General features: G+C 46.4%; 1 protein-coding gene and 1 long non-coding RNA gene across 3 annotated transcripts; both read right to left on the bottom strand.

Annotated features, from left to right (window-relative positions):
* Window positions 1-23,708: 23,708 nt before the first annotated feature.
* On the bottom strand, window positions 23,709-34,570 carry LOC120047803. The gene is made up of 3 exons (XR_005476927.1): window positions 34,458-34,570; window positions 32,282-32,432; window positions 23,709-23,824 (listed from the first exon to the last, which is right to left on the bottom strand). It is a non-coding gene; the product is annotated as an uncharacterized LOC120047803 (long non-coding RNA).
* Window positions 34,571-38,185: 3,615 nt separating this feature from the next.
* LOC120048015 (inositol polyphosphate 5-phosphatase OCRL-like) lies at window positions 38,186-71,849 on the bottom strand. Of its 2 annotated transcripts, XR_005476959.1 has the most exons (24): window positions 71,355-71,849; window positions 69,808-69,890; window positions 64,762-64,853; window positions 64,222-64,260; window positions 63,463-63,576; window positions 60,584-60,778; window positions 60,006-60,273; window positions 58,898-59,053; window positions 58,334-58,435; window positions 57,831-57,945; window positions 57,541-57,657; window positions 57,016-57,197; window positions 56,541-56,652; window positions 56,123-56,232; window positions 55,180-55,315; window positions 54,813-54,923; window positions 54,232-54,397; window positions 53,356-53,591; window positions 45,232-45,351; window positions 44,805-44,889; window positions 42,325-42,452; window positions 41,983-42,094; window positions 38,940-41,574; window positions 38,186-38,907 (listed from the first exon to the last, which is right to left on the bottom strand). XR_005476959.1 is itself a non-coding variant. In XM_038993682.1 (23 exons), the coding sequence occupies exons 1-23, from the start codon at window positions 71,397-71,399 to the stop codon at window positions 41,450-41,452; spliced, it is 2,949 nt and encodes a 982-aa protein (XP_038849610.1). In that variant the 5' UTR covers window positions 71,400-71,849; the 3' UTR covers window positions 38,186-41,449. The 2 variants fall into 2 exon arrangements, 1 of the variants encoding a protein (XP_038849610.1); XM_038993682.1 differs by having other exon boundaries at window positions 38,186-41,574.
* Window positions 71,850-72,089: the final 240 nt, after the last annotated feature.

Here is a 72,089-nt window from a genome sequence, read left to right as displayed (position 1 = left end):
AGAAAGGGGGTTGGGTTTGAGTGAAAGAGCGGGAAGACTGATGAGCAAAAAGGTTTTGTGTCTCTATCGGGCCGTAGGCAGCTATGCTATCGTAAATACAGTATCTTATGCATTCTAAATAACCGCCCATTTGAAAAAGGAAAATGCAATAAATATTTACTCTGACCTGCGCTTCGGTAGATTGATCGTAGATAGGAGCATGGATCTCTGGTCCTCTGAAGAATGTCTAGTGGTCAACTTGAGCATGGTAGAATGGATACTCTGTCCGTCCTCTCCTAGCCCACGTTTAGCGGGCGGAGAGGGTATCACTTCTTTACTGAATAAGAGTTCAAAGTTCATACCAAGTTGCCATACTTTTAAGCTCATGCTATATTCTGGCTGGTAGAGTTGAAATTCATCCTTTCGGCGTGTTGACCGTCATCTTCACGTTGAAATTCGATGCTAATTTTGTTAGGTTATTATCTGAGCCCTTTTAACGTAGGACCGTCGTCCTAAGGTCCTCGGAACAGGAAGTTACATTTTTGTCAACGGGTTTATATAGTGGTGAAAGAAGAGCTTGTTTCATAGTTTACAACCCATTTCTGTTCACTTGGGCGGGGCATCTGAGTGAGCAGTGGTGTTCTTCTGACAAACCGTTCTCTCATTAAGAAGCTAAAAATTACATTTCATCTTTTCACAAATAGTTTCATATTTCAACATTTAAATTGCACAACAATTCCATGTGAATCTGATAACTAGAATGTGTAGATTTTCCAAGATACAGTTTATGTCGTCCTATCATCAGTAATTATGTCTCAGACGCCAACTGAACTGACATCATATTCATTAAGTCCCAATGCATAATTTCAACTGGTTGGATTACCGAAATATTGTCCCGTTTCCCATCTTTTGATGTCACCAGACTCTCCATGTTAACGAAGGGATTTTCAATAGTCACATCGGTAGAGTAGAGAGAGGAAAAAGGGGAAAGGTATTTATGGGGGTCATAAACCTCCCCCATCAGGACAACTTCATGACAGCTGGGAACCCTGTGAGGTGAGATGGAAGGTGTGTATGGTGAGACTTTGGAATAGACTGTTGGATATGCCAACTGCCAGAATGGCAATGGGATCGATCCATAGGGGGAGCCTGGGCAACTGAAATGTCTGACCTTTTTCAACAGTCTGACTGTGAACATCTGTACAAAAACCAAAGTAACGGAGACATAGATATTATAAACAACTGTAAGTGCAATATGAAAAAAATGGGTGGAGGAGATTAATCATAAACCCAAATTGAGAACCTTTTGTTTGATTAAGGGTGAATTTGTGGGTGAGAGATATATTATGTATAACTTACCTAAAAGTAAGAGATCGCTATGTGCACAGGTAAGATCAGGGATATTGCCTCTGCATATTGAAACAGGTAAGATCAGGGATATTGCCTCTGCATATTGAAACATAAGATCAGGGATATGTCTCTGCATATTGAAACAGGTCGGTATTGTGGTGAAATGGAAGAGGAAAGACTATGTAACTATTATGACCTCGAAGAATGAAACTAATTTTATCCTCTATTGCCCTTTCTACCACAATATACGTTTGCTCTTATTCCAGAAAGCACACCAGTTGTACCCTGGCATTTTGTGGCTGAGCGATGAGGAGAAACTAAAATGTTTTTTTGTCCATTGTGTATTTCTGTTTGTGGAATATTTAGATAAAGCCTGGAATAAAAGAAAAAGGGCTACCTATAATTAAATTCTAAAAATATTTAGCTTCTATGTGATAAATGGTACGTGTGTACAGTGGCTTGCGAAAGTATTCACCTCCCTTGGCATTTTTTCCTATGTTGTTGCCTTACAACCTGGAATTAAAATAGATTTTTGGTGGGTTTGTATCATTTGATTTACACATGCCAACCACTTTGAAGATGCAAAATATTTTTAATTGTGAAACAAACAAGAAATAAGACTAAGAAACTGAAAACTTGAGCATGCATAACTATTCACCCCCTCAAAGTCAATACTCAAAGTCAATACTTTGTAGAGCCACCTTTTACAACAATTACAGCTGCAAGTCTCTTGGGGGTATGTCTCTATAAGCTTGGCACATCTAGCCACTGGGATTTTTGACCATTCTTCAAGGCAAAACTGCTCCAGCTCCTTGAAGTTGGATGGGTTCCTTGGTGTACAGCAATCTTTAAGTCATACCACAGATTCTCAATTGGATTGAGGTCTGGGCGGCTTTGACTAGGCCATTCCAAAATATTTAAATGTTTCCCCTTTAACCACTCACGTGTTGCTTTAGCAATATGCTAAAGCAGGTGAACCTCCGTCCCAATCTCAAATCTCTGGAAGACAAACAGGTTTCCCTCAAGAATTTCTCTCTATTTAGCGCCATCCATCATTCCTTCAATTCTGACCAGTTTCCCAGTCCCTGCCAATGAAAAACATCCCCACAGCATGATGCTGCCACCACCATGCTTCACTGTGGGGATGGTAATCTCGGGGTGATGAGAGGTGTTGGGTTTGCACCAGACATAGCGTTTTCCTTGATGGCCAAAAAGCTCAATTTTAGTCTCATCTGACCAGAGTCTTCCATATATTTGGGGAGTCTCCCACATGCCTTTTGGCGAACACCAAACGTGTTTGGTGTTATTTTTTTCTTTAAGCAATGGCATTTTCTGGTCACTCTTCCATAAAGCCCAGCTCTGAGGAGTGTATGGCTTAAAGTGGTCCTATGGACAGATACTCCAATCTCCGCTGTGGAGGTTTGCGGCTCCTTCAGGGTTATCTTTGGTCTCTTTCTTCCCTCTCTGATTAATGCCCTCCTTGCCTGTTCCGTGAGTTTTGGTGGGCGGCCCTCTCCTGGCAGGTTTGTTGTGGTGCCATATTCTTTCATTTTTTAATAATGGATTTAAGGGTGCTCCGTGGGATGTTCAAAGTTTCGGATATTTTTTTATAACCCAACCCTGATCTGTACTTCTCCACAACTTTGTCCCTGACCTGTTTGGAGAGCTCCTTGGTCTTCATGGTGCCACTTGCTTGTTGGTTCCCATTGCTTAGTGGTGTTGCAGACTCTGGGGCCTTTCAGAACAGGTGTATATATACTGAGATCATGTGAAAGATCATGTGACACTTAGATTGCACACAGGTGGACTTTATTTAACTAATTATGTGACTTCTGAAGGTAATTGGTTGCACCAGATCTTATTTAGGGGCTTCATAGCAAAGGGGGTGAATACATATGCACACACCACTTTTCAGATTTTAAAATTTTATTATTTTTTTAAACAAGTTATTTTTTTCATTTCACTTCACCAATTTGGACTATTTTGTGTATGTCCATTACATGAAATCAAAATTAAAATCCATTTAAATTACAGGTTGTAATGCAACAAAATAGGAAAAATGCCAAGGGGGATGAATACTTTTGCAAGGCACTGTACTGAATATAGGCTTGTCTCCCACATGAATCTTCTCATAGTGCCAGACTGGGTTCAAGTGCCTTCTGTTTCATTTATTTGTATATGTTATGTATGTACGTACTATTATGTATACATTTTTACCTTAAATTGTTTTCACTCTTTATACAATGGAACAGTGGAAGAAGAATTGTCACTGAATTACCACAGTGAATTATTGTAATGTTTGTTTATGTCAATTAATCCCATAAGGGATGGGTTGCCAATTGGCGATTTGACACAAATAAAATCATATTAATTACCATTGCAAAAAACATTTAATGTTTAGCACACAAAGTAACCAGTGACCTAAAGTTTAAAGTGGAACTGACAGCATTTTAATTACTTTTTAACTACTTTTTAATGATATAATATCAGTCAAAAATATCAAATTCCTTTATAAAATGTTTTAAAAATACATTCCATGACATACACTAAGGCATTGTTGGCAGACAGGATTGGGTAGGTTCATTTCTAATTGTAATCCGTTACAGTTACTACATAGTTACCGCTCCAAAATTGTAATCAGTAACGTAACTTTTGGATTACCCAAACTCAGTAACGTAATTTGATTACATTCCGTTACTTTTAAATTACTTTCCCCTTAAGAGGCATTAGAAGAAAACAAAAATGTATGTTACCAATTGAACGACATCTATTGCAGGTTAAATCAGTGTTAAAGTTTACATAACTGGCCATATATGAATGTTACATTTTACTTTATGGGTTGGTTATATAGGCTTCTTCTAACCCATCGCTTTCTACTACATATAATAATATGATTAAATTATATCTTTACATTAAAAACCAAAGTTTATCAGAATTCCAGTAATTCCAATAAATGTTATGCCCCTTGATCTTCAAGAATAGGACTTGGAAATATGGAAGTATAGATTAGCCAAATTGTTTAACCTGAGCATGACCCCAAAATTAAGGACTTATTAGTCAGCCCTACTCTGTTGTTTATGATTTTGTTGTCATGGAGGACTGATTGGGCTCATTGATTTGAGTTGAAAAATAAATACTGTGCTCATGGAATGGCATGCTTTGAGCACTACTGAAATATGCTATTCAAATCAAATCAAATTACATTAGTCACATGCGCCGAATGCAACAGGTATTGAACCTTACAGTGAAATGCTTACTTACGAGCCCCAAACAAACAATACAGTTAGATTAACGGATAAGAATAAGTGTCACGATCGTCGTATGATTAAGACCAAGGCGCAGCGTGGTATGCGTACATTCTCTTTTAATGAATGAAACACTGAACAAAAACAACAAAATCAATGGACGAAACGTGAAGCTATACAAATAGTGCAGACAGGTAACTAAACATAGACGAGATCCCACAAACACAAAAGGGAAATGGCTACCTAAATATGATCCCCAATCAGAGACAACGATAAACAGCTGTCTCTGATTGGGAACCATATCAGGCCAACATAGACATACAAAAAACCCTAGATGACCCACCCCAGACACTATCACGCCCCAACCAACACAGAGAAAAAACAGCTTACTATGGTCAGGGCGTGACAGTAAGAGATAAAAGTAGCAAGTAATTAAAGAGTAGCAGTAAAATAACAATAGTGAGACCATACAGGGGGGTACCGATACAGAGTCAATGTGTGGGGGCACCGGTTAGTTGAGGTAGTATGTACATGTAGGTAAAGTTATTAAATTGACTATGCATAGCGGCCAGAGACCGAGCAGTTGCCATACCAGACAGTGATGCAACCAGTCAGGATGCTCTCGATGGTGCAGCTGTAGAACCTTTTGAGGATCTGAGGACCAATGCCAAATCTTTTCAGTCTCCTGAGGGGGAATAGGTTTTGTCGTGCCCTCTTCATGACTGTCTAGGTGTGCTTGGACCATGTTAGTTTGTTGGTGATGTGGACACCAAGCAACTTGAAGCTCTCAACCTGCTCCACTGCAGCCCCGTCGATGATAATTGGAGCGTGCTCTGTCCTATTTTTCCTGTAGTCCACAATCCTCTCCTTCATCTTGATCACGTTGAGGGAGAGGTTGTTGTCCTGGCACCACACGGCCTGGTCTCAGAACGCCTCCCTATAGGCTGTCTCGTCATTGTCGGTGATCAGGCCTACCACTGTTGTGTCATCTGCAAATTGAATTATGGTGTTGGAGTCATGCCTGGCCGTGCAGTCATGAGTGAACAGGGAGTACAGGAGGGGACTGAGCATGCACCCCTGAGGGGCCCCTGTGTTGAGGATCAGCATGGCGGATGTGTTGTTACCTACCCTTACCACCTGGTGGCAGCCCGTCAGGAAGTCCAGGATCCAGTTGCAGAAGGTGGTGTTTAGTCCCAGGGTCCTTAGCTTATTGATGAGCTTTGAGGGCACTATGGTGTTGAACGCTGAGCTGTAGACCATGAATAGCATTCTCACATAGGTGTTCCTTTTGTCCAGGTGGGAAAGGCCAGTGTGGAGTGCAATAGAGATTGCATCATCTGTGGATCTGTTGGGGAAGTATACAAATTGGAGTGGGTCTAGGGTTTCAGGCATGATGGAGTTGATATGAGCCATGACCAGCCTTTCAAAGCACTTCATGGCTACAGATGTGAGTGCTATGGGTCGGTAGTCATTTAGGCAGGTTACCTTAGTGACTTGGGAACAGGCACTATGGTGGTCTGATTAAAACATGTTGGTATTACAGACTCGGACAGGCAGGGGTTGAAAATGTCAGTGAAGACACTTGCCAGTTGGTCAGTGCATGCTCGCAGTACACGTCCTGGTAATCCATCTGGCCCTGCGGCCTTGTGAATGTTGACCTGTTTAAAGGTCTTACTCACATCAGCTGCGGAGAGCGTGATCACACAGTCTTCCCAAACAGCTGGTGCTCTCATGCATGTTTCAGTGTTATTTGCCTCGAAGCGAGCATAGAAGTAGTTTAGCTCGTCTGGTAGGCTCGTGTCACTGGGTAGCTCTCAGCTGTGCTTCCCTTTGTAGTCTGTAATGGTTTGCAAGCCCTGCCACATCTGACGAGCGTCAGAGCCGGTGTAGTATGATTCGATCTTAGTCCTGTATTGACGCTTTGCCTGTTTGATGGTTCATCGGAGAGTATAGCGGGATTCCTTATAAGCTTCCGGGTTAGAGTCCCGCTCCTTGAAAGCGGCAGCTCTAGCCTTTAGCTCAGTGTGGATGCTGCCTGTAATCCATGGCTTCTGGTTGGGGTATGTACGTACGGTCACTGTGGGGCCGACGTCATCGATGCACTTATTGATGAAGCCAATGACTGATGTGGTGTACTCCTCAATGCCATCGGAGGAATCCCGGAACATATTCCAGTCTGTGCTAGCAAAGCAGTCCTGTAGCTTAGCATCTGCTTCATCTGACCATTTTGTTATTGATATAGTCATTGGTGCTTCCTGCTTTCATTTTTGCTTGTAAGCAGGAATCAGGAAGATAGAATTATGGTCAGATTTGCCAAATGGAGGGTGAGGGAGAGCTTTGTATGCGTCATGTGAAAAATGACTGCCATATTCTGCATTTGCTATAGGCCTATTGTTTACCTTTTTGTTGGTGACACTTTGATATCTTGATAATATGCAGCTGTTTAAAGGGCAAATCCGCAGGTGAAAAAAATAACAAAATGGTGCCCTGCCTCTGTTTTGGTAAAAAGCTGAGGGATGGGCCTGGAGAAATGTAACCACTCTCAGATAAATAGACAGAGCTATGGATGCAAGGATTGACCATCCATGATATTAAAAGTATTGTTTTAACCATGTTATGAGGATATACAGTGGTTGTTTACATTTACAATGTTTACAAACATTGGAGAAAAACAAGCTTATATTTTTGCTTCTTATGGAGTGCGACAGTTGAACTAAGCTCATGAGGCTGAAGACATCAAAACTATTAAATAACACATGAAATTATGTAGAAATCCAAAAAGTGTTAAACAAATCAAAACATATTTTATATTTTATATTCTTCAAATAGCCACCCTTTGCCTTGATGACAGCTTTGCACACTCTTGGCATTATCTCAACAAGATTCATGATTTAGTCACCGGGGATACATTTCAATTAACACATGTGCCTTCTTAAAAGTTCATTTGTGGAATTTCTTTCCTTCTTAATGCATTTGAGCCAATCAGTGTTGTGACAAGGTAGGGATGGTATACAGAAGATAGCCCTATTTGGTAAAAGGCCAAGTCCATATTATGGCAAGAACAGCTGAAATAAGCAAAGAGAAATGACAGTCCAACATTACTTTAAGGTCAGTCAATCTGGAAAATTTCAAGAAATTTGAACGTTTCTTCAAGTGCAGTCGCAAAAACCATCAAGCGCTATGATGAAACTGGCTCTCATGAGGACCGCCACAGGTAAGGAAGACCCAGTGTTACCTCTGCTGCAGAGGACAAGTTCATTAGAGTTACCAGCCTCAGAAATTGCAGCCCAAATAAATGCTTCACAGAGTTCAAGTAACAGACACATCTCAACATCAACTGTTCAGAGGAGACTGCGTGAATCAGGCCTTCATGGTCGAATTGCTGCAAAGAAACCACTACTAAAGGACACCAATAAAAATAAACTTGCTTGGGCCAAGAAACACGAGCAATAGACATTAGACCGGTGGAAATCTGTCCTTTGGTTTGATGAATCCAAATTAGAGATGTTTGGTTCCATCTGCCGTGTCTTTCTGAGATGCAGAGTAGGTGAACGGATGATCTCCACATGTGTGGTTCCCACCGTGAAGCATGGAGGAGGAATTGTGTGGTGCTTTGCTGGTGACACTGTTGGTAATTTATTTAGAATTCAAAGCACACTTAACCGGCATGGCTACCACAGCATTCTGCAGCAATACGCCACCCCATCTAGTGGGACGATCATTTGTTTTTCAACAGGACCATGCCCAACACACCTCCAGGCTGTGTAAGGGCTATTTGACCAAGAAGGAGAGTGATGGAATGCTGCATCAGATGACCTGGCTTCCACAATCACCTGACGTCAACCAAATTGAAATGGTTTGGGATGAGTTGGACCGCAGAGTGAAGGAAAAGCCACCAACATGTGCTCAGTGTGTGGGAACTCCTTCAAGACTGTTGGAAAAGCATTCCAGGTGAAGCTGGTTGAGAGAATGCCAAGAGTGTGCAAAGCTGTTAAGGCAAAGGGTGGCTACTTTGAAGAATTTAAAATATTTTTTGATTTGTTAACACCTTTTTGGTTACTACATGATTCCATGTGTTATTTCATAGTTTTGAAATAATGTAGAAAATAGTGAAACTAAAGAGAAACTATTGAATGAGTAGGTGTGTCCAAACTTTTGACTGGTACTGTAGCTAGCTAGCAAGCTAGCCAACTTTAGCCAGTTAGGTTGGGTGCTTGGTTGAGACAAGCAGGCATTGGCAGGCAAGCTGCAGAATGACGAGGAGGCTACAATTCCACATCGTTTATCATTGCAATTTTGACGGTCAACTAGCTGAAAAAGTTTGAGGGTTTATCTAATGTTCCTTCGTTAGATTTGAGCTCATCTTGCTCTGTCTGGCATTAGTTGTTGATCTTGTTGTTGATGTGCATAACTGAGTTAGAGAGAGCCTACGCTTTCATGGTTGTTTGATCAATAGGACTGTAAAGTTCTCAAAATGTAAGAGGACTCCAGTGGTGTTTACATATCTGCAGAAATCCATTCAGGTGTATTTTTGTGTTTTTTGGCAAATGCATTCTAATAATCTAAAGTCGCGCTGTTGCAACTGCCTGTAAACACACAGTAAAGTTCAAAGTGAATGATGGCAGGCCCGTGTGGCAAATGGCTTGTTTTGTATAAAGGCCTACTGTAGCTCTGATTGACTATAGCGCAGCGGTCTGTGTAGACTCCAGTCCTTGACAAGACAGGTGTTTTTATTTGGTTTTATTTCCTGCAGTGTCTATTAATTGTCCAAATGCAGAGCTGCTATATTGCTATAGAATTTTCACAAAAGCCTTAGTATACATAATTCCCAAACTTTCTAAGAATTTATGAAAATGTGAAAATGAACATATTTATGTGGTCGCTTGTCAGAAAATGCCACTTTTAAAAGTATTCTTCCTGGGGATGTATATGAACAGATTTTAATAAGACTTCAAGATGCCAAAATGCTGTCAGTTCCTCATTAAATGCAACAATGGTTCACACACAAGTTATTTTCTAAGAGATGGCTAACAACAACAAGCATGCTGCAATAAAAAACACAGTTCCACTAACCAGATTATCTTAATTTGAAATTTCTTGTTGAAAGTTATTATTGAAAAAGGCAGAAGCTAACAGGTTAGCAACAACATCCTCTTCGATAACACCTGCTGCAAACTAGCCAACAACAAAAGCTAGGTAGCTAGAATGTGGGAATACTACTGCTTGCTATTGAGCAGTGACCTGTTGGTTTTCAAGAAGGCAGAAGTTTCCATAAACAGCAGGCAGTACAACATACATAACAGACAGTACAATATAACAGGCAGTACATGACCAGTGAGATACAATGAACTCTGTTTACCAAAGAAAATAGCATTGCTAAAACGCTAACATGCTAAGCTGCATAGCTAATGAATGCTAAAAACAACAACATAGGGTTTGCAGCTCAACATGAATGAACATTAAATTGAGTTTGTGTACAAAAATAACATTCTAAACCAACAGAATTCCAACTCAATTCAAGAATAAAAATGACAAGGATTTTTTTCTAAACATTTGTGTGAACAGAAAAAGCAGAAAAATCCATGTCCATGCTATCTGGGATCATTGGGACATCCCTACCCCATTGAAATTAACATTTTAAGTGGTTAAGAAAAGGGTTCATGTAGGGATAGGTAAGGTTAGGGTAGGGGAAAGGTTAGCGTTTAGGGTAGGGACATCGCAAGGATTCGTAATAGCACTGAAATGTTAACAAGGCGACACTCCATATTAACTCCTCCTACACATTTACTGGATTGGTTGAACAATGCAGAAGAGATTCTCCCCCGACAGTTTTTCTTCTTCTTGTCAAGACCAGTATGTGGGGAATCTAGTTTCAGACCAGTATGTAGGGGATCTAGTTTCAGACCAGTATGTAGAGGATCTAGTTTCAGACCAGTATGTAGGGGATTTAGTTTCAGACCAGTATGTAGGGGATCTAGTTTCAGACCAGTATGTTGGGGATCTAGTTTCAGACCAGTGTGTAGGGGATCTAGTTTCAGACCAGTATGTAGAGGATCTAGTTTCAGACCAGTATGTAGGGGATTTAGTTTCAGACCAGTATGTAGGGGATCTAGTTTCAGACCAGTATGTAGAGGATCTAGTTTCAGACCAGTATGTAGGGGATTTAGTTTCAGACCAGAATGTAGGGGATCTAGTTTCAGACCAGTATGTAGGGGATCTAGTTTCAGACCAGTATGTAGAGGATCTAGTTTCAGACCAGTATGTAGGGGATCTAGTTTCAGACCAGTATGTAGGGGATCTAGTTTCAGACCAGTATGTAGGGGATCTAGTTTCAGGAGTTTCTTTTACTCCTGCTACGTTGTGTTATATTATTTATACAAGCTCTGCTAAATTCAAAAGACAGATACCGATTTGCATTGAAGTTAGAAATAATACACCAGCATAGTGATAATTTATCATACAATTGGTACTACAGTAATTAAATCATTGAGACAGAAAATTACCCCTAAAGTGACCGGATTTACCCAGTCCACTAAAGAGAATTTCTGCTGAATCAAAATAATATTGTCCCCTGTGAAAGTCATCAGTGACTCGGTGTCATACCTCTGGTCTGGTAGAGCAAATAAAAGCTTGTTCTTAGTGTACCTTGCTGAAGCCAATTTGATTGGAATAAGAATGGAATGAATAAAAATCTTGCCAAGCTGTCTTGTATTTGGAAAATATTAAACATTTGTGTGTGTGTGTATTATATTCCTATTGTGTAAGAATACTTCCCAACATTTTCCCTCAAAAGACAGAATTTGTGCGAAGAATAAAGGGAGAGAGGCCCTACAGTCCATCTCTTGTAGCACATATTCTGACATCTGAGTTTCTCTTCTCTCACTCCTTTTCAACACATATACAGAAAGAAGGTTCAGACATCGACCATCAGGCCCTAGCATTCCCAAGTGGTAGAGGAGATGGGTGGTTGGCTGTCACACGGGGATGGTAGGGGGCTTGGGGGGAGGGTATAAGTCTTATAAGTCCAGTCCTTGCAGGCAGAGGACATGATTGAGCGCTGCAGTCTTGAGAAAATAAAGGCCCCTCAGACCCTGGGGCCGGCTTCCTCCCTGCTCGCCATGTTTCACGTCCACACAATTAAACAAGTCATCCTGGCCGCTGCAGCCTTCTCCTAACACCTTCTCCTACACCTTCTCCTTGTGTGTGTGTGTGTCATGCAGAGAACCATCCCATTTGTTTATCCATACCAGAAGTAGAGCAGCGTTGGTGGGTCAGTAATCCGACTCTGTTGTCATATCATGTGCAATAGGTGGGCAATGAGGAGAGTGGATGTCAATTTCTGTTAGCTTCCTCCCCAACTCAATGCCTGCTTTTCCTCTCAAGTAGCAGTTCCTAAAATAACCCAGCCAGTCCCAACACTACAAGTGTGTGTATTTGTGTTTTTGGTCATGAGATTAACATGAATTGCATGATAGGGCAGGAGATCAGGACTTAGTGTAATGGATAACATGGACAATGTCAACATCAACCATTGGGATTTGGAAAGGGCTCCCTATCTTATGTGTGACCATGTGTGTGTTGAAATTCAACAGAAGATCACTGGCTGTGGCTAATCTTATCCATTATTAGCTGCGTTTTTCATCTTTATGGCCGAGCTAACAAGCCTCTGATAACATTAATAGCAAAGAACGTTCACATTTGAGGTTAAGCATGAAGACAAATGGGACAAGGATCACAGGGCATAACTCTTGCTCTGTTAAATGTAGTTATGATGGTGAGGAGAGGCACTTAAGAGGGGGAAATGACACACACCGAACACACTCACATTCCACAGACACTGTTGACACTGTGTTCATGGAGAGGGAAAAAGAAAGGAAGGTGATGTCAAGCAACGTTTATTTTTATTGTTATGGTTTAAACTTGACCAAGTTCCTCCAGGTTATGGGCAGAGAATGAGCAAACAAGTCAGGGACTGCACACAAGCTCCCTGCTGTAGTCGACCAGGTACTTAGGAGCTGCAGAATGTCAACTTCACCAACCATTTGCAAAGCTAATATGACTTGACTGCCAGTTCTGTGTAAAACCCACAACCGTAAAGCAAATGAAAGGTGACCTGCCATGACCAGTTAAGGCTATCTTATTGGATATTGAGAGCTGTCCAACGGCTTGTGAACAGTGGATAGGTCAGGGGTTAACAGCGTGTAATGAGCTCGTGTTGGAGTGAGGGGTGATGGCTATTGGGAGGTAAATGATTCTACAGAGCAGCCACACACTGAGGTGGTCTAGAGAGAGAGAGTGTGTGTGTGTGTCTCATATCAGTGAGTTACCTCCAGACACTGTAGCCACAACAGATAGAGACCACTTAGGGACATTTCAGAGTCTCTTCACAGACACTGAAGAGACTCCCCCAATGTTAGACAATTCCATCTTTCTAATAGGACAGGGGTCACCTGCCAGTGACCTGTTATCATTGGCCTGGCTCGCCCTCCAGAAGTTGTTAATCTGTCACGATACGTTTACATCTGCTCAAATGGTTGTGTGGCGGTTAGCTTCATGGGCTCTCTAATGGATGATTTGGGTCTGTTGTGTTTTGGCGTCATGTCAAATCCGTATGGGGGATATCCATCGCCGAAAGCCGGTTGTTTGGCATAGTCTGGATCGGTTCCTCTCACAGGTAGCACATCCTCCTCTTCCACCAAACCCCTGGGAATAGAAGAGAGGAAAGGGAAGAGGAAAAGGAAGATTGTCTGCTGAATACATACACAGTACAGTGTTCTACACTTCAGACCTGACATGGCTAGCCTCCATAGAAACATGGCGAGCCTCCATAGAAACCAGTGGCGGTCAGTGCTGTTTATGATGAGAGAAGATTTATTATTTTTTTCTTCATGAGCATGGCCTTATTTCTATTACAGCATATTGGATGACTGTCATTCCTATTCCATTCACCCAGTTCAAAGTAACATCGATAGGTTTAGGCTACTACATGATACTCAAATTTCCCTATATCAATCATGGGGTTGCTACAACCTAGCCTATGAATGAAAGTTTACAACATAGGTGCATATCAATCAATCAATCAATCAAATTTATTTATAAAGCCCTTCTTACATCAGCTGATGTAAAAACCCCAAACAGCAAGCAATGCAGGTGTAGAAGCATGGTGGCTAGGAAAAACGGGTAGCACATCCGGTGAACAGGTCAGGGTTCCATAGCCGCTGGCAGAACAGTTGAAACTGGAGCAGCAGCACGGCCAAGTGGACTGGGGACAGCAAGGAGTCATCAGGCCCGGTAGTCCTAAAGCATGGTCCTAGGGCTCAGGTCCTCCGAGAGAGAGAAAGAAAGAAAGACAGAAAGAAAGAAAGAAAGACAGAAAGAGAGAGAAAAAGAGAGAGCATACTTAAACTCACACAGGACACCAGATAAGACAGGAGAAGTACTCCAGATATAACAGAATGACCCTAGCCCCCCGACACATAAACTACTGCAGCATAAATACTGGAGGGTGAGACAGGAGGGGTCGGGAGACACTGTGGCCCCGTCCGACGATACCCCCGGACAGGGCCAAACAGGCAGGATATAACCCCACCCACTTTGCCAAGCACAGCCCCCACACCACTAGAGGGATACCTTCAACCACCAACTTACCATCCTGAGACAAGGCCGAGTATAGCCCACAAAGATCTCCGCCACGGCACAACCCAAGGGGGGGCGCCAACCAAGACAGGAAGATCCCGTCAGTGACTCAACCCACTCAAGTGACGCACCCCTCCCAGGGACAGCATGGAAGAGCACCAGTAAGCCAGTGACTCAGCCCCTGTAATAGGGTTAGAGGCAGAGAATCCCAGTGGAGAAAGGGGAACCGGCCAGGCAGAGACAACAAGGGTGGTTCATTGCTCCAGTGCCTTTTCGTTCACCTTCACACTCCTGGGCCAGACTACACTCAATCATAGGACCTACTGAAGAGATGAGTCTTCAATGAAAACTTAAAAATTGAGACCGACTCTTTGTCACTCACATGGATAGACAGACCATTCCATAAAAATGGAGCTCTATAGGACAAAGCCCTTCCTCCAGCTGTTTGCTTAGAAATTCTAAGGACAGTAAGGAGGCCTGCTTCTTGTGATCGTAGCGTACATGTGGGTATGTACGGCAGGACCAAATCGGAAAGATAGAAGAAAGGTAGGAGCAAGCCCATGTAATGCTTTGTAGGTTAGCAGTAAAACCTTGAAATCAGCCCTAGCCTTAACAGGAAGCCAGTGTAGAGAGGCTAGCACTGGAGTAATATGATCACATTTTTTGGTTCTAGTCAAGATTCTAGCAGCCGTGTTTAGCACTAACTGAAGTTTATTTAGTGCTTTATCCAGGTAGCCGGAAAGTAGAGCATTGCAGTAGTCTAACCTAGAAGTGACAAAAGCATGGATTAATCTTTCTGCATCATGGTTGGACAGAAAGTTTCTGATTTTTGCAATGTTACGTAGATGGAAAAAAGCTGTCCTTGAAACAGTATTGATATTTTCATCAAAAGAGAGATCAGGGTCCAGAGTAACGCAGAGGTCCTTCACGGTTTTATTTGAGATGACTGTATAACCATCAAGATTAATTGTCAGATCCAACAGAAGATCTCTCTGTTTCTTGGGACCTAGAACAAGCATCTCTGTTTTGTCCGAGTTTAAAAGTAGAACATTTGCCGCCATCCACTTCCTTATGTCTGAAACACAGACTTCCAAGTTAGGGCAATTTTGGGGCTTCACCATGTTTCATCGAAATGTACAGCTGTGTGTCATCCACATAGCAGTGAAAGTTAACATTATGTTTCCGAATGACATCACCAAGAGGTAAAATATATAGTGAAAACAATAGTGGTCCTGAAATGGAGCCTTGTGGAACACCGAAGTTTACAGTTGATTTGTTAGAGGACAAACCATCCACAGAGACAAACTGATATCTTTCCGACAGATAAGATCTAAACCAGGCCAGAACTTGTCCGTGTAGACCAATTTGGGTTTCCAATCTCTCCAAAAGAATGTGGTGATCGATGGTATCAAAAGCAGCACTAAGGTCTAGGAGCACGAGGACAGATGCAGAGCCTCGGTCTGACGCCATTAAAAGGTCATTTACCACCTTCACAAGTGCAGTCTCAGTGCTATGAGGGGTCTAAAACCAGACTGAAGCGTTGAGATAAAAATTTGAGGTGACACAGTGACACATGGACAGACAGTGACACATTCAATACTGCCTTGCACACTCTTGCCTGCATCTAGCTTATCATTAGTCCGATAGTTTCTATTGGACAAATGCAGGTATTTTTATCCCTGTTTCGGTTGCTTCCATTTAAGAAAAGTTTTTCAACAGAATCTGTGGAATTAATACACTCCTGATCACACATAAACACCATGTTGTATTCCTTCTCGCCTTTATGCACCACCTCCTCTCAACTTTCCCCTTCGTTTGTGGACTTCAATCCACAGCACATCAGTTGTATGTGACCGGGCAAAAAAAACTTTCCGAGCAAAACCATGTCATAAACACTACACACAGCCTACATCGTTGTCACCATATTAGCTAAAGTAACGTCCTAGTCAACATAGCTAATATGTTAGTAAACCTGCTACAATCATGCAGTAACATTACAGTGTTAAGTCAGTAAGAAGTTACACCGGTGGCAATAAATTAATAAAACCAGAAGCTTACCTTGACTTGGAAGAGTTCCAGTGTTGTGTTGGTCAAAAGTCATAGCCAGCTAGCTAACATAGCATCCATCTGTTTGAGCAGGGTGTTTCAGTAGGCTAAACTAGCCAGCTGCATTTGCAAGCTAAGTAAGTGAAATGGAGAAAAAAAATACGAAATCTCTCTCTCATTTTTGAAGAAATTAATTTGTTGAAAACTTTTCAACTGTCTTTCTCTTTGAGTCAATTACTCACCACATTTTATGTACTGCAGTGCTAGCTAGCTGTAGCTTATGCTTTCAGTACTAGATTAATTCTCTAATCCTTTGATTGGGTGGACAACATGTTAGTTCATGCTGCAAGAGCTCTGATAGGTTGGAGAACGTCCAATGGAAGTTGTCATAATTACTGTGTAAGTCTATGGAAGGAGGTGAGAACCAAGAGCCTCCTAGGTTTTGTGTTGAAGTCAATGTACCAAGAGGAGGACGGAAGCTAGCTGTCCTCCAGCTACACCATGGTGCTACCTGACAGAGTGCTGTTGAGGCTACTGTAGACCTTCATTGCAAAACAGTGTGTTTTAATCAATAAGGCTGAAAGTGACGGTGAGCATCTGGTCCAAATGGCTCGGTGTACATTTAACAGGTGACACTAGTGTCATTAGACTCTATACATTTTACAGGTGGCACTAGTGTCATTAGACTCTGTTCTGCAGGACGGAGAGAAGAAAACATCTCAGATGTTCATTTCTTATTCATGGTTTTAATCACGGATGACAAAACAGCCCTGTAAAAAAGTTAGGCAACTTGGCCCCCAGACTGTCTGCCTGCGCCTTGACTACATTTTTGTGTGTGTGTGTGCGTGTGTGTGTTAATACAAATGTGTGTGTGTGCGTCTTGAGTCTGTGTGTGTGTATGTCTTTGGAACAGTCTGTTGGGGGACCAGTATTTAAAGAAGGCTACATTGGTAAGGCTGACTGTGTTGCGGGGCTGCTGACATTAACAGGCTGGATGATAAAGTGGCTTAACAATTGTCCCAACAGTGTGAGGTCCCCCTGTCCATTCTAATGAGGCATTGTGTGAGGCTGCCTCTTCCTGAGCCACGATGATGTGTTCAGAGCAGCAGAGGGGTGAGCGAAGGGTTGTCCAAAGGTAGGGGGTCAGGAAGGGCAAAGTGCATCCTTCTACATACCAGGATGCCAGATGGTTGAGCACACACACACACACACACACACACACACACACACACACACACACAACAGGAGGGCGGTAAGACAGAAACACAAAAACTTCTTCATGGACACCGGACAGGAAATTGCATCATGTTTGATGTGACTGTCGTAGGGCCTGTTTCCTGTGACCCCGGATGACCTCGGATGTCAGGCCTTTGTCCTCAGGAATGTCTTAATATGGATATTATGGATATGGGGATGCCCAGGTGACATTCTGTCACCCATACTACTCACACGTTCACAATGTAGGGCTACACAAATATTGTGAAGAAAATTTAAAATATTAGGTCAACATCACGTCATCTGAAGATGCTATTGTCATTGTAAAACTACAGAGAATATTATATTAAGGTTAGTCATGGTCTTTCCAAGTGTGCTTTTTCATGTGTTTTGGGTACTTAATTTTTCATCCTGAACAAGCCCATAAGTAAACAATGCAGGACCTCTCCATCTTTTTCACTACTACAGAGGCCTTGATGATCACACTGTATGTTATCTGTTGTTGTGCATGGGGCCCTGTCGGTGAAACACATCAGTGAAAGGTCTCACCTGTAGGCAGCGATCTCGATGTCCCGGGCTATCTTCTGACCCAGCAGCCCCTCGTAGTCCCCACACTGCTCCCTCATCTGGACCTGCAGGCAATGCTGCTGCTTCTGCCTCTCCTCAATACGACACTGAGAAGAAACAGACAGATAAAGGGCCATGTTCTAATAACCACACTACCACTTATTATAAAGCCATGTACACCATCTATGTATTGGACGCATTCTAAGTGGTATGATAGTGTGGTTATTGGAATACAGCCATTGGGTATATGGGATGGGTGGATGGAGGTAGAAGTTTTTGGAATAGAGCCATTGGGTTTAAGGGATGGATGGATGGAGGTAGAAGCTGACCCTAACCACTAGGTCTGATATTTTGAGGATAGGGAAGGGTAAACTGTTCCTAGATCTGTGGTTAGGCTTGAGGGTAGTGTAAACTGTTCCTAGATCTGAGGTTAGGATTGAGGGTAGTGTAAACTGTTCCTAGATCTGTGGTTAAAATTGAGGGTAGTGTAAACTGTTCCTAGATCTGTGGTTAGGATTGAGGGTAGTGTAAACTGTTCCTAGATCTGTGGTTAGGGTTGAGGGTAGGGTAAACTGTTCCTAGATCTCTCTTACCTCCAGGTCAGCGATCTCCTCCACATTTGCTTCTCTCTTCATCTCAATCTCACCTCTCCAGCTCTGTAACCTCCTTCTCAAGCTCTACAATCTACACACACAGGTACAAACACACAGACACACAGGTACAAACACAAAGACACACAGGTACAAACACACAGACACACAGGTACAAACACACAGACACACAGGTACAAACACACAGACACACAGGTACAAACACACAGACACACAGGTACAAACACACAGACACACAGGTACAAACACACAGACACACAAAACCAGAGATTCAGGTTCATGGTTGGAGGTAACATCGTAACAGCGTGCATCGGTATAAATGTAATTGATCCACATTCCACACTCATCGAGATGTGTGACTTGGCACAATCATTGTAGTTCATCTCATGAGAAAATGGATCTGCCAATTTCATTCTAAACTGCACATTAAAAGCTCAAACGGAATACTCTCTTCTCTTCCAAACAAGCCACGCACGGACACACGCACACACACGCACAATCCCAGCACACACCCGCCGCACGGCTGTGAGTAATTACAGCAATCAGAGAAGTTCAACAATTAGCTGTCAGAGACGGATGATGAGGGTCCAGGCCGTCTGCTTCTCTTTCAGGTAGATCACAGGAGCTCCCGGTTGCGTCCAGAATGGCACCCTATTTCCTATTATAGTGCACTACATCTGGGCTCTGGTCAATAGTAGTGCACTATATAGGGAATAGGGTGCCATTTGCGAGGAAGACCCAGTCAGTCCCAGAACTAACATAGGGCTGATGAGATCCCAACCTGGCCATCTTTCTTTTCTCTCCTCTCCCTCTGCTCTCTCTCTCTTTCTGGCATGATAAGTGAGCCCTGGCCGAATGCCCTGCATGTGCGGGCAGGGGTGTGTCTGTCATCCCTATCAATGCCTGTTCTACACTATTATACACATCTCTAGGCCGAGCCTGACGGACTGAGCCTGACGGACTTCACCGCAAGCTGGTTTGTTTGGCCAAGTTGTGTCTGGGTGAGAAACCAGACCTGGGACATTCATCACAGCCGGTGAGAGAGAGATGAAGGGAGGGAGGGAGTAAAAGAGGGATGGAGGGACCTGTCCATCAGACTAGGCCCAGGCTGGGCAGAGCGTGGGCTCGCGTGCTGCACATTAGGGAAGAGGAGACGGTGTTATGAGAGTGCGACTGCGGTTACTGAGGGGGACTGTTTATTTAAAGAGCTGGGACTAGGGCCACAACCACAGTAATGGGAACCAAACCGCCATGTTTGTCATCCCTGGCTTCCAATTGGCTCATTCATCCCCCCTACTCTCCCCTGTCACTATTCCCCAGGTTGTTGCTGTAAATGAGAATGTGTTCTCAGTCAACTTAACTGGTAAAATAAGGGTTAAATAAATCAAATCAAATAAATGGGCCGGTGTCGGTTACTGAAGACTTAAGTCATTGACTGATTATATTAAGTAGTTTGGGGAGGGTTTAATTCTTGATAGATGGACTATAATGGAAAATTCCACCATTTCCTTGAATACTGTAAACTTAGTCGTTGAGTAATTCAATGACTTGTCAATTACTGAGTACGTCGTTGAGTTTTAGGGTGGTTCGAGACTAATTGTTGAATGACTGTACTGAGATTTTCTCAATGAAGCCTCTCTGTTGTGTGTTTCTGTATCTCTATGAGAAGGGGGTGGATGTGCTAGATGTGACAGATGAGGGTCTATTTCTATTCTTCAGTTTGGGGTTGAAGTCTCCGGAGACACAGAGGAGAAATGTGAGAAGGTTCAGAAGTTGATGAAGAAGAAAGAGACAGGGAGAAAGAGAGAGTATTGTGAAACGTATGTTAAATAATGAAAGGGGGAGAGAGAGAGAGAGAGGAGAGGGGAGAGAGAGGGGAGAGAGAGAGAGGAGAGGGGAGAGAGAGGGGAGGGAGAGAGAGAGAGAGGGAGAGAGGGAGAGAGACAGAGAGAAATCCGCCTTGAGACAGTGCATAATTCCTCTCATCTCCCAGTTGAAGTCTCGAAGAGTAAACACTTTTGTCGGCAGGGAACTCGCTCGCTTCATTCATTCGCTGTCACTCACGGAGAACTCATAAGGAGTGAACTGCCTTTTCCTCCCTAAACTTTACTGTCTGTGGGAAGAAGCCATTCACTTTCTACCATTCCTCTTGATTTAGTGGCTGATGTTTGGTTCTGAACTCATTGTGGGGTTTTCTGATTAGATGTCTCAGAAGAAAAAGAAGCTTGAGAGAGAGAGAGAGACAGACAGAGAGAGAGAGACACAGAGAGAGAGAGCGAGACAAAGACAGAGAGACAAAGACAGAGAGAGAAAGAGACAAAGAGACAGAGAGACAAAGAGACAAAGAGACAAAGAGACAAAGAGACAAAGAGACAGAGAGACAGAGAGACAGAGAGACAGAGAGACAGAGAGAGAGAGAGAGACAGAGAGAGAGAGAGAGACAGAGACAGAGACAGAGAGACAGAGAGACAGAGAGACAGAGAGAGAGAGAGAGAGAGAGAGAGAGAGAGAGAGAGAGAGAGAGAGAGAGAGAGAGAGAGAGAGAGAGAGTAAAATCAACAGGTAGTGATTGCAGGGTGAACAATCAGGGAGAAAGAAAGGAGTAAAATCTGCAGGTTATGATTGTCTAAAAAGTAGGTGAATGCCAGAGAGAGAGAGGGAGGTTACTCACCAGTTTCTTCAGTTCGTTGACGTCTGTTATTTGGGCAACGGCTTTGACCCCCGCAGCTCTGGCCACCACCAGCTCCTGTCCAGCTCCAACCACACCAGTTTCCCTGAACTCACACTGGAAACATATCAACATAGTCACTACCATTAATTTACTGCATGACACTCCATGAGTGTGTCTGATGAATGACTTTCCTAGGCGGGTCACATTATTTTAGGCTGTACATATTCATAAGCAGTACAACAACTACAAGCTGAAATGTCCATTGTCTTCCAGTTGTTGTGTAGAAAAGCAGTATGCGTGGGTTATTCAAGTGCAAGAAGTCCTTATGTAAATACCCTTCCAATAATCAGTGCCCTGTACTTTGTACCACCCAGACAGGGAGAATAATCATTGTCCTGTACTTTGTACCACCCAGACAGGGAGAACAATCAGTGTCCTGTACTTTGTACCACCCAGACAGGGAGAACAATCAGTGTCCTGTACTTTGTACCACCCAGACAGGGAGAACAATCAGTGTCCTGTACTTTGTACCACCCAGACAGGGAGAATAATCAGTGTCCTGTACTTTGTACCACCCAGACAAGGAGAATAATCAGTGTCCTGTAATTTGTACCACCCAAGACAGGGAGAATAATCAGTGTCCTGTACTTTGTACCACCCAGACAGGGAGAATAATCAGTGTCCTGTAATTTGTACCACCCAGACAAGGAGAATAATCAGTGTCCTGTACTTTGTACCACCCAGACAGGGAGAATAATCAGTGTCCTGTAATTTGTACCACCCAGACAGGGAGAATAATCAGTGTCCTGTACTTTGTACCACCCAGACAAGGAGAATAATCAGTGTCCTGTAATTTGTACCACCCAAGACAGGGAGAATAATCAGTGTCCTGTAATTTGTACCACCCAGACAGGGAGAATAATCAGTGTCCTGTACTTTGTACCACCCAGACAAGGAGAATAATCAGTGTCCTGTAATTTGTACCACCCAAGACAGGGAGAATAATCAGTGTCCTGTACTTTGTACCACCCAGACAGGGAGAATAATCAGTGTCCTGTAATTTGTACCACCCAGACAGGGAGAATAATCAGTGTCCTGTAATTTGTACCACCCAGACAGGGAGAATAATCAGTGTCCTGTACTTTGTACCACCCAGACAAGGAGAATAATCAGTGTCCTGTAATTTGTACCACCCAGACAGGGAGAATAATCAGTGTCCTGTAATTTGTACCACCCAGACAGGGAGAATAATCAGTGTCCTGTACTTTGTACCACCCAGACAAGGAGAATAATCAGTGTCCTGTAATTTGTACCACCCAGACAGGGAGAATAATCAGTGTCCTGTAATTTGTACCACCCAGACAGGGAGAATAATCAGTGTCCTGTAATTTGTACCACCCAGACAGGGAGAATAATCAGTGTCCTGTACTTTGTACCACCCAGACAAGGAGAATAATCAGTGTCCTGTAATTTGTACCACCCAGACAGGGAGAATAATCAGTGTCCTGTAATTTGTACCACCCAGGACAGGGAGAACAATCAGTCCCTGCCTTTGATTCATACCTGCTGAGACCAATCTTAAACCCTCCCCTCATCCTAATCACATTCCTGGGGTGCATCCCAAATGGGGCCCTGTGGGCCTTGGTCAAAAGTAATGCACCATAAAGGGAATGGGGTGCCATTTGGGACGCAGTCCTGATGAAGGGGAACAAATGAGACCGCAAATGAGTGGCAACGTGTAGCAGAGTCAGCCAGAAAATCACACTTCAATCCCAATGGCAATAATTTGGGGATGGAGACAATGCACCTTGTGAGACAATAATGGAGGCCAGCAAGCTGTCCAGGTGGCAACGAACGAGGAAAGGAGGGGACAGGAGAGTGTAATTGTTACCGTAAAAGCTGCTGTCAATTTGGGCCAAAGCCTACACACACACACCACCTAGGAAGCACCCCAGCGGTTTGATTACGGACGTGACCTCACCGGGAGGACCAACATCCCCGATCAGGGACCCTGAGGTGGGCCAGACACACCGGAGAGCCAGGTTGACCCCAGCAGAGCGCCTCTAGCTTGTAACACACACACTCTTTTTGACAGACACACACACACACACACACACACACACAGACACACCGACACACCGACACACACACACAGTGGGACAAAGTGGGTCTGTTCTGGTGCAGCAGCTCTGATTCTCAGGTTCGTCTCCAGTGTTACGTCAGGAGGAACATCTGAAGGTTCAGAGTTATGCCTGGACTGGCCAGGCGGTTACGTTGAAGGGTGTTGTGTGGGTGTTCTGTGTGCGTGCAGGTATGTTCACATAATGTACACCGCATGTGCACGCATGCTAAGCGCGTGTGTTCTCCAGAATCCTTACCTGGAGGGTCTCAGCCAGCTGGCTGTAGTACTCCTTGATATCCTGGATGTCAGGGTTGTAAAACTCCAGGACTTCTCTCCCTGCTGCAGCTGGACCTTCTACAGGGACCACCATGTTCTGAACCGTCTGCAGACACACACACAGACACACACACACAACATTAAGACACAGACATTAGGCTGTGAGGTGTGTGTGTGTTGTATGCTCAGCAGGATAGACTCTCAACCCTTTGCAGACAGACACACCATTAAGACTCCGTCATGTACATCTTCAGGTAGCAATAAAACTCCATGATCAACCTCCAGGCATCCATCACAGCAGAATGAAACACCCCAGCAGCCTGAACCTTGAGTAATGATGAGGCAGTCCATTCATCAGGGGAATATGTCTGATAATAATAGCAGTTAATAAAACAAAGGGGCACTGTGAGTCATCCGGTGCAGGGAGTTAGCAAGCGTGTACCTGAGGGAGTGTGTTCGCCAGCAGCCGAGTGGCCGGTCTTCACAGAGGAAAAAACAGTGATGGAAAGATGGAACTGCCTCTTGCCTCTCCTTTTCCCTTTCTTAATGCCCTCTCTCAGCTCTCTCTTTGCTCCTTTTCAGTCTCCCTCTACCTCTTTTTTTCTCTCTCCTCGCCTCTCATGCTCGCCGTCCCGCCTCTCATGCTCGCCGTCCCGCCTCTCATGCTCGCCGTCCCGCCTCTCTCGCCTGCTCTTCCGCCCTCTCTCTCCCACTCTCCCACCGCATCGCCTTTCTTGCTCTCCCTCCCTCCCCTCTCTCGCTCGCTCGCTCACTCTCCCTCCCTCTCTCGTTCGATCTCCCGCCCCCTCGCTCTCCTTCCGCCTCCCACCCCCTCGCTTGCTCTCCCTCCCTCCCCCTCGCTCTCCCTCCCTCCCCCTCTCTCGCTCACTCGCTCTCGCCGCGGCTCGATCTCCTCCCCCGCTCTCGCTCGCTCTCCCTCCCCCTCGCTCGCTCTCCCTCCCTCCCCCCTCGCTCGCTCTCCCTCCCTCGCTTTCCCGCTCGCTCTCCCTCCCTCCCCGTCCTCTCTCCCTCTGTCCTCTATCCCTTCCTCTCTCGCTCTCCCTCCCTCACCCTCCCTCCACCTCGCTCGCTCTCTCTCTGCTGTGCCTCGCTCTCTCTGCTCCCCCTCGCTCTCACTCCCTCGCTCTCACCCCCCCTCGCTCGCTGTCCCTCCACCCCCTCGCTCTCCCTCCCTCCCCCTCGTTCGCTCTCCCTCCCCCTCCTCAGCACTCCGTCACTCCCCTCGCTCTCCCTCCCTCCCTGCCTTCGCTCACTCTCCCTCCCTCCCCCACGCTCGCTCTCCCTCCCTCCCCCTCCCCAGCTCTCCCTCCCTCCCCCTCCCCAGCTCTCCCACCCTCCCTCCGCCTCGCTCACTCTCCCTCCCTCCCCCACGCTCGCTCTCCCTCCCTCCCCCTCCCCAGCTCTCCCTCCCTCCCCCTCCCCAGCTCTCCCTCCCTCCGCCCACCCTCCCTCTGCCTCGCTCTCCCTCCCTCCCTCGCTCTCCCTCCCTCCCTCCGCCTCTCTCGCTCGCTCTCCCTCCCCTTCGATCGCCCTCCCTCCCCCTCCCCCTGCCTCGCCCTTCCTCTGCCTCGCTCGCCCTCCTTCCCTCCCCCTCGCTCTCCCTCCCCCTCCCCAGCTCTCCCTCCCTCCGCCTCGCTCGCTCTCCCTCCGCCTCCCCAGCGCTCCCTCCCTCCGCCTCTCGCTCACTCTCCCTCCTCTTCCCTGCTCCACCCCCTCACTTGCTCTCCCTCCACCATCTAGCTCTCCCTCGACCCCCTCCCTCCGCCTCGCTCTCCCTCCCTCGCACTCCCTCCCCCTCTCTCCCTCCGCCTCTCTCACCCGCCCTCCCTCCCTCCGCCACTCTTGCTCGCTCTCCCTCCCTCCGCCTCCCTCCCGCTCTCCCTCCCTCCTCTTGCTCTCCCTCCCTCCATCCGCCTCGCTCGCTCACCCGCCCTCCCTCCCTCCCTCCCTCCCTCCGGCACTCTCGCTCGCTCTTTCTCCCTCCGCCTCTCTCTCTCGCTCTCCCTTCCTCACCCTCTCTCGCTCGCTCTCCCTCCCTCGTCCTCTCTCTCTCTCACTCCCTCGCTCTCCCTCCCGCTCTCCCTCCCTGCTCACCCCCCTCGCTCGCTCTCCCTCCACCCCCTCGCTCTCCCTCCCACTCTCCCTCCCTCTTCCTCCCTGCTCCACCCCCTCGCTCGCTCTCCCTCCACCCCCTCGCTCTCCCTCCCTCCGCCTCGCTCGCCCTCCCTCGCTCACCCTCCCGCTCGCTCTCCCATGCCCTCCCTCCGCCTCGCTCACCCTCCCTCGCACTCCCTCCCCCTCTCTCCCTCCGCCTCTCTCACCCGCCCTCCCTCTGCCACCCTCGCTCTCCCTCTCTCCCTCCGCCTCCCTCGCTCTCCCTCCCTCCCGCTCTCCCTCCCTCCTCTTGCTCTCCCTCCCTCCATCCGCCTCGCTCGCTCACCCGCCCTCCCTCCCTCCCTCCGCCACTCTCGCTCGCTCTCCCTCCCTCCGCCTCTCGCTCGCTCTCCCTCCCACTCTCCCTCCCTGCTCACCCCCCTCGCTCGCTCTCCCTCCACCCCCTCGCTCTCCCTCCGCCTCGCTCGCCCTCCCTCCGCCACTCTCGCTCGCTCTCGCTCCCTCCGCCTCTCGCTCGCTCTCCCTCCCGCTCCCCCTCCCTCCTCCTCCCTGCTCCACCCCCTCCCTCCTCCTCCCTGCTCCACCCGCTCGCTCTCCCTCCACCCCCTCGCTCTCCCTCCACCCCCTCCCTCGCCCTCCCTCGCTCGCTCACCCTCCCTCGCTCGCTCACCCTCCCGCTTGCTCTCCCTTGCCCTCCCTCCGCCTCGCTCTCCCTCCCTCGCACTCCCTCCCCCTCTCTCACCCGCCCTCCCTCCCTCCGCAACTCTTGCTCGCTCTCCCTCCCTCCGCCACTCTCGCTCGCTCTCCCTCCCTCCGCCTCTCTCGCTCTCCCTCCCTACCTCCGTCCTCCCTCGCGCTCCCTCCCTCCCTCCCGCTCTCCCTCCCCCCGTCCTCCCTCGCGCTCCCTCCCTCCCGCTCTCCCTCCCTCCTCTTGCTCTCCCTCCATCCGCCTCGCTCGCTTGCCCGCCCTCCCTCCCTCCCTCCGCCACTCTCGCTCGCTCTCCCTCCCTCCACCACTCTCGCTCGCTCTCCCTCCCTCCGCCTCTCTCGCTCGCTCTCCCTCCCTCGTCCTCTCTCTCACTCCCTCGCTCTCCCTCCCTCCCCCTCTCGCTCGCTCTCCCTCCCGCTCTCCCTCCCTCCTCCTCCCTGCTCACCCCCCTCGCTCGCTCTTCCTCCACCCCCTCGCTCTCCCTCCCGCTCTCCCTCCCTCCTCCTCCCTGCTCCACCCCCTCGCTCGCTCTCCCTCCACCCCCTCGCTCTCCCTCCCCATCTCTCCTTCACTCCGCCTCGCTCGCCCTCCCTCTGCCTCGCTCTCCCTCCCTCGCTCGCTCACCCTCCCGCTCACTCTCCCTTGCCCTCCCTCCGCCTCGCTCTCCCTCCCTCACTCGCACTCCCTCCCCCTCTCTCCCACCGCCTCTCTCACCCGCCCTCCCTCTCTCGCTCCATCCGCCTCGCTCGCCCGCCCGCACTCCCTCCCTCTGCCACTCTCGCTCGCTCTCCCTCCCTCCCCCTCTCTCGCTCGCTCTCCCTCCCTCCGCCTCCCTCGCTCTCCCTCCCTCCGTCCTCTCTCTCCCTCGCTCGCTCTCCCTCGCTCTCCCTCCCTCCCTCCGCCTCTCGCTCGCTCTCCCTCCCCTCTCCCTCCCTCCTCCTCCCCGCCCTCCCTCCCACTATCCACCTCGCTCGCTCTCCCTCCCTCCGCCACTCTCGCTCACTCTCCCTCCCTCCGCCTCTCTCGCTCTCCCTCCCTCCGCCTCTCTCGCTCTCCCTCCCTCCGCCTCTCTCGCTCTCCCTCCCTCCGTCCTCTCTCTCTCTCACTCCCTCGCTCCCTCCGCCTCCTGCTCGCTCTCCCTCGCTCCCTCCGCCTCTCGCTCGCTCTCCCTCGCGCTCTCCCTCGCGCTCTCCCTCCCTCCTCCTCCCTGCTCCCCCCCTCGCTCGCTCTCCCTCCACACCCTCGCTCTCCCTCCCTCCCCAGCTCTCCCTCCTCCCTGCTCTCTCTCCCACCATCCACCTCGCTCGCTCGCCCTCCCTCCCTCCGCCACTCTCGCTCACTCTCCCTCCCTCCGCCTCTCTCGCTCTCTCTCCCTCCGTCCTCTCTCTCTCTCACTCCCTCGCTCCCTCCGCCTCTCGCTCGCTCTCCCTCCCGCTCTCCCTCCCTTCTCCTCCCTGCTCCCCCCCTCGCTCGCTCTCCCTCCACACCCTCGCTCTCCCTCCCTCCCCAGCTCTCCCTCCCTCCCCAGCTCTCCCTCCCTCCCCCTCGCCCTCCCTCTGCCTCGCTCGCCCTCCTTCCCTCCCCCTCGCTCGCACTCCCTCCCCCTCTCTCCCGCCGCCTCTCTCACCTGCCCTCCCTCCCTCCCTCCATCCGCCTCGCTCGCTCGCCCTCCCTCCCTCCGCCTCGCTCGCCCGCCCTCCCTCCCTCCCTCCCTCCCTCCGCCACTCTCGCTGCCTCGCTCTCTCTCCCTCCAGCTCTCTTTCTCTCTCTCTCACTCCCTCCATCGCTCTTTCTCTCTCACTCCCTCCATCCTCTCTCTCTCCCTCGCTCTCCCTCCGCCTCTCGCTCGCTCTCCCTCCCGCTCTCCCTCCCTCCTCCTCCCTGCTCCACCCCCTCGCTCGCTCTCCCTCCACCCCTTCGCTCTCCCTCCCCCGCTCTCCCTCCCTCCCCCTCGCTCGCTCTCCCTCCCTCCCTCTGCCTCGCTCGCCCTCCCCCTCACTCGCCCTTCTTCCCCCTCTTTCCCTCCGCCTCTCTCACCCGCTCTCCCTCCCTCCCTCCCTCCGCCACTCTCGCTCGCTCTCCCTCCCTCCGCCACTCTCGCTCTCCCTCTCTCACCCGCTCTCCCTCCCTCCGCCACTCTCGCTCGCTCTCCCTCCCTCCGTCCTCTCTCGCTCTCCCTCCCTCCGTCCTCTCTCGCTCTCCCTCCCTCCGTCCTCTCTCGCTCTCCCTCCCTCCGTCCTCTCTCGCTCTCCCTCCCTCCGTCCTCTCTCGCTCTCCCTCCCTCCGTCCTCTCTCGCTCTCCCTCCCTCCGTCCTCTCTCGCTCTCCCTCCCTCCGTCCTCTCTCGCTCTCCCTCCCTCCGTACTCTCTCGCTCTCCCTCCCTCCGTACTCTCTCGCTCTCCCTCCCACTCTCCCTCCCTCGCTCTCCCTCCACCCCTCGCTCTCCCTCCACCGCTCTCCCTCCCTCCCCCTCGCTCGCTCTCCCTCCCTCGCTCCCCTCCTCAGCTCTCCCTCCCTCCCCCTCGCTCGCTCTCCCTCCCCTCCTCAGCTCTCCCTCCCTCCCCTTCGCTTGCACTCCCTCTGCCTCGCCCTTCCTCTCCCTCCCTCCCTCCCTCCCTCCGCCACTCTCGCTCGCTCTTCCTCCCTCCGCCTCTCTCGCTATCCCTCCCTCCGTCCTCTCTCGCTCTCCCTCTCTCACCCGCTCTCCCTCCCTCCGTCCTCTCTCGCTCGCTCTCCCTCCCTCCGTCCTCTCTCGCTCGCTCTCCCTCCCTCCGTCCTCTCTCGCTCTCCCTCCCTCCGTCCTCTCTCGCTCTCCCTCCCTCCGTCCTCTCTCGCTCTCCCTCCCTCCGTCCTCTCTCGCTCTCCCTCCCTCCGTCCTCTCTCGCTCTCCCTCCCTCCGTCCTCTCTCGCTCTCCCTCCCTCCGTCCTCTCTCGCTCTCCCTCCCTCCGTCCTCTCTCGCTCTCCCTCCCTCCGTCCTCTCTCGCTCTCCCTCCCTCCGTCCTCTCTCGCTCTCCCTCCCTCCGTCCTCTCTCGCTCTCCCTCCCTCCGTCCTCTCTCGCTCTCCCTCCCTCCGTACTCTCTCGCTCTCCCTCCCTCTGTACTCTCTCGCTCTCCCTCCCTCTGTACTCTCTCGCTCTCCCTCCCTCCGTACTCTCTCGCTCTCCCTCCCACTCTCCCTCCCTCGCTCTCCCTCCACCCCTCGCTCTCCCTCCACCGCTCTCCCTCCCTCCCCCTCGCTCGCTCTCCCTCCCTCGCTCCCCTCCTCAGCTCTCCCTCCCTCCCCCTCGCTCTCCCTCCCCTCCTCAGCTCTCCCTCCCTCCCCTTCGCTTGCACTCCCTCTGCCTCGCCCTTCCTCTCCCTCCCTCCCTCCCTCCCTCCGCCACTCTCGCTCGCTCTTCCTCCCTCCGCCTCTCTCGCTATCCCTCCCTCCGTCCTCTCTCGCTCTCCCTCCCTCCCTCTCTCCGTCCCTCTCTCGCTCTCCCTCCCTCCGTCCCTCTCTCGCTCTCCCTCCCTCCCTCTCTCCCTCCCGCTCTCCCTCCCTCCCTCCCCCTCGCTCGCTCTCCCTCCCCTCAGCTCTCCCTCCCCTCCCCCTCGCTTGCACTCCCTCCCCCTCGCTCGCACTCCCTCCGCCCTCCCTCCCTCGCTCTCCCTCCCTCCCTCGCTCGCTCTCCCTCCTTCCCTCCGCCTCTCTCGCTCGCTCTCCCTCCCTCTGCTCCGCCTCTCTCTTCCTCTGCTCGCTCTCCCTCTGCTCCGCCTCTCTCTTCCTCTGCTCCGCCTCTCTCGCTCGCTCTCCCTCCCTCTGCTCCGCCTCTCTCGCTCGCTCTCCCTCCCTCTGCTCCGCCTCTCTCGCTCGCTCTCCCTCCCTCTGCTCCGCCTCTCTCGCTCGCTCTCCCTCCCTCTGCTCCGCCTCTCTCGCTCGCTCTCCCTCCCTCTGCTCCGCCTCTCTCGCTCGCTCTCCCTCCCTCTGCTCCGCCTCTCTCGCTCGCTCTCCCTCCCTCTGCTCCGCCTCTCTCGCTCGCTCTCCCTCCCTCTGCTCCGCCTCTCTCGCTCGCTCTCCCTCCCTCTGCTCCGCCTCTCTCGCTCGCTCTCCCTCCCTCTGCTCCGCCTCTCTCGCTCGCTCTCCCTCCCTCTGCTCCGCCTCTCTCGCTCGCTCTCCCTCCCTCTGCTCCGCCTCTCTCGCTCGCTCTCCCTCCCTCTGCTCCGCCTCTCTCGCTCGCTCTCCCTCCCTCTGCTCCGCCTCTCTCGCTCGCTCTCCCTCCCTCTGCTCCGCCTCTCTCGCTCGCTCTCCCTCCCTCTGCTCCGCCTCTCTCGCTCGCTCTCCCTCCCTCTGCTCCGCCTCTCTCGCTCGCTCTCCCTCCCTCTGCTCCGCCTCTCTCGCTCGCTCTCCCTCCCTCTGCTCCGCCTCTCTCGCTCGCTCTCCCTCCCTCTGCTCCGCCTCTCTCGCTCGCTCTCCCTCCCTCTGCTGCGCCTCTCTCGCTCGCTCTCCCTCCCTCTGCTGCGCCTCTCTCGCTCGCTCTCCCTCCCTCTGCTGCGCCTCTCTCGCTCGCTCTCCCTCCCTCTGCTGCGCCTCTCTCGCTCGCTCTACCTCCCTCTGCTGCGTTTCGCTCGCTCTCCCTCCCTCTGCTGCGCTTCGCTCTCGCTCGCCCTCACCCTCCCTCCGCCTCGCTCTTCCTCCCTCACTCGCTCCCTCCCTCTGCTCCGCCTCTCTCGCTCGCTCTCCCTCCCTCTGCTCCGCCTCTCTCGCTCGCTCTCCCTCTGCTGCGCTTCGCTCTCGCTCGCCCTCCCTCCGCCTCGCTCTTCCTCCCTCGCTCACTCCCTCCCCCTCACTCACCCTCCCTCGCTCTCCCTCCCTCCGCCTCTCTCGCTTGCTCTCCCTCCCTCCGCCTCTCTCGCTCGCTCTCCCTCCCTCCCTCCCTCCGTCCTCTCTCTCTCGCTCACTCCCTCGCTCTCCCTCCCTCCGCCTCTCGCTCGTTCGCACTCCCTGCCCCTCCCTCCCTCAGCCTCCCTCGCTCTCCCTCCCTCCCTCCCTCTGCTCCGCCTCTCTCGCTCGTTCTCCCTCTGCTCCGCCTCTCTCTCCCTCTGCTCTTCCAGGATCTGATAGCAGGATGTGTCTGTCAGCCGCTGATGAGATGGAGAACAGAGGGAGGGTTGGGTGTGTGTGTGTGTGTCTGTGTGTTGTTTAGCAAATGTGTGTGAATTATTTAGCAAATGTGTGTGATTTGATTTGTGGATTTGTTTTTGTGTGAGGGAATGACCGGGTTAAAGGCTTAGGTAAGGCAGTGTTGAGAAACAGGGCTCTGTTCTATGACATAGTAACTGGTTATATCATCTGTGAGATCTCTCTTTGGAAAGCCTCATCTTATTCTTACCCTGCCTTGTTGTGCTCTAATCCTGTCTCACTACCACCTTTGTTCCTGGTAAAATAACTACTGTTCATGGTAAAACCTGGTCAACAAGATGGCCGAGGTCATTTAAACCCTGTTGCCCCCGGCAACACCTACTGGGCATCTCTCCAACACTTGTCCTCTGAAGTTTGAGTAGCTTGGCTTAACAGAAAGGCTTGTTGCTTATGTAAAGGAGGTGGTTCGGCAAACCAAATGCCTAGGCTTTAGCTCAGTGGGATAACAGTCTTTTGGTATGGATGAAACCCAGGTTCAAATCCAGTCCCAATTGTAAGTAATGACCCAGAGAGCCATTGAGTAGTAAACTGTTCCTACTTTGTGTAATTGATGTTGGCCATCCGGCCAGTCCTTTCTCTGAGATGTCCCTTCTCTCTTCATGCTGTGCCTCCATGTGAGCCAGTTGTTCCTGGTAGATTTCCACCTGCTCCCTCAGGGCCAGACAGTCTGCCGTCTTTACATCCACTTCCTACAGGAGGCAGCAGAGAGCTAGATCAATAGAAAACCAACAGCGCTCATCAGAAAACCACAAACACTATTAGTTGTTCCAAATAAACCCGTAGTCCCTACCCGCTATGCACTTGTTTAGATCTCATGAGATCGGATAGGTGTTAACAATATGTTGAAAGCTCCAGCTTGTCTTCTGATAGGCTAGATAGCATTTTCACAATATTGCTTACACTAGTATTTACCAATCCTGGTTCTGGGGACCCAAAGGGGAGCTCATGTTTGTTTTTGCCCCAGCAATAAGACACTTAATTCAACTAATCAACTCGTCATAAAGTCTTTAGTTTAATCAGGTGTATTGGTGCTAGGCAAAAACAAAAATATGTACCTCTTTGGGTCCCCTTGACCAGGAGTGGAAAACACTGGCTTACACCAATCCAATCCTTTAATATCTACATGAGTGCCTAGGGGGTAAGAGATATGAAGAAGGGGCTAGGGTCTTTCAGCACATAAGTACCATGACACACTCTATTCCTTCAGCCAGCAGGTAGCTAGCTAGACACCGCAATGCAGAGAAAAGGGGGGATGGAAAGAGCTAATTAGCTTTTAGCTCATCCAGGTCTTTTTAAGTGCCTGATTAATTGGTGATGAATTCAATTACTCCTGGTGCTAGCATTTACATCTGAATGAAAAACGGGTAAGGTCCAGGGGTGGGAACCTTTCTGCTGTGGCTGCTGGAACACATGGGGCCCTGATGGATGTCACACAAGAGCCAGGCGGTCGGTTGCTGTTATCTCTAGGCAAACATGAGCCTGTAAATTGGAGAGAGTTTTGCGCTCACAGACTGTGGACTGTAAAGACTAAAGAAATCCCCCCTACATCACCCTTCTCCTCTCCTCTCCTCTCATCGCTTAAGGCTAGCTGTGCTTTATAGCACTGTCTACTGCTTTGAATTTGGATTAGAATCAGCTAGCTCCTCCAGCCTTCTTCCACTGTGGGAAGCCTTCAACACATTGTTGCTGCTGAACCAAACATTGTATCCATACACTAAAACATCCTTAGCCCCAGATACAAGCTCAAAAGAACACTCAGAGAATTGACAGACAGACAGACAGACAGACAGACAGACAGACAGACAGACAGACAGACAGACAGACAGACAGACAGACAGACAGACAGACAGGCAGACAGGCAGACAGACAGACCCACCGACCATGGAAGCTGTCCAAAATGTAGCTTAATCAATAGCCAATGGCAAGGCTGGACTTCAAATAGCCAGCCATGCCTTGTTGACCTCTTCCAATGCCTGCCTGTTGGCCTGAGCCAGCCAGCCAGCAGCATTACTGCACCGACTATATTACCGTCTGTATTACATCTGTATGGGATAAATGAAAGCCTGAATGACTCCATAAGGAGACATGAAAACAGCTTCTCCCACATCTGGGCTGACATTGGAGAGGGGTGTGATGTGGCAGGTAGGGAGGGAATGAGAGGAAATGGGATAGTAGGGTTTGTTAAGACTGGGGTTCTCGGGTTGCGTTGTGGCTGCCGGCCCAGACTGTAGGAGTGATGATCAGTTCAACAAAGTGGGTAGAGATCTATAGAGCTATAGAGGAGCTGCTGGGCTATGATGAGACACACAGCTGATATGTGTTTAATAGGAGGATAAAACAGTGTTGGCAAGTCGTGGAAATAGTGCCATCTAGTGGTTACTATAGTTTAGTACAGTTGCATTAATGCTCCCAAAGAGATATTGGCTCTCTTTGAATATTCAGATGAATTATCTTTCTTTCCACCCTTCTTTGCCTATTTGCATTTCTAAATATTTTCTTTTTGAAGATGATTGTCCTTCATTGCAGGTGAAAATTGGGTACCAAAGTTGAGCTACCACAAGTTAGATCTATGTCTTTATGCATGTTCTATATCAACAGTAGCACACATTAAAAGTCTAATCATTGTTAGAGAATATATGAAGACACCAAATCAACACAATTACTAAACAATAACACCAAAATGGCCGCCAGAGGTGCAGGAGTGAGGTCATTACCAGGCCAACGTCCTCCCACTCCAGTCGGATGAGTGTCCTCTGCTGGACGGTCTGCTCATACTGCTCCTACAGACAGTCCAGCTCTCTCCTCAGCTCCTCCACGTCACACGGGCTCTGATCCTGGACACACAGTGGCTTATCAGTCTGGCACTGGTAGGTAGTGTTAACGGTCTGAGACAGCGGCTATCCATCCATTTACACCAGTGGCTATACATACAGCACACATGCACACACTGATACAACATACAGGTTTCCTAGCTCCTAGTGTGATATGAATGCCTCCATTCCACTGTATTGTTAATATGTACCCTCTCCTTAAGCAGTCTCTCCACCACGGCATCCAGGCTGCATTCAGGGACAGCTAGGACAGTGGAGGTGGTCTGTTGGCCAGCCAGCCTCTCCGGCAGCTCACAGATCTGGGCCTCCAGAGAGTCATTGTCCTCCTCAAAGCAGCGCACGTAAAGGGCACAAACAGCACGTACAATGATATAGCATGTTTTTTACACAGGAAATTACATGCATGGTTAGGGTTGCAAAATTCTGATAATTGTCCAGAAAATTGCCTGGTTTTCCAAACATCCCGGTTGGAGGATTCAGATTATATGCTTATTTCCATCTGATTTCAGGTATATTCTAACCACGATATCTGCGAAAGATGGGAATTTGGGGAAAGTTACTGGAATTTTAGAACCCTGTGTATGTTACATTTAATGGGTTGCTTCCTTGGAGCATCTGACTACAACAGACTGACTACAACATACAGTATAAGAAACACAAAAGAAACACGTTTGATTTTGCACTGGTTATATGGTGATATGGTGTTGGTCCATCTCAAAACAATGTTTGCACAACCTTAGGACAATGTTTCTACAACCTTAGGACAATGTTTCTAGAGTTGAACCCATCCCGGGCTCACCATGTTGATGAGGGCCACAAAACGATCAGGGCGAGAATAACGCTGTAGTCTTCAGTGAATTGGACCAGACTCTCCTTGTTGAGCGCCTTGGCAGCCACGAAGTCCAGCTTCTCACACGTACACTCCTCAGCAGCCACACCCCTGTGGGAGGGGTGCACACCACACACACACAAACTCTGATACACTCATACAAATACCCACACACAAACATCTATAGGCTAAATATCGCAAAAGTATTGGTTAGTTTTGTGCATGTACATTGAAAATCAAGGGCCACAAGATCGCAATCTCTGAAAAGTCTTGAATGAATAGCATTGCTGCCCCTCCCAAATCAGCTCTGTGTAAATTAACACCGCCCGGGGTAACATGATTTCATTGTTTGATGCAAGCACAAAAGGCATTTGTCATCACCCTTCAAACTTTTCCCTTGGGGCGAACAAGGCGTAACTAACACTGAACACTATGTCCAACTGAGTGACATTTTATACTGTATATAGAAATCGTGCAAAGCTACCGCACATTTGCTTCTGATTAAATAAGCTTACTCAGACATACTTGAGTGAAAGAAAACAAACATCTGGTCATAACTCAAACTTTGTTGAATTCTGAAACGGACAAATTATCATAAAGCATTGACCTTACAAGTACTGTATATCTCAACCCATCTCCAGTTTGCACAATACAAACATCATATTCTTTCCCTTCGCCTCCTTCTAGTAAACCAGTGTCACTCAAACTCTGGTGACTGGACCAGCAACGGTCCCTAGGATGTTGCTGCCCGGTCCTTCAGAGGGTTGTCTGATACATTCTAGTTTAATGGAAGAAGTCCCCCAAGAGGCTTCCCAGCCTCTGTTACAAAAAAGGTTGAGACACCCTGTAGTAAGCCATCCTCGGTGCAGTGTTCTCCATACTGCCCATCTCCTGTAGTAAACCATCCTCGGTGCACAGTGTTCTCCATACAGCCCATCTCCTGTAGTAAACCATCCTCGGTGCACAGTGTTCTCCATACTGCCCATCTCCTGTAGTAAACCATCCTCGGTGCAGTGTTCTCCATACTGCCCATCTCCTGTAGTAAACCATCCTCGGTGCACAGTGTTCTCCATACTGCCCATCTCCTGTAGTAAACCATCCTCGGTGCACAGTGTTCTCCATACTGCCCATCTCCTGTAGTAAACCATCCTCGGTGCACAGTGTTCTCCATACTGCCCATCTCCTGTAGTAAACCATCCTCGGTGCACAGTGTTCTCCATACTGCCCATCTCCTGTAGTAAACCATCCTCGGTGCACAGTGTTCTCCATACTGCCCATCTCCTGTAGTAAACCATCCTCGGTGCACAGTGTTCTCCATACAGCCCATCTCCTGTAGTAAACCATCCTCGGTGCACAGTGTTCTCCATACAGCCCATCTCCTGTAGTAAACCATCCTCGGTGCACAGTGTTCTCCATACTGCCCATCTCCTGTAGTAAACCATCCTCGGTGCACAGTGTTCTCCATACTGCCCATCTCCTGTAGTAAACCATCCTCGATGCACAGTGTTCTCCATACTGCCCATCTCCTGTAGTAAACCATCCTCGGTGCACAGTGTTCTCCATACTGCCCATCTCCTGTAGTAAACCATCCTCGGTGCACAGTGTTCTCCATACTGCCCATCTCCTGTAGTAAACCATCCTCGGTGCACAGTGTTCTCCATACTGCCCATCTCCTGTAGTAAACCACCCTCGGTGCACAGTGTTCTCCATACTGGCCATCTCCTGTAGTAAACCACCCTCGATGCACAGTGTTCTCCATACTGCCCATCTCCTGTAGTAAACCATCCTCGGTGCACAGTGTTCTCCATACTGCCCATCTCCTGTAGTAAACCATCCTCGGTGCACAGTGTTCTCCATACTGCCCATCTCCTGTAGTAAACCATCCTCGGTGCACAGTGTTCTCCATACTGCCCATCTCCTGTAGTAAACCATCCTCGGTGCACAGTGTTCTCCATACTGCCCATCTCCTGTAGTAAACCATCCTCGGTGCACAGTGTTCTCCATACTGCCCATCTCCTGTAGTAAACCATCCTCGGTGCACAGTGTTCTCCATACTGCCCATCTCCTGTAGTAAACCATCCTCGGTGCACAGTGTTCTCCATACTGCCCATCTCCTGTAGTAAACCATCCTCGGTGCACAGTGTTCTCCATACTGCCCATCTCCTGTAGTAAACCATCCTCGGTGCACAGTGTTCTCCATACAGCCCATCTCCTGTAGTAAACCATCCTCGGTGCACAGTGTTCTCCATACTGCCCATCTCCTGTAGTAAACCATCCTCGGTGCACAGTGTTCTCCATACTGCCCATCTCCTGTAGTAAACCATCCTCGGTGCACAGTGTTCTCCATACTGCCCCACAATCTCTGTTGGACCCTCCATTCTGACTCCACTGCTCCTCCTCAAACTGCCGGCGGTAGGAAGACACTCTCACCATGGCCTCACCATGGCCATGGTTGGTTTACTGGGACTGGTACTGCAGGCGGGGGCTACAGTAACTAACACAGGCAAACGGACGATAGTGAGTCCAGGTTGAGGACTTTATACATGGAGATGAGGAGGAATGTTTCATCCAGGCGATGGATCTCTCCCAGCCCGCTGACTGGTCTAACTACAGGGGTTAGCGTCAGCAGCTGGACATTTGATATGGAGCAGACAAGTCAGCCATAGTATGTCACTTCTTTTTTTTTTTTCATGTTTTACAGGATAGAAAGGATTCCCAAAGGGCTGTTGAGTGTTTCACCTGTGAACAACTGGGTACACCAATAAAGAGGTAAGATAAAGTGTTTTTTTCATACATTATTTTATTTCAGTTAAAAAAACAGCTGTGCACATGTAGCATTATTACTAAACAGACCATTACAAAAGCCACAGTATGAAGGGGAGCAGAGCAGGAAAAGACAACACATGAAAACACAGACAGACCACAGATGAAGGGACAGCTAGGACAACATGAGTGTGGGCTGATCTCCCAATTTGAATATTAAATTCTGACAATATCTCTGCAGCTGGGGTTGACCTTGTCTCTGATGTAAAAGCTTTGTGTTGTGAATGAGATGACAATCTCAGATTCACTGTTCCTTCTCGGTTAGAGTCCGAGACAACAGGTAGTACCAATCCATCCAGGGCCAATCATGGTTTGGCAAAGCTAAGCGCTTAAGTCTATGACAACTCTGAAGAACGCTACAAGCGCATCTGGCCCATTTTAGAATGTACTGTACGGATGATTGCAATCAGGAAGTTACACAAGACTTGGGCCTACTCCACTCAAAATCCTCTCTGGGTGAGAGCTGACAGAGACAACCAAACTGTTAAGTGCTTTGATTAACAGCCTGTCATTGTGTTAGCTACGAGATTATGCAATATTAAAACACTTTAAAACGTTGAATGCCTTTTCTGTAGTAGCCTGGACCTGTAGTAGCCTGGACCTGTAGTAGCCTGGACCTATAGTAGCCTGGACCTATAGTAGCCTGGACCTATAGTAGCCTGGACCTATAGTAGCCTGGACCTATAGTAGCCTGGACCTATAGTAGCCTGGACCTATAGTGTGTTTGGTGTTGGCAAATCTTCAATGCTGTCACACCTTACATGTGGCATGACAACCATAGAGGGGTTTGCTACAGCACATAAAGTATATGGAACCAGGCTCATCCTTACAGTACATGTCTGTTGACTAAGTAACAGGCTTTTCTGGCTAGATTACAGTACATGTCTGTTGACTAAGTAACAGGCTTTTCTGGCTAGATTACAGTACATGTCTGTTGACTAAGTAACAGGCTTTTCTGGCTAGATTAGTTGACTGGAGACATAAGAAAGGGAAACGTTTCCAGTGGAAACAAGTGTCATAGACCAACCGTGCCACACATCAGGCCAGCCAGGAGCTGTTTTGACACCTTATTACTAACGTTACTAGACGACAGTGTGGAAAACAAAGGGAAGAAACACTGTAGAAATGTCACAGCATTAGAGTTCCTCGTTTCACACCCATAACACGTTCCACGACAGCATTAGGGGAAAAAACTGTTTTGTCTCAGCGGGGAGTAATGAACATCTAAATCCTGTTCAACCTGCACTGTAAAAAATGCTTTGCCACTGAAAAAAGTATTAGGGTGCGTCCGAAATGGCACCCTTTTCCCTACATAGCGCACTACTTTTGACCAGCGCTCTCTGGTCAAAAGTAGTGCATTATATAGGGTATAGGGTGCTACTTTAGATGAAACTCAGACAGTAAAACAGGGCATTATATTGTCTGAATCGACTGTGACAAGAAAGGCCCTTGCCTGAGCACACAGGCCCAATACAATGAGGCTCTAACCAGTATGAAGGCAGACAGCGAGGCAGACAACGAGGCTGAAGCGAGGAAAGAAAATATAAACAAGCATGAGGAAAAGTTAAACGATGGTACCTGCATGACCAACAAACAATACATATATGTTGAACACACAGTTTGCACCACCATATTAAGAGGTGACAGCAGAGTCAAAAAAAACACAAGAGGTCAATGCGGACAGGAGAGGGACTGTTTGCAACAGTTAAGATATCGATGCCGTAGTGGGTTTGTCTTTGTTATGTAGCACACTGTAGGGAGGGTTTTTCCCGGACTCAGATTAAAAGCCTACTCATTTTAGTCATGTAACAGACACTCTTATCCAGAGCGACTTACAATTAGTGCATTCATCTTAAGATAGCTGGGTGAGACAACCACATTGAACCACTCTTGAACTAAGAAAAAGCATGCTCAATCGAGAATGTTACTCTCCAATAAGATGAATCTGGGTCTGAGAAACTGGCCCGTAGAATAGCATATACTGTACAAGCAGGAGGGATGACTGATCACTCTACTGTGAAGTTAGTGTGACTTGGGTTCAGAGTTGTAATGTACTTGAATGGAGAAATCAGCCTAACTCACGATAACACTCAAGATTAAGTTACACACAATCCCCAACACACCTTCACTGATTTTGAACAGCACGTGTTTCAGTATGCCAGAAGCAAAAGGTAGGCTTGAACAACCATGGGCGGTCAAACAATATCCAAAATCTGGTCTCTTAAAACAAGTATGAAGTTGAAATAAACTCTAAAAGATGGTACAAAGTTATGTAAGGAAAAAATATAAATCATAAATAACATTTGTTTAAACCACAGCCCACTGACAGTTCTAACACATCTCCCAATATGTCTCCCAGATCCCAGAAAGGACTGCTCCGGATTGTCATCATTATCTTGTAGAAGAACGTCAAACTTCCTTGGTCGGTATTTCGGACAAGCAAGGATTCATTTAGTCTCTCTGTGTTCACCAGAAGTCTCTTGCGTCCAATATCACTACGTACCCATGGGTTGAATCGTTCACTCTGAGAGGAGTATCCACCAGGTAGAATGCGATCCAAATCTTCTGCACGACCCTCTATGTGTATCTTTAGTGTAACGTACTAACGGATCATCATTATCTTAGTATCTGTGGGTTCATACATACATATTGTACTTCCATTCAGAGTTCACATTCAAATCAGGTAAAGGGAGTCGTTTTGGCACGGAACAGTCCTAGGTGGGGGTTGAATGGGGCACGGAACAGTCCTAGGTGGGGGTTGAATGGGGCACGGAACAGTCCTAGGTGGGGGTTGAATGGGGCACGGTACAGTCCTCAGTGGGGGTTGAATGGGGCACGGAACAGTCCTCAGTGGGGGTTGAATGGGGCATGGGGGAGGGATTGCCTGGGGAGTGGGGCATCAGTTAGTTGACTGTTCACTGTCACTCCAAGCTGCCAACACCTAAACTCCTGGTCCTGCAGCCACACAATGAGCAGAGGTGAAAACTATGGGATTTGGTTAATGGTGATGGTTGTGAGTGACTGAAGTACAACACTACAAAGGCTGGGGGCTGGGGCATTGATAAGAGTATGATAAGAGAGGGTCCCATATAATTGCACTGTTTGTTCTCCCACAACACAATCCACCATGGTCCCTTACACACATACATACACCTTGTGTCCACCAAAACCCCATTCCTCAGTCTGTCATCAAAAGGTCCAGGCTGTCTGATTCCCTGACCCCTCACTCCTCGTCCCCTCCCATGAGGAAGCCCAGAATGAAGTCGATGGCTCTCTGTCGGTCCTGCGCTGTCTGTCGGCCCACCATGTTGGGCGGGGGCCGGATGAGCAAGCTGGCAAAGAGGGTAGCTGGCATGGGGCACAGTGGAGGAGGTAGAGGAAGATGTGAGAAAGAGGCATTTCTAAAGCAACATGGGTTGAGCCGTTTCATTTCAATTCAGTCAGGATTCACTGAATTGAAACTCCAGTTAAATGTTTTATCAACATTACTGAAAATAAATTAAATTTTTCAATTCTAGACTTGGGAATTTCATTTCCTGAATTTATTGAATTGAAGTAGTATTGACTCTAAATCTGGGTCGTGTTCAGTATGGAAGATACGTTTTGAATTGGAGAGAAGCAGGGACATACTACTATATCTGAACATGTCCAATAAGAACACAGATATTTGCATTCCGTGGCATAACGCTTTGCTACAGTGTACCCTACTGAAAAAGCACATGTAGGTTATAGAAAATGTGGCAATGGGGAACTGACCTATGAGGTTGGCAGTGAGGTTGTTGTTGTGGGCATATTTCAGCAGCTCCTTGAGGAAGGCCATCAGGTAGCGGAAGACGTTGCGGTGAGCCCGGGGCAGCTGGGAGATCAACTGACAAAACAGCCCAGAGAAAAGACAGATGAGAACTACAACCAGCCCCTGTAGAGCCGAGAGGACAAACTATGTCTTATGTTTTACAATGATTATACATATTAACTTTATTGATTCAACAGAAGTCAATGACTCCTACTCATATCCATTTCCAGATTCATATAAATTGACTTTTATGTGGAAATATTTCATGTTAGGCCACCCTAAAATCATAATTCAGTTCACTGCACCTGTTTGCAGAGGCGGCTGTCATGGGAGCAGTCCAAGCTGCGCTGGTAGAGCTCGTAACAGACCACTGGCTCAGGCAAAGCTTCCAGAAATATCAACAGGGCCTCGGCCACCGAGTGGTTACAACCAGCTGACACACACAGTCAGGGAACAGTCAGAAACAGTCGGGCAGACAAAGTTGGGGGGACACAGACTTGTGGCCGAGGGTGGGTGTACAGTGTTTGAACTTGACTACATTGCTGTCATACTGTGCAGAATCCCTGATCTACAAATCCCCTTGAATCCTAAACAGCTACTCATTACGTGATGAAGATTAGCAATCAGTTCAAAGTGATCCCCTCAAACAAGCTGGTTGTGTGTGTGTTGGTGCATGAGCATACGTATGGACAAGAAGATTGCACACCGTACACCACAACTAACACAGATATCATACTTCCTCCACACTGCTAATCTATGTGCCTTGGCACCAGTCTGTGTATAGCAGCCGCTTTATCGCAGTGACCCAACTAACTGTGTGGCATCTCAGTCACAGTGTCCTGTTACAGGGCTGGGCTTACTAGCGGATCAGGGCCAGGGGGGTTGGAATGACTGGGGTCATATGAGTAAGGATTACAGATGGAGTCAGGAATGACTGGGGACATATGAGTAAGGATTACGGATGGAGTTAGGAATGACTGGGGACATATGAGTAAGGATTACAGATGGAGTCAGGAATGACTGGGGACATACGAGTAAGGATACGGATGGAGTCAGGAATGACTGGGGACATACGAGTAAGAATTACAGATGGAGTCAGGAATGACTGGGGACATATGAGTAAGGATTACGGATGGAGTTAGGAATGACTGGGGACATATGAGTAAGGATTACAGATGGAGTCAGGAATGACTGGGGACATATGAGTAAGGATTACGGATGGAGTTAGGAATGACTGGGGACATATGAGTAAGGATTACAGATGGAGTCAGGAATGACTGGGGACATACGAGTAAGGATACGGATGGAGTCAGGAATGACTGGGGACATACGAGTAAGAATTACAGATGGAGTCAGGAATGACTGGGGACATACGAGTAAGGATACGGATGGAGTCAGGAATGACTGGGGACATACGAGTAAGAATTACAGATGGAGTCAGGAATGACTGGGGACATATGAGTAAGAATTACGGATGGAGTCAGGAATGACTGGGGACATATGAGTAAGGATTACGGATGGAGTTAGGAATGACTGGGGACATATGAGTAAGGATTACAGATGGAGTCAGGAATGACTGGGGACATATGAGTAAGGATTACGGATGGAGTTAGGAATGACTGGGGACATATGAGTAAGGATTACAGATGGAGTCAGGAATGACTGGGGACATACGAGTAAGGATACGGATGGAGTCAGGAATGACTGGGGACATACGAGTAAGAATTACAGATGGAGTCAGGAATGACTGGGGACATATGAGTGAGGATACGGATGGAGTCAGGAATGACTGGGGACATACGAGTAAGGATACGGATGGAGTCAGGAATGACTGGGAACATACGAGTAAGAATTACAGATGGAGTCAGGAATGACTGGGGACATATGAGTGAGGATACGGATGGAGTCAGGAATGACTGGGGACATATGAGTGAGGATACGGATGGAGTCAGGAATGACTGGGGACATATGAGTGAGGATACGGATGGAGTCAGGAATGACTGGGGACATACGAGTGAGGATACGGATGGAGTCAGGAATGACTGGGGACATACGAGTGAGGATACGGATGGAGTCAGGAATGACTGGGGACATACGAGTGAGGATACGGATGGAGTCAGGAATGACTGGGGACATACGAGTAAGAATTACAGATGGAGTCAGGAATGACTGGGGACATACGAGTAAGAATTACAGATGGAGTCAGGAATGACTGGGGACATATGAGTAAGAATTACGGATGGAGTCAGGAATGACTGGGGACATATGAGTAAGAATTACGGATGGAGTCAGGAATGACTGGGGACATATGAGTGAGGATACGGATGGAGTCAGGAATGACTGGGGACATATGAGTAAGAATTACGGATGGAGTCAGGAATGACTGGGGACATATGAGTGAGGATACGGATGGAGTCAGGAATGACTGGGGACATATGAGTGAGGATACGGATGGAGTCAGGAATGACTGGGGACATATGAGTGAGGATACGGATGGAGTCAGGAATGACTGGGGACATACGAGTGAGGATACGGATGGAGTCAGGAATGACTGGGGACATACGAGTGAGGATACGGATGGAGTCAGGAATGACTGGGGACATACGAGTGAGGATACGGATGGAGTCAGGAATGACTGGGGACATATGAGTGAGGATACGGATGGAGTCAGGAATGACTGGGGACATATGAGTGAGGATACGGATGGAGTCAGGAATGACTGGGGACATATGAGTGAGGATACGGATGGAGTCAGGAATGACTGGGGACATACGAGTAAGGATACGGATGGAGTCAGGAATGCTGGTGTCCAGGCAGTCGATGACACTCTGCAGCTCCTCCTGCAGGCCCGGTGTCTGGAACAGGTCCTCCTGGAAGAACGGCAAGGAGTTTACAGGAGAATGTCGTTTTGAAATTACGTTGAAATAAGGGTAGGGTAGAATACTATTTACAGGTCTAGAATAGTGCCTAGAAGAGTTAGCCTGGAATACACTTCTTCAAACAGAAGTGACAATAGTGAAATGGAGTGGTATTCTGTTTGGATTCCTTGTTAACCAAGGTTACCCCTCTAAGGAATATCTCATTCTGAAATTCATCCAAATTCATTGCAACAGCATTTCAGAATCTTCATAATTGGGATTAAAAACATACTCTGATGCCGTACGACCTAGAAATAAAAGTGCTTTGAACATTTCCTTTAACTATCCTCTCACCTGCTGGCAGGACATAGTAAAGAGGTGGTTCACCAGCAGCCACACCTCCTTGGGAATCTTTAAGGGCTTGTCCTCCGTGCCAGCACTGTCCACCATCAGGAAGCTCACCCTGGACTTCTCCTGAAGTAACACACAACCACAACATGTTAGAAACATAAGATACTATACTGAGAGAACCATCACAACATGTTAGAAACATAAGATACTATACTGAGAGAACCATCACAACATGTTAGAAACATAAGATACTATACTGAGAGAACCATCACAACATGATAGAAACATAAGATACTATACTGAGAGAACCATCACAACATGATAGAAACATAAGATACTATACTGAGAGAACCATCACAACATGTTAGAAACATAAGATACTATACTGAGAGAACCATCACAACATGTTAGAAACATAAGATACTATACTGAGAGAACCATCACAACATGTTAGAAACATAAGATACTATACTGAGAGAACCATCACAACATGTTAGAAACATAAGATACTATACTGAGAGAACCATCACAACATGTTAGAAACATAAGATACTATACTGAGAGAACCATCACAACATGTTAGAAACATAAGATACTATACTGAGAGAACCATCACAACATGTTAGAAACATAAGATACTATACTGAGAGAACCATCACAACATGTTAGAAACATAAGATACTATACTGAGAGAACCATCACAACATGTTAGAAACATAAGATACTATACTGAGAGAACCATCACAACATGTTAGAAACATAAGATACTATACTGAGAGAACCATCACAACATGTTAGAAACACAAGATACTATACTGAGAGAACCATCACAACATGTTAGAAACATAAGATACTATACTGAGAGAACCATCACAACATGTTAGAAACATAAGATACTATACTGAGAGAACCATCACAACATGTTAGAAACATAAGATACTATACTGAGAGAACCATCACAACATGTTAGAAACATAAGATACTATACTGAGAGAACCATCACAACATGTTAGAAACATAAGATACTATACTGAGAGAACCATCACAACATGTTAGAAACACAAGATACTATACTGAGAGAACCATCACAACATGTTAGAAACATAAGATACTATACTGAGAGAACCATCACAACATGTTAGAAACATAAGATACTATACTGAGAGAACCATCACAACATGTTAGAAACATAAGATACTATACTGAGAGAACCATCACAACATGTTAGAAACATAAGATACTATACTGAGAGAACCATCACAACATGTTAGAAACATAAGATACTATACTGAGAGAACCATCACAACATGTTAGAAACATAAGATACTATACTGAGAGAACCATCACAACATGTTAGAAACATAAGATACTATACTGAGAGAACCATCACAACATGTTAGAAACATAAGATACTATACTGAGAGAACCATCACAACATGTTAGAAACATAAGATACTATACTGAGAGAACCATCACAACATGTTAGAAACACAAGATACTATACTGAGAGAACCATCACAACATGTTAGAAACATAAGATACTATACTGAGAGAACCATCACAACATGTTAGAAACATAAGATACTATACTGAGAGAACCATCACAACATGTTAGAAACATAAGATACTATACTGAGAGAACCATCACAACATGTTAGAAACATAAGATACTATACTGAGAGAACCATCACAACATGTTAGAAACATAAGATACTATACTGAGAGAACCATCACAACATGTTAGAAACACAAGATACTATACTGAGAGAACCATCACAACATGTTAGAAACACAAGATACTATACTGAGAGAACCATCACAACATGTTAGAAACATAAGATACTATACTGAGAGAACCATCACAACATGTTAGAAACATAAGATACTATACTGAGAGAACCATCACAACATGTTAGAAACATAAGATACTATACTGAGAGAACCATCACAACATGTTAGAAACATAAGATACTATACTGAGAGAACCATCACAACATGTTAGAAACATAAGATACTATACTGAGAGAACCATCACAACATGTTAGAAACATAAGATACTATACTGAGAGAACCATCACAACATGTTAGAAACATAAGATACTATACTGAGAGAACCATCACAACATGTTAGAAACATAAGATACTATACTGAGAGAACCATCACAACATGTTAGAAACATAAGATACTATACTGAGAGAACCATCACAACATGTTAGAAACACAAGATACTATACTGAGAGAACCATCACAACATGTTAGAAACATAAGATACTATACTGAGAGAACCATCACAACATGTTAGAAACATAAGATACTATACTGAGAGAACCATCACAACATGTTAGAAACATAAGATACTATACTGAGAGAACCATCACAACATGTTAGAAACATAAGATACTATACTGAGAGAACCATCACAACATGTTAGAAACATAAGATACTATACTGAGAGAACCATCACAACATGTTAGAAACATAAGATACTATACTGAGAGAACCATCACAACATGTTAGAAACATAAGATACTATACCACAGTATACTGAAGAAATGATGTGTCAGAGCACAGGCCTGATTCTGACACATAATCTCTATGGTTAGTAACATGACTGGAACCAGCTTCACCCAACTTTACCCGGTCGATTCATAAACTTACGAGCTGCTTAATTAGGAGGATTTGATTCATCCTGTGCCATCACCTTCAATACGATTTAAAGGTATCGCATTGATCAGAACGTTGATTCCATTCCTAAAATGATTACATAATATGGCACATTGCGTGTCATTTCAGGTATAGGGAACATATTAGAGCGGATTATCTCGAGGGTTGGATGTCGGGTCGTCTTGGAGGACAGTCATTTAACTGGGAGTGGATCACATTGTTTTGTATCTAGCTGAGAACAAGCGAGAGTGGTTCCAAAAATAACCTCTGGCAGTGGGGGTCACACATACGGATACACAAACTCACAGGACTGGAGTGGGACACCATGATAGCCTGCAGAGCCAATTACAATATCAAGAGCTAGGCCGAAGTTATTGTAAGTTAGAGAGCCTCTCAAAGTGCTACTGTTGTTCCTTAAGGGTATTTGAGTGCAGCTTCTAAGAAAGATGTAGCCTAGACTATGGTTAGGTAACCAGAAATAAAGGCTTTTACAGAACTCTATTACATCAGGCCCTGGATGTTGATTTGGGAAGTCTTAGTTTGTGGCCCTGCCATGAAAACTACATACAGTAAGGTGAACACTGCATGTAGCAGAGTAAAAACTCTGGAGAGCTACCCTCCTGTAGGTTAACTCCAACCCTGTTCCTGGAGAGCTACCCTCCTGTAGGTTTTAACTCTAACCCTGTTCCTGGAGAGCTACCCTCCTGTAGGTTTTAACTCCAACCCTGTTCCTGGAGAGCCACCCTCCTGTATGTTTTAACTCCAACCCTGTTCCTGGAGAGCTACCCTCCTGTAGGTTTTAGCTCCAACCTTGTTCCTGGAGAGCTACCCTCCTGTAGGTTTTAACTCTAACCCTGTTCCTGGAGAGCTACCGTCCTGTAGGTTTTAACTCTAACCCTGTTCCTGGAGAGCTACCGTCCTGTAGGTTTTAACTCTAACCCTGTTCCTGGAGAGCTACCCTCCTGTAGGTTTTAACTCTAACCCTGTTCCTGGAGAGCAACCCTCCTGTAGGTTTTAACTCTAACCCTGTTCCTGGAGAGCCACCCTCCTGTATGTTTTAACTCCAACCCTGTTCCTGGAGAGCTACACTCCTGTAGGTTTTAGCTCCAACCTTGTTCCTGGAGAGCCACCCTCCTGTAGGTTTTAACTCCAACCCTGTTCCTGGAGAGCTACCCTCCTGTAGGTTTTAGCTCCAACCTTGTTCCTGGAGAGCTACCCTCCTGTACATTTTAATTCTAACCCTGTTCCTGGAGAGCTACCCTCCTGTAGGTTTGAACACCAACCCTGTCCTGGAGAGCCACCCTCCTGTAGGTTTTAACTCTAACCCTGATCCTGGAGAGCCACCCTCCTGTAGGTTTTAACTACAACCCTGTTCCTGGAAAGCTACCCTCCTGTAGGTTAACTACAACCCTGTTCCTGGAAAGCTACCCTCCTGTAGTTTTTAACTCCAACCCTGTTCCTGAAGAGCCAGGGGTCTCTTTCCAACCAAGATGCATGACATGAGGAGAGAGGAGATTCAGCAATACTTGGAGGACAATGGAATTAAATAAAAAAGCATATTTATTGCTAAAAGTATAACCAACGAGTTGGGGCTTCTGGCCTTCATAAGGGTTTTGAAATACAGAGCATATAATATGCACTCAAGCACATTTAATGACAGTCTTATAGGGATATCAGATTGAGGACTAGTACAGCTACTACTACTGTAACAGGGACAGACAGGACACCACTGGGTCTAGAGACCTGTACTATAACTACTACTACTGTAACAGGGACAGACAGGACACCACTGGGTCTAGAGACCTGTACTATAACTACTACTACTGTAACAGGGACAGACAGGACACCACTGCGTCTAGAGACCTGTACTATAACTACTACTACTGTAACAGGGACAGACAGCACACCACTGGGTCTAGAGACCTATACTATAACTACTACTACTGTAACGGGTACAGACAGGACACCACTGGGTCTAGAGACCTGTACTATAACTACTACTACTGTAACAGGGACAGACAGGACACCACTGGGTCTAGAGACCTGTACTATAACTACTACTACTGTAACGGGTACAGACAGGACAGAACTGGGTCTAGAAACCTGTACTATAACTACTACTACTGTAACAGGGACAGACAGGACACCACTGCGTCTAGAGACCTGTACTATAACTACTACTACTGTAACAGAGACAGACAGGACACCACTGGGTCTAGAGACCTGTACTATAACTACTACTACTGTAACAGAGACAGACAGGACAGAACTGGGTCTAGAAACCTGTACTATAACTACTACTACTGTAACAGGGACAGACAGGACACCACTGCGTCTAGAGACCTGTACTATAACTACTACTACTGTAACAGAGACAGACAGGACACCACTGGGTCTAGAGACCTGTACTATAACTACTACTACTGTAACGGGTACAGACAGGACAGAACTGGGTCTAGAAACCTGTACTATAACTACTACTACTGTAACAGGGACAGACAGGACAGAACTGGGTCTAGAAACCTGTACTATAACTACTACTACTGTAACAGGGACAGACAGGACACCACTGCGTCTAGAGACCTGTACTATAACTACTACTACTGTAACAGAGACAGACAGGACACCACTGGGTCTAGAGACCTGTACTATAACTACTACTACTGTAACAGGGACAGACAGGACACCACTGGGTCTAGAGACCTATACTATAACTACTACTACTGTAACGGGTACAGACAGGACACCACTGGGTCTAGAGACCTGTACTATAACTACTACTACTGTAACAGGGACAGACAGGACACCACTGGGTCTAGAGACCTGTACTATAACTACTACTACTGTAACGGGTACAGACAGGACAGAACTGGGTCTAGAGACCTGTACTATAACTACTACTACTGTAACAGGGACAGACAGGACACCACTGCGTCTAGAGACCTGTACTATAACTACTACTACTGTAACAGAGACAGACAGGACACCACTGGGTCTAGAAACCTGTACTATAACTACTACTACTGTAACAGGGACAGACAGGACACCACTGCGTCTAGAGACCTGTACTATAACTACTACTACTGTAACAGAGACAGACAGGACACCACTGGGTCTAGAGACCTATACTATAACTACTACTACTGTAACGGGTACAGACAGGACACCACTGGGTCTAGAGACCTGTACTATAACTACTACTACTGTAACAGAGACAGACAGGACACCACTGCGTCTAGAGACCTGTACTATAACTACTACTACTGTAACAGAGACAGACAGGACACCACTGGGTCTAGAGACCTATACTATAACTACTACTACTGTAACAGAGACAGACAGGACACCACTGGGTCTAGAGACCTGTACTATAACTACTACTACTGTAACAGAGACAGACAGGACACCACTGCGTCTAGAGACCTGTACTATAACTACTACTACTGTAACAGAGACAGACAGGACACCACTGGGTCTAGAGACCTGCAGTGACTGAAGCCCTTAGTTTATTTTTGGATCCCAAAACAGCATGTAAAAATGGACCATTGTTTTGTCTGAACCAATGTGCTTCCCTAATCCAGAACACGAGGTCCTGTATATATTTGGTCAATTTCAGCTGTTTTTATGTCAAATCAGAAAAGCAACATTACTTGACTAGAACCTGGGTTGCCTATATCGCTGAGCAACAGCAGGGCATCAGACTAGCCTCACAGTGGAGAGTGGGACACCATAGAAATAGAACGACTAACTATTCTATTTCTATGGTGGACACACCATGTAGAATGTACCTTTTCCATGTAGCTGTCCTCTCCCTTTGCCCCCAGCAGCCCCCAGCACAGCAGTGAAGTTGGAAAGGAATGATCAAGGCAATGAGAGGCAATGAGGGAAGAGACAGAAAGAAGAGAGAACAGAGGAGATACTGTAGACAGGAGATAATGCATAACCACCAAGGAGTCAGGAAGATAATGATAGGCTGTGTTAAAGGTGCAATCTGTAGGTCATTTCTGATTTCAAAAAAGTATTGTCCCGGGCTGCCAAGACTGGGAGAGGGTCTTTATGCGAGTGTATTACACACTGATTGTAGTGTGTTTTTGTTTCAGCATTGATTTCTTGAGCATTTCAGGGGGTTAAAAAGTTACAGATTGAACCATTAAAATTGAATTTTCCACCCAAATGTACCCGTGCAGAGTCAAACAGAATGACATTAGAATAGTGACAGTGGAAGCAAGAGATCATTTGAAATGGATCATATAAACATAGAATACTAATCTAACTAAGGGCAAGGTGGATATAGATAGCCCATGTAAAATAACAATATGGAGAAATGCATGGACAGACTTTTTGTATTATAAAGTAGACCCGAGTATATGACTAGCCTAGACTTAGTCAATACTCCCAATGTTTCAGGGAAACCCTTCTGACATTTGTACACACTAATTGCCACTTCCTTATCCCCTTGGGGATTCTGAACACAGCCACAGGTTGAGACATTCTCTCTGCATCAATGGACAAATATCTAGACCAAATCTATGTACTCTTCAACACCAGTCTGAGGCCTGCTGCAGTGTCAGCTGCTTTTCATTTCTTACCTATTTAGAGGGTTTAGGGTTAGGGAAGCCAAGTTTAGCAGACTCTCATGCCAAAAGTGTCATGGAGAAACACAACTATCTGCCATTGCGGCCTTCAATGACTAAAGAAGTATGTAAAAAAAATTGACCTTGTATTGACTGTTCAACTAATCCTGCATGAACACTAAATGTATTGACTGTTCAACTAATCCTGCATGAACACTAAATGTATTGACTGTTCAACTAATCCTGCATGAACACTAAATGTATTGACTGTTCAACTAATCCTGCATGAACACTACATGTATTGACTGTTCAACTAATCCTGCATGAACACTAAATGTATTGACTGTTCAACTAATCCTGCATGAACACTACATGTATTGACTGTTCAACTAATCCTGCATGAACACTACATGTATTGACTGTTCAACTAATCCTGCATGAACACTAAATGTATTGACTGTTCAACTAATCCTGCATGAACACTAAATGTATTGACTGTTCAACTAATCCTGCATGAACACTAAATGTATTGACTGTTCAACTAATCCTGCATGAACACTAAATGTATTGACTGTTCAACTAATCCTGCATGAACACTAAATGTATTGACTGTTCAACTAATCCTGCATGAACACTAAATGTATTGACTGTTCAACTAATCCTGCATGAACACTAAATGTATTGACTGTTCAACTAATCCTGCATGAACACTAAATGTATTGACTGTTCAACTAATCCTGCATGAACACTAAATGTATTGACTGTTCAACTAATCCTGCAATGAACACTATTTAAATGGCCCTTCAATATATATATCACTCCTATCCTACCTTGAACGTATCCCTTCCTGGTTGCTACAGCAACTTCACATTAGCTAGTTCCACTCACCAGGTCGATGAGCTTGGTGATGGGGACCTCCCGGATGGGCTTCTTTATGTGGCACAGGGTCTCCAGCGAGGTACCGAAGCAGCTGGGCAGGTAGTTGCCTGAGATGGTGATGAAATAGTCCTTGCCTCGGTCCAGGTGCAGCACCAGGATGTCTTCGATGGCGTCCTCTCCCAAGTTGAGCAGCGTCACCGAGTCCTTGCTCACGTACACATCCAGGAAGATCTCTAAAGTTTCGTCTGGTGGGGAGAGACCGAGAAGGGAAGTGTTCATTAGGGTATGCCATTGACAACAATTTGTAATAAAAGTAGACATGAGCGTTTCTTATTGAACAAATCCAGGTAGGATTTGTTTCAGTCTGTTTTCTTGGGTTTTGGTGCCTCAACAACACAGCCCTGGTGGTATGATAAAAGATGAAGGACACCATTGAGAACAGTACATACATAGCTACAATGGGTTACAACAGAGTAGAGATGCTATACATATGCATTTTTCAGTCCAGTTGTGAAACAATCCCTAGTCCCTAGGAACCTTATATAAATCTTAAAAGGAATGTATTTGATAGGTAGGCCTGTAAACAATATGGTAGCAGCTCCATGCCCTCTGACAGGCTTGGTAGGACTTCAAGCATATTACTGTATACCTAAAAAGAAAAACATTCAGATTCTCTACAAGTGTTTAAAGAGTAGGGGCTAGCGGTTGTCTCTGGACCGGGCCTTCCTTTTCCCTCTTCCAGGAGATTATTCAACTGAATGATCAGTGAATCTTTAGATCCTCAGATCAGTGAAATCCCACCAAGGAAGGAGCAAAGGATACACTGTGAAAGTATCCCAGCACGCAGGGCGTGTGACTGCCTGGCTGAAAGTGAAGGGGACTTACTGGGCTCTAGGAAGCCTTCGCTGGGCTCAGCGCGGAGCCAGTTCTTGCAGTACTGCAAGTCGTTGAGCTTGGGGATGAAGACAAAGTGGCAGGCGACCTGCCCGTCGTTAGAGATCACAAAACTCTCCCGCTGCAGCTGGCGGAACTTGACGTCCTTAAAGGTGAACTATGGGAGGCGAGGGAGAGATGGAGAGGAGGGGAGAGAAAGAGAGAGGTTGAGAGGAGGACAGACTCACAGACATTGTTATAGTAAGCCAGAGTGCAAGAATGTTTGTTTGATCTATGCAGTAGATTGTTTGAAATGCAAATAGATCCCCATACCATTCTACACCTGCAAAGTAACTCAAGCATCTTGGCAGACTTGTCCATTTTCTTAGGCTATCATTTTCCATCAGGATTTTAAATCACAAGTCCCTGACTCAATACTTGCTGTCTTGGTATCAACATGACTATGTACCTTACTTAATGACAATCACTGACAAAACAGACTTATTGATCTGACACAAAATATCAGGGGGGAGGAAATGCTGGACAGGAAATCAATAAGATGAGAATCATGTCTCTGTGTTCTGTCGACTCACCTCTCTGTGGGTCAGTGCCAGAGACGGGAGGAATTCGTTCTCCATCCTGTCCATCATGCGCACGATCTCCTCAAAGACTTTCTTGTGGCGCGCCTCGTTCACCACCTTCACCTGTGACACACACAAATAGAATTTCTCGATCCAACAACAATTCATTCAATATAGCATAAAGCACGCTACTCAAGAATAAACTTGTATTTTATGATCCTCAATGAGCTGTATAGTATGTTAAAGGTATGTGTATTTTACTAAATGGACTCCTTGTGAATTGTGAATGTCAGGTCTCCCTTGACTGTCTCGACCTCAATCAGTCAGATGTGATTTCCAGATGCTGACAGGCAGTGTAGTGTGTTTACATGATCCTCACCCCGACACTGAAGAGGGAGCTGACAGGCTTGTGGTCGCTGGTCTTCAGTTCCATGTGACTCCTGTAGTGGAGCTGCTTCACATTACTGCCCCTCCACAGGATCCGATCGCACCACGCTGGGACACGACACTTCCCACTGCAGGAGAACCCCGGAGAAAAAGACAGGGGGTAGAGACACGGGGTCAGCTGTTCATTCGGCACCAAATGAAAGATAGCAGATTGAAACAGTGATTGACAACGTGGACTAGTCCAATAAGGCAGTGGTTCCCAAACTGTGGGGCACGCCGCCACTAGGGGTCGGCAGGGGGGCAAGGAGGCCAGTAATAGTAGAATGCACGAGGTGCAATTTCGAAATTGGGTAGTGCATCATCAGTGTTCTTTGCACCATGACAAAATGTGTAGAATTGCAGGAAGTAAGCTTTAAAGCTGCTAAATCCTCTCCACCAATAAGAGGGGTTGAACAGTTTGTATAATGAACAGTGCTTGTGCTGAAGGAGTGAAAACATTTGGGAACCCTTGCAATAAGGAACAGTCATTTTATTTTCCGTTACAAATGTTCAGTTAAATGCCACACAACCCAGTGTTTCCCTAAATACCCTAGATTTCCAGGTAAGTCACATACTCCCCCAAAGAAACTTCCTGGGTCTTTTCAAGTTATTTAGGCAGTGGGGAACAAAGCTGCTTAGGGGGCCCGGCCCACCTCGTCAATATTGGAGAGAATGGTTGGAAATGTGACTTTTCAGGTTTGATCTTACCAGGTATGTTAAGATGAATAATCAAGGTGCTATGGCATATGAGGATTAGCCTACACAGGGTATATCCTTTGCACTCAGTTGGGTGGAGGGTGGGGGGGTAATAGCAGACACATCAAACTACAAAACTCTATGGGTGTTCTCGAAGTATGTGATTGGTGGGAAAGGAATCAGGATCAGTGGTATTTTACCTAGAGTCCCAGCGGTCCGTCTTGGCGTCATACTTGTACGTGGGCATGAAATTGATCTCTCCCTCCATGAAGTCTGTGAAAGCTCGCTTGTTCTGTCTCTGGATATTTAGCTTCGCACAGAGGCAGGAGGGGAAATATACCAACAACACATTATTCAGAGACAGACAGAGGAACTCCAGTATTTATAACCCTTTAAACAACCAGAGAAAAGAGGAAATGAGGAGGACACAGAAGTCCTAACTCCACTGTACAAATCCAGCTTTGTTATATTCAATGTCTTTCTTTTTGTTGTTGTGCAGAACTTTAAAATGCCAACATGACTTCAAGCAGTATTAGTTCATTCGTATTTTAATATAAAAAAATTGTAAAAAACATTGACAACGGACTCGATAACAGATGTGTGTGTGTGTATTCTCACCTGGTCATACTCCTGCAGTTTCCTCAGTTGGTTGTGGGAGATGAGCTGTTTGACCTCAGCTGCATCGTACACAAACAACCGGTAGTTCAGATCTCCTACCCAGATCACTACACTGGACCACAGAATGGATGAAGAGTTATGTATTGTAACACAACAGCATGTAAACAGTCTTACAGTAATACCATACGTTTACACATTACACTGTATGAAAAAAAACTGTGACATGGTTACACTATTTTACAGTTAAATGATATGTTGAAATGGCGAACTATTACCTGAGAATGTCTCTCTCTGGGATTTAATTACATTAGCACCAAAGAATTCCATCTATAATAGTAATGACTACTGTAAGCCCCTTGATCCTGAAATACATAGTATTACTGAGAATACATGGCTAATGCACTAAGTGGTATGCTAGTGTAGACATTGGAACAAGGCCTATGACTCTACAGTATGGGTCTTGGAGGGGACTGACTCGTGTTTGACGATATTGAGGGGAGGGTGGTCTAGCATGTGGAAGCTCATGCGGGCACAGATGTCTTTGTAGTCCTGGTTCCTCCTCTCAAAGTCCTCGACGTGGGCCGCCAGGTGGGAGTTGACAAAGCAGAAACTGGTGTTGTGGAACACAAAGCGCACCGCCACACCTCCCTTGTTGCCCTGGAAGGAGAAAAGAAAACATTGTATGTTGACTGACTGATTGATTTGTTTGTTTAGTAAAGCATCTTGCAACAGATGCTCAGCCCGTATGGGTTTAAAGGACACGTGTTATATGAAAAACTATACCTTTTAGAGTATATGAGCATAATAATACAATACTTTGCAGTAGCAGTATATTATTGTGGTATTCAAATATCTCATTCACATTTTGTCTATGTTCTGTGTACCAAATGTATCTATAAATGTCAAAGTTATAAAGTTATGATGTTATTAAGTCGTAAAGTTAATGGGAGCAAAAGGCAAACACAAGCACTTCCTCTTAGTTGACTTGACTTGTTCGTACCATTTTTCCCATGATACCAGTTCCCACGTGCTCCGCCGCAACCTCTTTAATGTGATTCTTGTGCACCTTGTTGACAAACACCACCAGCATCATGCCCACTAGTCGGATGGTACGCACCTGGGGAGACAGAAGCATCCATATCCAAATTCTATCAGTCTATTATGAACTAAAGATGTCCTTTTATCAACATCTACTGCTCTCAGTGTGTAATTACAATAACGTAATATTGTAGATGATTAAACCATTTGTGTTTTCCACTGAAGATGAGAAGAGTGCGCTCATTGACTCACCATCTTGTACTTGGCTTTGGGGTGGAGACTTCTCTCCACAGCCTCCACCCACAGCTGCTCCTTAGAGGAGTCAAGATAGAAGAAGGCCTCCGTGCTCAGGTCCAGCTCCTGGAAACTACGGCACCCAGAATGCACAGGGAAATCAGCGCGGTAGTTCCAATGTTTGGGAAATTGCTCAAAAGCACTCTTTATAGTATGTAATGAACTGTCTAGTTTACAACTAGCAACGTCCATCCATCATTAATGATGTGGAATTAAGAGGATCCAATTCAGAAAAGTATGTTAGATCCACAACTCTGGGTCGTATTCACTAGGCAACAAACAGAAGAAAACGGACTGAAGCAGAAGGGACTACCTGAAGTTGTCCAATAAGAAACGCTTGTCTTCATTTTCCGTTGCAAAACATTTTTGTAACGGTTTGCACTGATGAATACGACCCAGGTTCATTCCTTCATACATGCTGTGTAGAAGACATTGGGTACTCAGATAAACGTGTCACTGACCCCAGAGCGTAGACGTCAGGGGGTTCTAGCGAACAACACAGCCAGGGCTCTAGACTGCTGTCTGGAGACTGGCCATTCACATTCCATGTTCCAGAAAATAATCTGAAACACACAAAACACTCGTATATAGACATTCACATACTTCTGTGGACAGAAACATGTGTGAGTTTAGTGCTAGAGTGTAGCCTGATAAGGGTTACTACTAAGAATAAGAACTTACAGCTCAGTGAGTAAAAGTTGGCTTAGACACTTTTAGTTCAACCCAGGACCCTGCACATTTTGAAAATGAACCACGGAAAAACTAGACTACAGAAAAATGTAGAATAACTGCTGCTATAACCCACTTTCAATGGATCTCCTCAAGTTTCTACAAGTTGGCTACTGCAGGGGAGCATATGTAATGGAGCTGGTTCAATGAACAACTCTTGTGATGTTATCTTGGCTGAGACCTGAAGACTTGCATCATCTCCACAAGCTAATGTGGTCACACAGGAGGCCCAGGTTCGAACCCAGTCGGTGACTCACTGCCCCACCCACCATCCACACAAACCCATGGACAGTCACCTGAAGTCCTTGATGTCTACGTACTCCTCCTCCTTCTTGGCCAGGCGGTGTTTGATGAGGTACTCTCTCTGGCTGGCCTGAGTGGAGAACATGGCGTTCCGCATGCTGTTGGTGGTGGGGCTGTCACTCCACGAGGTGGGCCGGTCAACACTAAGACTACAACATCAGGTGAGGATGAGTCATTCCCACAGTTATTCCATTACATCATTTTTCAGGTAGGGTGTGATGTAAAGGCTACAAATCAAGATCTAGGCCACCGAAATTATAAATAGAGGCCCTTTGACACCAAATGAGCATAATCATAATACCCATAATACCCATAAAACCTAGCGGTCAAACAAGGAAATGGTTCCATTAGTTTTTCTATTCATTTTTCCCCATAGGGGATTTGATAAACACTTAAAATAAGGGCTGTATTTCGTTTAGGCTTACCCTGGTGTGACGTTTTGATAACCATGTAAATCTCTCTAGGACAAGGTGACTTTTATCAAAATGCTAATTAGCATCAAAGTAAATTACATGCAAAACTACAAGCTCCTGCACGTCATCTCTAGCTAACACCTTTGCTAACAGGTATTGTGTCAATTTAAAACTTGCACAAGACAGTTCATAGAATTGTCCATTTAAAGAAATGTTACCAATTTATTCATTACTACATTTAGCTAACATCAGATAGTTAATCCAGAGATCCTTACCGTTGACTCAGTTCAGCAGTCTCGTCCAGATCATCATGGAATTTGTAGTTCTTTATGATAGCCACATTAGCAGCTAATTAGAATTTCACTTTTGAGGGTTAAATACAGGCGAATATAATGATAGAAGTCACCTTGTCCTAGAGAAATTTACATAGCTATCAAAACATCATGCCAGGGTAAGCCTACATGAAACACAGCCCCTATTTTAAGTGTTTCTAAAATCCCCTATGGGAAAAAAGAACGGTGGAAAAGTGATAGGAACCATTTCCCTGTTTGACCACTAGGTTTTATGAGTATTATGACTCTTACTGTGGTACTCTACAGAAGCCAAATACAGATAGTTCTTTAAGGGAAGAAAAAACATCTCCAATAGGATGAGCATACTATGGGACGGTCCTACTGGTAACACTCACTCTGTTTTGGCAGGCGTGATGAAGGCGGCATCTTTAGCCTGTATGGACGAAACTCTGTCTTTGGAAGGGGGGATGGGCGTGGGTGGGAGAGGATTGGAGGGAGTGTAGGAGCCTTTACGGGGAGGCAGAGGGGGAACTGGAGGAGCTTCCCGGGGGGGCCCGATGCCATTCTGCTGGTTCTTCTTCTCCTCCACTTTGAGGGAATGATTGAAGTTGTCCTCGAAGCCAAAGTCTATGGCCAGAGAAAGAGCTGGGTCCTGTCTGTCAGCTGAGATAGAGGAGAGATTCATATGTGAGAAACCTTGTGACATTCACTGTATCATTCAACCGTCATATGCAACAAGTGTCTAGGATTCACACCTGACCTCTTGACTGTAATGTGTGCTGATGTCTGGTAACTATCTGGTGCAAAATGGCTGCAGTAGCATCACCCAGCTGGGTGCTGGACATTGGTTCTGGATAAGGTTAAGTTTCTCCATACAATGTCAAGCGCTTTGAGAATCTGGAAAAGCTCTATAAAATGCAATCAATTTTAATTTCTTCATTCAATTTGACCAATATTATCCATGTATCCATACCTGTGCCGGTCTGGTTGGCTGAAGAGCTGTTGTTGAGGTTGGGAGGCGGTGGCGGTATGCCGGTGGGCTTGGTGTGAGAGGTGACAGCTTTGTGGATCCCTCTCTGAGGAGGGATGGGTGGGACTGGGGCAGAGACTTTGCAGGGAGCCGGCATGATAGGATCCATCGCTTTGATTTGCGTGCTTTTGGACTCGACTGTGGAAAAGTTGGCAGCGCTGGATCACTCAATCAAGAGACAGAGCTACTCTGTGAGTTACATGAGACAGCATTTCTCTACACGTTGCAAACTGCAAATGTGTATAGCATCCTAATACGAGTGCCAAGAATGATCTCATAGATTACAGTAAATATAGGTTGTTTTTTGCAGAGCTAAAGAGAAATGCAATACAATGACAATAGCACTACAACACTCCCTTCGAAGGATCACACCCATTGTTCTATACACCTCCATCTTGTTTCTATTGACCTTTCGCAATACAAATACTACTAGAGATAAAATGTTAGGGAAATGAGGCAACACCCAGCACAACAAGGCTGTTAGAGAGAAAGAGGTTGTGTCCCAAATGGCACCCTATTCCCTATAAAGTGCACTACTTTTGACCAGGGACATAGGAAATAGGGTGCCATTTGGGAAGCAACCTCAGCCTGTGGTAATGGGGTTACACTGTCTCAATCATTAACCAGCGATGCCAAGGCAACGGTTCGACATTTCAAAAACTGTTACTGTCCCCAATCAAGCCAAACTGCTTGGGGACCTATATTTAAAATAGGTAGCCTATTCCTTTCAATATTCCATTAGTGGGTGTTGTAAATGAGGTCATAATCATTAAGAAATGTAATGGATTTTCTATATTTTTAGCACTTTTGGGGGGGGTGAAACATTAGTCTATATACAATGCATCTATAACAGAGTAGTGATGGGACACAGTCAGGGCTCTACAGTGAGACCATTTTACTCGCTTATGCGCCTAAATATTTTGTTGTTTAAACTGGAATGTTAATTTAGGAGCACCAGTGCGCTTAGAAGAATGAAGGATTCTATCTATAATACCGTTCATATTTTTAATTGTGCTCCTAAATGTCTTTGTGTGTGCCTACATTTTTCAACATACACGCACACATGCACCTTGTAAAAAAGGTCAGCGTAGAGCCCTGCCAGTCTTTTAACTGTGGCATATTATATGAAGACAGTGGACACCAATATTAATTTGATACGAGTAATCTCATTTAGATAAGCCACAATCCACATCAACCACAGTCAAAACTAAATCAAAAGACACGGCTACAGGAGATTATCACCTGTGGCTCTGGTAACTCAACGTCAGAGATAGGACGTACCAGTAGGTACTGTGGCACTGCCACCTTGAAAGGGGCATCTGACCGTAAACATAGCTGAGGAATGTAACAGGTAGACATAGGTGAAACGTGAGAGAAGAGGACGTAGGGGGAAACTACTAAGGAGTGGAAGTCAGTCACCCTGGGGAAATAAATACATGTTGGATGAGTTCATGAATAATACATGCACTAGTGAGTAAGGACGTCTGTAGGGTACAGTAGTGTTGAGCAGAGAGACAGTCAGAGAAAGAGAGAAGCAAGAGAGAGAGCGCGAGCCTACGAGAGACAGAGAGCGCGAGACAGCGAGAGACAGAGAGCGCGAGACAGCGAGAGACAGAGAGCGCGAGACAGCGAGAGACAGAGAGCGCGAGACAGCGAGAGACAGAGAGCGCGAGACAGCGAGAGACAGAGAGCGCGAGAGACAGAGAGCGCGAGAGACAGAGAGCGCGAGAGACAGAGAGCGCGAGAGACAGAGAGCGCGAGAGACAGAGAGCGCGAGAGACAGAGAGCGCGAGAGACAGCGAGAGACAGAGAGCGCGAGAGACAGCGAGAGACAGAGAGCGCGAGACAGCGAGAGACAGAGAGCGCGAGACAGCGAGAGACAGAGAGCGCGAGACAGAGCGCGAGACAGAGCGCGAGACAGAGCGCGAGACAGAGCGCGAGACAGAGCGCGAGACAGAGCGCGAGACAGAGCGCGAGACAGAGCGCGAGACAGAGCGCGAGACAGAGCGCGAGACAGCGAGAGACAGAGCGCGAGACAGCGAGAGACAGAGAGCGCGAGACAGCGAGAGACAGAGAGCGCGAGACAGCGAGAGACAGCGAGAGACAGAGAGCGCGAGACAGCGAGAGACAGAGCGCGCGAGACAGCGAGAGACAGAGAGCGCGAGACAGCGAGAGACAGAGAGCGCGAGACAGCGAGAGACAGAGAGCGCGAGACAGCGAGAGACAGAGAGCGCGAGACAGCGAGAGACAGAGCGTGAGACAGCGAGAGACAGAGCGTGAGACAGCGAGAGACAGAGCGCGAGACAGCGAGAGAGAGCGCGAGACAGCGAGAGACAGAGCGCGAGACAGCGAGAGACAGAGCGCGAGACAGCGAGAGACAGAGCGCGAGACAGCGAGAGACAGAGCGCGAGACAGCGAGAGACAGAGCGCGAGACAGCGAGAGACAGAGCGCGAGACAGCGAGAGACAGAGCGCGAGACAGCGAGAGACGGAGAGCGCGAGACAGCGAGAGACGGAGAGCGCGAGACAGCGAGAGACGGAGAGCGCGAGACAGCGAGAGACGGAGAGCGCGAGACGGAGAGCGCGAGACGGAGAGCGCGAGACAGCGAGAGACAGAGAGCGCGAGACAGCGAGAGACAGAGAGCGCGAGACAGCGAGAGACAGAGCGCGAGACAGCGAGCGCGAGACAGCGAGAGACTGAAAGCGCGAGACAGCGAGAGACTGAGAGCACGAGACAGCGAGAGACTGAGAGCGCGAAAGACAGAATGAAAAGAGAAAGAGAAAAAGAGAGAAAGAGCGAGGGCGAGAGAACGACTGGCTCACCTTGCTGCTTGGCTCTCTTCAACTGGGAGAAGAAGGACTGGCTGCGCTCATCATCCTGGAGCTCCAGAATCAGCTCCAGGGCTTTCTCCCCTCTGACCCGTATCCTAATGCAAGCTGGAGGGGCAGGGAGAAACACACATCCACCATTGACTCCCCTTATGGCTACCACACACTCATTCAATTCAATACACAATTTATTCCTAAGGGGCAATTATTGCTGGGTATAGAATGACAGGGCAGGAGGGGCAGGCAGACAACACATGACAGGATACGTTGTTACATTTACCACAACTTAGCCTATACAAATATACCATTTACTCGCTCACCACAACCATGGAGACACTACCCATGTCCACTTGCATTTCTACCAACTCCGCACAAAATGAGGTAGACAGTGATTTGCCAACAGTGAGCTATTTCAACAGAGTGCAGGTTGTCCCATCGCCACAGGCAACTCATGACCAACTTTTGCAACTAAATAAATCTGCAGAGACAACCAGGCATAGAGCTCAGGACATGAATGGCATGCACTAAAAATGTAACCAAATTGGATGAAGAGCTCTGTTACAACCGATTGTCATGTTTTTATTGTAGTACTGTTGCCACAACACTGATGTTGCACATAAGCTCCTATAATAAGGTAGAAACAACAACACAATGATGCTGAATTGCTTATAGTAAACCTCCACTAGAAATAATACCTATCAAGGTGGATGACCATTTAAAAAACGGAAGGTTGAGGAGAAAAGTCTTACTTACTTTTTGATGGCAAGTCAATGAGCAGCGCTTCTTCGACCTCTGAAATAAAGCAGTTAAAAAGAGAAAGTTAAAGAGTTGTAAACGTGAGGCTCAAAGGTCTGTGGGGAAGAGGGAATATGTTATGACAACAGGTGTCAATAGGCTCTTGCTACTAGCTGTTGACTTTCAAATGTCTGGCCATCGTAAAGAACGCACCTTGGACTTGTTCCACTACGACAAGCAATAACCTTGAGTTAATACTGCTACCATGGTAGGGCGTTAAGGAATGTCAAGTTTAAATGCCTGCAGGCTTTAGAAGAGAGGGGCACTGCATCACAATCAGCTGTCTGTTGGTACAGGAACCGTTCTATATCAAATCTCTGAAAACTAGTCTGAACTGTAGCAGTTCAATAACATTTCCAAAACATTTCCTTAGCATGCACTGCAAACAATGGTACCATTCAATAACACTTCCCAAACATTTAGCCTAGTTACATTAAAAACTAAATGGTAGGCATACATGGAATTTAAAAGGTGAATTTAGACCTAGTGGTCACTTACCTCGCACAATCTGAAAATGACTGTTGATGGGTATGGACAACTGATGTACTGGACAGGACACAACAGTATCAGGGTTAGCCAAAACACCTAACCTGGAGGGAGAGGAGGAAATTATCTTTGAATAAAGCACCCTACATGGTTGGTCTTCAGATAGGAAGTTTAATTTCATCTAATTTGCATAAAACCTCATGCAGTATAGTGAGCAAGAGAGGTGTTGTCATAGTGATTTTACAGACTTCCCTAAAACATTTAAGTGCAACAAAAATAAACGTAAACAGAACTTATGTAACTTAGCCCAAACAGTTGCCGTTTCATGATGCAAGATATTCAAAAGCAAGCGCAATGAAAAGTAAATGAGGTATTTATGTTAGAGCTTCAGAGCTGTGATGTGTGGGTTAATGTAGGGTCATATTTATCTCCCTGATGATGACAATGCAACAGCCAAAGCATCAGTGAACTGAAGTCGATTCCAACCGAAATCCATGCAAGACATTCAAATAAATGAGAGCCTCATATGAAATGATCACAAGGCCTAAGCTTTTATCCAAATCAAATGGAGCGTCTGTCTGAGCTGTGATGAGGGTTAATGTAGGTCAAGTCTCACTCCCTACCAATGACTGTACAGCAGCAGGCAGGGCGTCAGAACATGTCCTTTCAACTCTTAACAAGATATGTGATTACTGTGGAGAAGTGGAACATGATGCAACCCTGGCTGCTTGTCTGAATGTGTCAGGTCAGGACACTCTGTTCCAAATAGGCTAGCGTAAACTCACCCCATTCCGTACAAATGTGCGCAAAAGCAACAGTCAAATGAGGCTACAAAGAAAACTAATGGGACTGTAGCGACTGTGTTGACTTCAAAATCAGGGGTGTGAACTAGGTTTCTATTCAAGCGTTGATTGACATGGTAATGGCTCTATAGTATTGGAGAAAAGTTGAAAAAACGGACCCTCCGTTACATCGTGACGTGTCATGTCGTAACGTACAGCACGCATAAAGCAACTATTTCTGTCTTCCAATCTCTCTCCACCAGGTGTAGCACTTCTCTCATAGTTTAAAAACAAGAAATGGACAGTGACGGGGCTAAGGGGGATACCTAGTCATTTTTTGCGTCATTATTGCATGCGATCATCATTCTCAAAGCCACTGTTTACTTCTAAGATCACTTTAGCACCGCCCTAAAAACCCAATTCAAATTCGACACAAACCTTCAAATAGGTATGTTCTCACACATTATATAAACTCTTTATAGTGTTTTATTTACATTTTAGAGGCGATAAGGTGATAAGTTGGACAGATCGAGTGAAAAAAAGCAATTTTCCCACACAACATCTCTCCTTCTCACTATCACGCATTAGTTTCGCTTCCCCACCCGCCATTTTTAAAAAGACCCGACGGGGCTCATTGCCTGCTTGAATTATGCAGAAACGGGCAGTGTTTAGGTCATGTAATTGATTCTGTTGGAAAGGGGAGAAATTGTGCTTTACAATGGTATTGACATTACAGTTGATCTGGAAGTATTACGTTTTTGGGGCGCTAAAATAAGGGCAATTGTACGGACCAAGGCGATGTACGAGTTTACGTTAGCTGGAGATGGCACCGTAAGTAGTATACCCAACTTCTCTTCCAAAACACCCCTAAAATGTCCCTTGTCATTATATATAGGCCTAATAGGCTCCATCTATCATCAACAAGTAGGCCTAGGCCTACTAATACCATGGCAAGCTCTGTCCCTCCATTTTCCCGGCAAAAAACGATCAATTCAATGTGTGACAGAACTGGGCGATATGAACAAAAATCCATATTGCGATAAATTCCATGAATTGATGCGATAACGATAAATAGAACGATACGATCATAACATGGATGTCTACCACAGTTTTTTATTATCCTTTAAGCTACTACTAGTTTGATGGTTGTAGCCATCAATTGTCCCATTAACGATCACCCATAACTTATTTCATTTCAAAACTTATAGGCTAGTATAGACTACTTAACGTTATCATAATGAACGATAAACAAAATGCCTGCAATAAGTGATCGTGTCGATAGTTTTCAGTTTATCGTCCCAGCTCCAGAGTGACATAACATAATTGAAAACCCATTTGCCATTGGAAGTACACATGCCTGACATCTTCCCCTCCTGGTAATCCTGGTAATCACTAATTTATGAGCGGTCTAAGGCACTGCATCTCAGTCCAAGAGGCAACCCTACAGTCCCTGGTTCGAATCAAGGCTGTATCACATCCGGCCGTGATTGCGAGTCCCATAGGGCGGCGCACAATTAGCACAGCGTTGACCGGGGTAGGCTGTCATTGTAAATAAGAATTTGTTCTTAACTGACCTGCCTAGATAAATAAATTATAAATCTCAGCCTATGAAAGCATAGCATAAGCCTACTACTCAGACTAGAGCAGGGCTTAGATTAAGTTCACTTTATTCACCAATTGTACACAATGTCCAACCGAAATGTGACTTCCTCTTCATCCCAACCTCCGAAAGACACACATACAGTGCATTCGGAAAGTATTCAGACCCCTTGACTTATTCCACATTTTGTTACATTACAGCCTTATTTTAAAATTGATTCAATATTTTTTCTCAATCTAAACACTATACCCCATAATGACACATCGGAAACCGTTTTTTCCTCATCTAAAAAAAACAGAAATACATGATTTATTTACATAAGTATTCAGACCCTTTGCTATGAGATTCAAAATTGAGCTCAAGTGCATCCTGTTCCATTGATCATCCTAGAGATGTTTTTACAGCTTCATTAGAATCCCCCTGTGGTACATTCAATTGATTGGACATGATTTGGAAAGGCACACACCTGTCTATATAAGGTCCCACAGTTGCCAGTGCATATCAGAGCAAATACCATGCAATGAGGTCAAAGGATTGTCCGTGGAACTCTGAGACAGGATTGTGTCGAAGCACAGATCTGGGGAAGCGTACCAAAAAAATGTCTTCCGCATTGAATGTCCCCAAGAACACAGTGGACTACCTCATTCTTAAATGGAAGAAGTTTGGAACCACCAAAACTCTTCCAAGAGCTGGCTCTGACAGAGCTCCGGAGTTCCTCTGTGGAGATGGGAGAACCATCCAGAAGGACAACCATCTCTGCAGCACCAATCAGGCCTTTATGGTAGAGTGGCCAGATGGAAGCCACATGACAGCACGCTTGGAGTTTGCCAAAAGGCACCTAAAGGACTCTCAGACCATGAGAAACAACATTCTCTGGTCTGATGAAACCAAGATTAAACTCTTTGGCCTCAATGCCAAGCGTCACGTCTGGAGGAAACCTGGCCCCATCCCTATGGTGAAGCATGGTAGTGGCAGCATCATGATGTGAGGATGTTTTTCTGCAGCAGGGGCTAATAGACTAGTCAGGATCGAGGGAAAGATGAACGGAGCAAAGTACAGAGAGATCCTTAATGAAAACCTGCTCCAGAGCGCTCAGGACGTCAGACTGGGGCGAAGGTTCACCTTCCAACAGGACAACGACCCTAAGCACACAGCCAAGACAACGCAGGAGTGGCATCGGGACAAGTCTCTGAATGTCCTCGAGTGGCCCAGCCAGAGCCCGGACTTGAACCCAATCGAACATCTCTAGAGAGACCTGAAAATAGCTGTGCAGTGATGCTCCCCATCCAACCTGACAGAGCTTGAGAGGATCTGTAGAGAAGAATGGGAGAAACTTACCCAAATACAGGTGTTCCAAGCTTGTAGCATCATACCCAAGAAGACAAGGCTGTAATCACTGCCAAAGGTACTTCAACAAAGTACGGAGTAAAGGGTCTGAATACTTATATAAATGTGATAGTTATTCTTTTTTTATCAATTTGCAACAAAAAATAAATGTTTTTGCTTTGTCATTATGGGATAGTGTGTGTAGATTGAGGGGAAAAGACATTTAATAGATTTTTGAATAAGGCTGTAACATAACAAAATGCTGAAAAAGTCAAGGGGTCTGAATATTTTCAGAATGCAATGTACATATACAGGTTGGAGCAGGGGGCTGTTAGATACAGAGGTTGGAGCAGGGGGCTATTAGATACATAGAGGTTGGAGCAGGGGGCTGCCACACTGTTTTTGTGAGGGGGTTAAGTGCCTTGGCTCAGTGTGTACATAGTTTTAATGCATTTAGGTAGTCGACCACGGAGTTTGTGTGCGCTCTCATGTGAGTCTCATTAGAGTGGTGGTGGGATACAGACATAATAGGCAGCGTGATGGCTGGCACTGGGGCTAACCTCTGTCTCTATACTGCGCACACACACCAGCTGAAATGGTCCTGAGTATTATCACGCACTAAACAAAAACATCAAACAAGCAACCATGTTCAGAGCTGATGACTGAGAATCTCCTCATCTGCTGGCTGTCAGATAAAGCCTAGAGTGGTGCTGTTAACCCGTGCTTCTCAAAGTGGGGAGGTACTGCAGGGGGTCCGTGCCCAGATATCAAAACAATATATAAAAACATCTGATTGCAGAAAAAGCCACTTTGGCAGCTGACTGCGTCAACATGAGATTCTGACATGAAAACCACTAGGCGATCTGAGGTTTGTAATAATTGGCCTGCATGCATTTGGCAGTGAAATCCCATCAGGACACAGCCAGGGCACTGCGGATCAATTCAGGCATGCTGCACCGGTCTAATGTTTTATGCTGTAGTGCTGCACTGTGTCTTTCTAGAGGCATACCTGTCAATCATCACTCACCCTCAAACATTATGCTGCGAAAACAATAATGAGGAACCTTGTAATTCAAGGTAGACTACAGAACACCATGGCAAACATTGGTATGGTCTTTCTGCATAGTCTTGTACAGATGGTCCACACAAGCAAAAATGTCTTGCAAGTAGCAGTCGGACAGGAAAAGGTTTTGCAATGCAATGTTTCAACTCAAATTGTACACCACTGCTTGACAGAAATAAACCTGACCACTTGAGTACAACTCATCATTATGACCCAGTATGGGTGAGCAGGCAGATATGAATGAACATACATTTTCAGACACTGAGTTCTCTAATGTTAGTACTTACATAAACTCCCCAGAGAACTCAATCAGTGACAGTAGCCTGGGCTCCTTCTGACCGGAAATCCTTACCTCCTGTCCTCTTACAGTTTGAGCATCACTATTAAGGAACCAGCGGCAATGATGAGAGGGCTGGGACACACACTAGGGCAGGCTAGAACTTGAAGATGAAACTACAAATAGGCCGAGTGACCAGAATATTTGCTATGATTTGGTCAACAAATATTTAACCACACTAGCTATTCCAGACTGTTGTCTATTCAAGGTTGTTGTGAAATACTTAAAATGGAGCTATACGTTAATAACAATGGAAGATGTGTATAAGGCTTATGTGGTATTATTGAGAGAAAAAATTGTTAAGCTCGTTAGTGCAGTTGCACAACCTACAAACAGTAAGTCATCATGACCATATACTGTATGGACCAAGTAACTGGTTATTTGGTTACATTGTTTTGGAAACTCAACCAAAAAGCAAGAGTTTGTAGGCTGTTGCGATTCCAAGGCATGCACAGCTGGACAGAGCCATAGAGATCCTATTCAATTCTATGTTGTATTATAATTCTACGGACAGAATATTCCTAGCTAGCTAACTAGGCTTAGTGGGTTAACAAATCAAACTTTAATTATATAGCACATTTCAGACATGGATGCAACGCAATGCACTTCACAGGAAAATGAATAAAAACAAAAAGGCCACGAGACAAGCAATCTATCTATAACAACCATGGAAGTTCAAACAGTAAAAGCAGAGAACAAGGACTGTAGAGACTAATCCATGGTAAAAATAAAAATAAATAAAAGCTGAAATGTAATAAAATAATATATACAAAATATTAATTATCTAAAAGAACTGAATGACTAAAAGACTAAGAGCACCCTGTTGAAAAACAAAGATAAAAATGTGTTAAAGATCAATTTTAAAAAATGGCCACAATTTCACAGTTTAAAAGCTCAGGTTCTCTGGCAGGCTGTTCCAGAGGCTGAGGGCATAGTAACTAAAGTCTGCCTCTTGGTCCTAGGCTTTGGGATAGTTAAAAGGCCAGTGCCAGAGGAACTGGGGGACCTACTGGGTACATTCCTTAAAAGCATGTCTGTCATGTATTGGGGTGCACGATCGTGAAGTGATTTAAAGACTAATAAAATAATAGTTTCTAAATAAATTCTAAAACTTTCAAAATCTATTCTAAAACACACAGAAAACAAACAGAGAATTAAAAACCGGTGTAATGTGTGCTCTCCGTATGGTCTTGGTCAGTTGACCAAAGGCTTTCTTGGAAAGACATTAGTATTAAATCAACCCTGCTAGTAAAGCATGGATCATTATTTCAGTGTCAGACTGAGAAAAACACAAATCAGCTGAAATATTCAGAGTAAACAACAAAATGTTTGACCTGCAAGACAATATTATTAAAAATATCAAATGCAACAAAACCTAAACAGTTAATTTAGCTGGATAACTTAGCGAACTAAAAACCTATAGCTATGTTAGCATGCTAACAGCTACCTAGTTTTAAAAAAGCAAAACAAAAAAATGGCAGACTTTCAAAAGGATATTGCCAAGCACTGCTCGTCACTCCCGAAGCTCGAATAGGAATCCATTCTCACCAATATATATTTAGCTACGGGTGGTAACTATTGGTATTTACACGGACCGTCCAGACGTTTTACCCAAGGAAAGTTCCGGGTGACAGCTGTCTACCGGGACGTTTAACCGGCGAGGGAGTGCTAGGGCCTAGGCTAGTAGTAGTCATGCTATGTTGATATTGCTGTCATGAGAAAATGTTAGTTTGGTCCTGGAAGTTTGTTTTCAGACGCAACTCACGTTCGCGGTCACACAAAATATGCGTGGTAGTTAACTAACGGTAGCTGTGTTCATCAAAATGCCGGTAGCATAGCTAGCTTTGATAATAATGTAATTAGATCGCTAGTAAATCCTCCATGTGGCACCTTGTCTTCAATGCTGTCTTCCCTCCTCTTTAATGTCTCAGCTTCCAGATGCCAGGCTAGACAGCTAGCCATCCAGCTGCTACGAAAACCCCGGACTTGCGACGTGTGGTTACAGCCAGTGTCAGATTTCGCTAATGAGAACTTCTACGCTGCGCATCATTTGCGCATACATATTAAAAGAGAAGGACGGGGTCATAATATGGGAAGGAAAAAAATATTAATTCCCATACACAGGCTACATCAGAACAGTCTGGACTTATATTATCAGAATTATAAGGCCTGCTCCAGCATCAAACTGTGTGTATGTGTTAGCCCAAAGGCCGGCAGATGGAGATAATAATT

Source organism: Salvelinus namaycush, chromosome 5 (genome assembly GCF_016432855.1).
Source record: "Salvelinus namaycush isolate Seneca chromosome 5, SaNama_1.0, whole genome shotgun sequence".
Taxonomy (NCBI): domain Eukaryota; kingdom Metazoa; phylum Chordata; class Actinopteri; order Salmoniformes; family Salmonidae; genus Salvelinus; species Salvelinus namaycush.
This window is presented reverse-complemented; position numbering and strand designations above follow the sequence as displayed.

Bases quoted from the DNA above. Each gene is read 5' to 3' on its own strand.
- LOC120048015 (XM_038993682.1), bottom strand. From the start codon at position 71,399: ATGGATTCCTATTCGAGCTTCGGGAGTGACGAGCAGTGCTTGGCA. The intron at 63,577-64,221 runs GTAAGTAAGACT...CTGCCCCTCCAG, and splicing joins CATTGACTTGCCATCAAAAA to CTTGCATTAGGATACGGGTC. The intron at 41,575-41,982 runs GTCAGTTCCCCA...GCCCCATGCCAG, and splicing joins CCTCACTGCCAACCTCATAG to CTACCCTCTTTGCCAGCTTG.